The sequence below is a fragment of the Vipera berus genome (assembly GCF_964194415.1).
Source record: "Vipera berus genome assembly, chromosome: 7".
In the NCBI taxonomy this organism is placed as follows: domain Eukaryota; kingdom Metazoa; phylum Chordata; class Lepidosauria; order Squamata; family Viperidae; genus Vipera; species Vipera berus.
In genome coordinates, this window is record NC_138209.1 from 24,289,728 (window position 1) to 24,361,816 (window position 72,089).

At 38.8% G+C, this 72,089-nt stretch overlaps 1 protein-coding gene across 1 annotated transcript; it reads left to right on the plus strand.

The window, feature by feature from the left end:
* Positions 1-10,710: 10,710 nt before the first annotated feature.
* ENPEP (glutamyl aminopeptidase) lies at positions 10,711-57,552 on the plus strand. The gene is made up of 20 exons (XM_081332880.1): positions 10,711-11,615; positions 16,855-16,996; positions 19,927-20,058; positions 27,319-27,439; positions 31,038-31,192; positions 32,387-32,500; positions 36,527-36,661; positions 38,538-38,603; positions 43,227-43,292; positions 43,871-44,022; positions 45,012-45,091; positions 48,258-48,397; positions 48,506-48,561; positions 49,234-49,384; positions 51,051-51,124; positions 52,414-52,515; positions 52,618-52,788; positions 53,509-53,649; positions 54,602-54,683; positions 56,982-57,552. The coding sequence occupies exons 1-20, from the start codon at positions 10,978-10,980 to the stop codon at positions 57,138-57,140; spliced, it is 2,877 nt and encodes a 958-aa protein (XP_081189006.1). The 5' UTR covers positions 10,711-10,977; the 3' UTR covers positions 57,141-57,552.
* The last annotated feature ends 14,537 nt before the right edge of the window (positions 57,553-72,089 follow it).

Below are 72,089 nucleotides of genomic sequence, written 5' to 3' on the forward strand. Positions count from 1 at the left end.
AGCAACCCACGTGGTATTACTAATAAGGCCAGTACATAACACCCCTCTCCTCTTAGAACAGACAATATTAACACAAGTTAGTCTCAATGCAATTATCAAGACTCATTATCAAAACACACTAAAATAAAAGTAATAGAAAAAACCCATATAGGTTACAACGTTATTAAACAATGTCTGAATGAATAGGCTTCATGGATAGCACACTTAGACCATTACAACATAGCACTAGTTTCTGTAGTATAGTGGCAACAGCAATTCAACAATATTATAGCTCTTTATTTTACAACGTAATCAGCAAGATATGAAGGAGGCTTGTGTGCCCTACTGGAACGTCTTGTGGCCTACCAGCTTACCCAGTGGCCTGGGTAGACTTGTGTCCCTTTGTGCTCCTGAGTCAAGGGGATTAGACGCTCTCTGGCTGGCCTCTCCAGGTTGGCCCACCCAAGAGTCAGACTGATCAGCAGAGTAGGCGCAGCAGTTGCTGAAGTTCGGATGGCTTGCTCCTTCAGGGGATCCATGCTGCATTCCAGGACTCCCCACTTCTCCCTCTGGTTCTACCTCAGTTATGAAGGAAAAGTCCTGAGAGTCCATGTGAGGACTGGCTTGGCCGCAAGTTTGAGGACCTTAGAAGGGACTTTTGATGCAGTCCTCACTTAGTGGCCATTCTGGAAACCGTTTCCTGAGCTGATCAATGTGTCGTCTGACAACTCGCCCTCCCTCCAACCCCACTTCATAAGATGGGGTCCAGATGCTTTGGTAATTTGACCAGGAACCCACAGATTCTCATGACCATAGTTCCTGGCCCAAACCCAATTGCCCATGTACAGCCCCTGTGGGGGTTTTGGTCGAGAGGCTTCTGCTGCCACTCTATCTGGATGCAACCTGTCCAGTTTATTGATCAATCGCCTCCCCCAATGTAGTTCTGCAGGACTTTTGCCTGTAGCAGTGCAGGGCTTAGAATGCTGGCAGAGTAGAAAATCTGCCAATCTGTGATGCCAGTCACCTGTTACAATGCGCTTGAGCAATTCCTTCATAGTCCTCACCATGCATTCAGCTTGACCATTAGAAGATGGATGAAAAGGTGCAGACATTGCATGTCTGATGAGATTACCTCTAAGGAAGGCCTGAAATTCAGCAGCAGTGAATTGGGCCCCGTTGTCTGAAACTAAGACATCTGGCAACCCATGTGTGGCAAAGAGTTTTCTCAGCATCTGGATGGTCCTAGAAGTAGTCATGTTAGGAACTGGAATTGGACTGGCTATCCACTACTATAAGGAAGAGCTGTCCCTGAAAGGGCCCAGCATAGTCTATGTGAATCCTAGACCAGGGAGTGTGCATTTCCTCCCACCTGTGAACTGGAGCCTGTGGCATTTCAGGCCTAGATTGCTGGCATGTATAACAACCATGTACTTGTGTCTCAATGTCCTTATCAAGGCCAGGCCACCAAAGGTAGCTTATAGCTAAAGCTTTCATTCTGACAATCCCTGGATGGCCATCATGTAATGAGTGTAAAACCCTGTCTCTTAGGGAAGTAGGAATTATAACTCTGTTTCCCCATAAAATGCACCCCTTGTGGCAGATAACTCATGCCTTCTGATAAAATAGTTCTGAAATTCAGAACCTGGGCTTTTATCTAACCACCCTGTGTATACCCATGACAACACTCTACTAAGTGTTTTATCTGTGGCAGTTTCAGCAGCAATGTCCCCCACATGGAGGGAAATTCAGGTATGTCCTGTATGGACAGTATTCTAGCAGCCAGATCCAGATCTGGTTCCATTAGAGGGAGTGGTAGTCTGCTGAGGCCATCAACATGGCCCATTTCTTTGCCCGGTTTGCGAATCAATTTAAAAGTGTATGCAGATAAAAAAATAGACCATCTCAGCATTCTTGGAGAAAGTATGTGGGGGGTTTGTTTGTCTGTTGTGAAAAGTCCCAACAGAGGTTTGTGGTCTGTATAGACCGTGAAGTCCCTGCCATATAAATAGTCATGGAATTTTTTTATTCCAGCAACGATGGCTAGGGCCTCTTTGTCAATCTGAGCATAGTTGCACTCAGCAGAGGACAATGTCCTTGAGTAATATTTTATAGGAACCTGTGTTCCATTTTTTTCTACGTGACTTAAAACTGCCCCCACCCCATAGGGAGATGCATCACATGCAAGACATACTGATTTAGACTCTTTGTAGTGAGTTACAGTGGACTTTTCTGACAATAGTGCTTTTAAGTCCTGGAAACTTTTTTCATGTAAGTTAGTCCATTTCAATGGAGCTTTCTTATCTAGAAGCCTGTGGAGGGGCTCTGCTAGTGCGGCCTTATGAGATAGAAATGTGTGATAAAAATTTAGAAGGAGTTTATCTATATGAGTTAAAGTGCGATAGTTTAAATAGTTTAGGATTGTTTGCATAAGTTAGATTATGATTGTTTGTATTTTTATACCCTGTACTCAGCTCTGGGAAGTCAGGGGGGGGGAGGGGAAAGGGAGGGAGGGGTTGGGGAGGGTTGGGGAGGGGGAAGAGGGTGGGAGGGGAGGGGGTTGGGAGCGTGTTTTTTTTTTGCTAAAGATAAAATGTATTGTAAAACTTTTCAATAAAAAAAATTTAGAAGGCCCAAGAATGCTTGTAGCTCTCCTTTTGATTTGGGCCTAGGAGCCATTTTAATGGCCTTCACTTTAGAATCAGCAAGGTGAATGCCGTTAGCATCAATTCGGAAACCCAGGAATTCTGTTGAAGGAACACCAATACTACACTTGCTCTTTTTTAATTTGAGGCCTGCTTCACAAAGTCTCTGCAAAACAGCCCTGAGCCTACTGGCTAACAGTTCTGGGAATTCCCCTGCAATAAGAACATCATCAAAATAAGGACAGATGCCCTGAATACCCTTAAGTGTACGCTCCATGATTCCCTGGAAAATGCTCGGTGCAACACTGACTCCAAACTGTAAGTTTTTAACTTTGAAAGCCCCCCCCCATGAGTCACAATCGTCTGAGCTGCAGCTGTGGCCTCATCAACTGGCAATTGCTGATAGGCCTGTGCTAAATCAAGTTTAGCAAAAATAGTACCCCCTTGCAAGGAGGTTAAAATGTGGTTGAGCACTGGGACCAGGTAAGCGTGTTGCTTGAGGGCTTTATTTAGAGTGCGTTTATAGTCAGCGCAAATGCGATTTTCCCCGTTGGCTTTAAGTGGAGTGACTATAGGAGTTTCCCACTCCCCACCATCAACAGGCTGTAACACGCCCTGTTCTACAAGTTTATCGATTTCTGAATCAATTTTATGTTTTAAGACAAAGGGGACCCTGCGAGGCTTAACCCTGATTGGAACTACATTGGGATTTATCTTAAATGAGATAGGCAGGCCTGTGTATGTTCCTAGGGCTGAATCAAAAACATCTGCATAGTCCTCACATACTGATGCGAGGTTTGCAGTTTGTGTCTGGTTTATACCAGTAATCTGAATACCTAAGGCATCAAACCAATCAAGTCCAATGAGACTCGTTCTTTGGCCCCCTACTACAATGACATCCAGGTGCCCAAAAAACCCCTTAAATTTTATTGTCCAAGTGGCTTCTCCCTTAACTTTAACTTGAGCATTTTGAAAGTCAGTTAGGATTATATCTGAGGGCCTTAGTTTGGCCCAATTGTTACTGCGCCTACACACGAAGTTAAAAGTGTCTTGAGAAATAATTGAGACTGCAGAGCCAGAGTCTAATTCCATCTTACATGTAACTCCTTGTAGCTCTACCAAGAGCCTGAGTTTAGGTTTGAGGGGGTGTCTAGCCCCAGTGCGGCACACATTTCTACGGCTTCTGAAAAACTCCACACTAACTGGACCCTGGGCCCCAGTACCTCTCCTAGTCGGTTCTTCCGACTGGTGTTTTTTTGGCTGGTCTCTCTGGCGGGCTCTGCAAAGCACTGCAATGTGGCCTGTCCTTCCGCAAGCTCTGCACGTGGCTGAACGGAATCTGCAATCGGCGCAAAAATGGTTGCCACCGCACACCTTACATCTTGGTAAGAGATTCTCTCTCTGCTGGCTGTTTCGGTGTCACACGTTGGGTTGCTTTTGGAGTCTGTTGATTTTGGGCTCTTCTTCCTTGGAAGATTCATCGGTGCATTTGGCGTGGACCGTTTCTTCAAACTTTGTCATTTTGGCAGGCTGTACTGTTTGAACTGCACCCCCGGTGGCTTTGGCGGCCATCACTTCATCCTGTGCTTCTGAAAACGTTAAGTTTGGTCTGGCAAAGAGTCTCTGCTGAAGCATTCTGTCCCGTAGGCTGCAGACGAGCTGGTCTCGTAATCGTTCTTCTAAATTTGAAAATTTGCAAAGACGTGCGGCTTGCCTCAGGCTCGCTATGAATTTGGAAGCTAATTTGCCGGGTTGCTGCACTCTCTGGTTGAACTTGAACCACCAAGCCATTTCAGGCATCTTGGGCTGGAAATGTCCGGTTAGCTTCTTTTTGAAGTCTGCGTAGGAGACCGCTTCAATCGGTGTTGGCGCAAAAAGGTTCTGGGCCAAATCAAAGGTTGCTGGGCTGCACACGCAGAGTAGAGTTGTGGCCTTCAGCCCTTCTTCCACAATCTGATTTGCCCTGAGTTAGTTCCCTACCTGGGACAAATAGGATGTCCATTCTTCCGGGTGCTTCACGTTGAATTCTTGAAGTCTCCCGACCTTCAGCATTCTGTCTTTGCTGGTTCCTGCGTTTCCTTCTGAATCCTGCTTCCCAGGCTCAGGGAATGAGTCCACTGAGCACAAGGTCGCTAGCGTAGCTTGCTAGCCGACCTTGAGAGGGGGGAGAAATGCCTTTTCCCTCTGGCATGCGCTGCCTGCCCCTTGTAGACTTCAGCTCTTTTTCAGTGAAGCAGGATCCCACCTTTGTCGCCAGTGTTAAGTAGTGGGTTATTTGGCGCAGGAATGAAGACAAGGTAACTGAGTACAGGGAAACTCATAGTTTATTTTGTGCAGAAACTGTACTGAGCAAATGGCTGCAACTAACCACAATATATAGTCTAGCCCCTAGGCGGCAGCCAATAGGTTTGAAGCAACCATTGCCACCTAGGGATAGCCAATTGTAGCACTAGAGACTTGTAGCGGTATTACTAATGAGCCCAGTACATAACATTACCTATGCCTGATGACTCCCATTACAACAGATGGTTCACATCTTCTTGCTCAATAGCAATTTTAGCATCTGTCAAAACTACAGAAACTCTCTGGGAGGATTGGGGGAGAGGTCTTGAGGCTTTTAGTATGAGGCCCTGTAGTTGTCAAGTCTGAGAGTGCATAAAGCATCCAAAATACTTTGTATGGGTAAATATCTCTCTGTAAATATCTCTCTGTATCATAGGAAATGAGAAGTCCAGCAGCAAAATTAGGTGGTAAAATAATAAATTCAAGATTTTCCTTGACAGATTAAAAAATTAATCTTATCTAACTAATGCTAGTATAGATATATTACTTCTCTAATATAAAATTTATTTTTGAGTTCAGTTTCTGTTTCTTTTCCTCCCTCTACCCAAAGCTTCAGGAACAAAATTGGGATGATTTGGACAATTCCAAACTTTTCTGGTCTAGTAGTTTTTCATAATAAAATGTTTCAGAACAATTGTTATTGTTTGGTCATTTACCTTGAATAAATTGGCTCAGTACATATTTCAAATTATGGAAGTTATTCTGTTTTTTTCTGCACATATGAGGATACAGCATGCATTCTTAATCTGTTTGTATATTTGTTGCTTGTAATTGGTGTTCTTTTTTATTGCTCAGGTTCACAGGCAAACATGGCATTTTGAAATGGACACACTTATAAATTATTTTAATAATTTACTATAGAGAAATACAAATAACCTTTTTTCGGGGAAAAAATATCAGATTGATAGTGATCAGTGATGGGTGTAAATTCTTTCCAGAAAAGATACAGTCTATTCAATGCTTTAAAATACTGAATTTGATCACAAGAGAACCAGGGATGGGAAAGCCAGATAAATATTAAGAGAACTTTCTTAAATATGTTTTCTCTTTGTACAACATTGGAGTACAAAGAACAGAACGATTTCTCATGGAGCAATTGTAACATTTACAAAGATTTTTCTGATTGCAAATATAACCAACAAAGTGCTGAACATTTTATCTATCAATGTAAATAGCTTTCTTGTCATTAATACATGTGTGTATTTTATATGTGCTATTTTTCACCTTCTTCCTTCCCCTAGTTAATACCCACGTTGAGCTGAGAATCCTTGAGAGGAAAAAGTGTGATGAAAAGTAATAGTTTGCACAGTACTTGTGTTGAGTCAACAGGCATGTGATGCTCAGCCTCTAAGATTCTCCATCATTAGATTAAGTTATCACAACTACTAAGATGATTGAGTGGATTTTGGCATCATAAGTGGTTTTAAGGACTTACATAATTCTGTATGCTTGCATAATAGAAGTTTGTTTTGTTTTGCTTTTCTTTATTCTTCTTACTCCTTTTTCTATGCTTAGAAAATATGAGAAAAGGGAAACAAAATTCTTAGCTGTCACTGAAGAGCTTACCAAGGGCAAACTAACACTGCTAAAGACAATTGAATGACTTATCTGTACTAGTCAGGTCCCCATTGTTTGTTGTAGGGACTCTGCGCTCTGGTTCACCATCAGTTCCATTTGAACTTTTGCTTCCAAAATATTAAATCCAAAGTGAAAAGGATTCAATCATTTCTTCTCTTGGTACAATAAAGCTACCTTCTCCAGCTTGGGGTTCTCCAGAGCTCTTGAGGTTAAATTGCCTAGGATTCCAAGGAAGTGTGATCTAGTATATTTAGAGGTCAGATTAAAGAAGTCAGTACACCCTTTTCCATGGATGTTAATGTGATTCTTGTAATTGTGTTTTTTTAAATCTATATTTTCTCTCTAGATTATTGTTAAATATTACCATGAAAGCCATAAAATGAAAACAAAAACACATTAAACATTATACGCACAAACTATTTATATCCTGGTTTGCAAAGTTCACTGATTTCTTTATTACTTCATATTTATTGAACCAAGGATTAAAAGAAAGTCAAGGAAAAAGTGATAAAATATATAAGAAGGTCCTTAATTCTTTGCACCATGCATTTAAATAAGTTTACATAAGATGAGAATTTTCCAGTTTAGCAAATGAATATCAGATGTGACCAAGGCATTAGCTGTTTACATTAAACTTGGCCAATAATAACAAGTGTAATCCTTTAAAAAAAATACCATTCTTCTTTGGACTGGCACCAAGATAAGACTCCTCTTTTATATGCAGTGCAAAATTTTCCTATATGTTTATGCTTGGACAAGATAAAACTGCTTGCAGTTTTCCAAAATTTACAGCTGTTTCTGCACTGCTATGAATATATAGCAATTCATGTGATGTCTCTTCCATATTAGAAATGGAATTAATGAGAAAGTGCTGTGGGCATGTGGTTCATATCAGCTTGGGAGCACCACCAAGTTCAATGGATTGCTGTCAGAATAGCTTAGTGAAGCCAGCCTCTGTCTGTTTCTGCTGCCTGTTACTCAATCTTTATAAAACTATAATGTTATTATAATAGAATATAGTGTGGTTGCATCAGCATAACTTTTAGCAGTCAAAGGTGAGGGGAAAGGGAAAGGGAGGACATCAGTCTCAAGTTCAGCTTTCAACATTTACTACTTTTTGAAATTAAATATATTCTCCATAATTTTGCTTTAATTCTTGCTTTTTAGTGCAATAGAGCTATTTTTTCTCAATTTGAAGAATCATTCTGGGGCATTCTATAACTAGAGAATCCAAACATTACCCATATTTTGATAGTTTATCGCGAGGACTGTTGAGATACTTATTTTGTTCAGGTTTTGTTTTGTACTATATAGTAGAATGGATTTTTTTTCCAAATGCATATTAATAAGCTGTAACCTCATCCTTGCTTACCTGACTTTAAGTTGATTTTCAGGGCAATATTATACAGCGAAGTTCATACATATTTAGATATACTTACCATGCTATTCTTTTCAGAGTAAGCATTGTTTTGAGGAGTGCAGAAAAAGAAAAATAAGGCAAAGAAATTAAATGTGTGATATAACAAAATGAAAAGGAAGCAGAACTGAAACTGCTTCATACCAATATGATTAACTGTATTTCTTAAACAGTCCTTGAACATTATCCCTTCTTTCTACCATGTCTACACAGCTTTACTAAGTGCCTTTTATTCTCCATTCTGGTTTTTCAGGATCCAATCTTCCTCATACATCCACAACTTTCTCAAACACCTTGCTGTCAATCAAAACTCCAGAAGACAGGCTTAAGATACAGAAGGATCTGGACAGACTCGAACACTGGGCACTATCTAACAAAATGAAATTCAATGGTGAAAAAAGTAAGGTTCTACATTTAGGCAGGAAAAATCAAATGCATAGGTATAGTATAGGTGGTACCTTGCTCAATAGTAGTAACTGTGAGAGGGATCTCGGAGTCTTAGTAGACAATCACTTCAATATGAGCCAGCAGTGTGCTGCAGCTGCCAAAAAAGCCAACACAGTGCTAGGCTGCATTAACAGAGGGATAGAATCAAGATCAAGTGAAGTACTAATACCACTTTACAATGCTTTGGTAAGGCCACACCTGGAATACTGCATCCAGTTTTGGTCACCACGATGTAAAAAAGATGTCGAGACTCTAGAAAGGGTACAGAGAAGAGCAACCAAGATGATTAGGGGGCTGGAAGCTAAAACATATAGGGAACGGTTGCTGGAATTGGGTATGTGTAGTTTAATGAAGAGAAGGGTGAGGGGTGACATGATAGCAGTGTTCCAATATCTCAGGGGCTGCCACAAAGAAGAGGGAGTCAAGCTATTCTCCAAAGCACCTGAAAGCAGGACAAGAAGCAACGGATGGAAACTAGTCAAGGAGAGAAGCAACCTAGAACTAAGGAGAAACTTCCTGACAGTTAGAACAATTAACCAGTGGAACAACCTGCCTCCAGAGGTGGTGAATGCTCCAACACTGGAGGTTTTTAAGAAGAGACTGGACAGCCATTTGCCTGAAATGGTATAGGGTTTCCTGCCTGAGCAGGGGGTTGGACTAGATGACCTCCAAGGTCCCTTCCAACTTTATATTATTATTATTATTATTATTATTATTATTATTATTATTATTATTATTATTATTATTATTATTATTATTATTATTATTATTATTTCCTTCATACACTGTTGTGTGTAAAGGTTTATGCACCATTTGTCAAGCTGTACCTTTCAATGAACCCATAAAAGAACAATAGCTGACCTCTACATAGTACAGGTAGTCCTCGACTTACAACAGTTCATTTAGTTGCCAAAGTTACAACGACATTGAAAACAGTGACTTATGACCATTTTTCACACCTACAACCATTACAGCATCCCCATAGTGATGTGATTTATATGCAGATGCTTGATAACTGACTCTTTACGATGGTTGCTGTGTCCCAGGGTCATGTGATCACCTTTTGCAACCTTCTGACAAACAAAGTCAATGCGGGAACCTGATTCACTTAGCAATCGTGTTACTAATTTAACAACTGCAGTGATTCAGTTAACAAATGTGGCAAGAAAAGTCCTAAAACGGGGCAAAACTCACTTAACAAATTTCTCACTTAGCAACATAAATTTTGGGCTCCATTTTTGTTGTAAGTAGAGGGCTACCTGTACTATTACATGTGACATCTTTCAGCAAAATTACTATTTATGAGAAGTGGTATACAGTTTTGAAGTGATTTCATTTAGCAACAAATCTCCAGATCCATTTTCCTGCAAAGCTTTCTGGTTCAGAAACTGCTTCTCAACACGAGAAGGATGAACCTAAATGTGCAACCCAGCTGCCCCAGCCCTCCAATCCTGAGGTTATTCTTGGCACATTTGTTGGAATGAAAGAATAGGTTCTTGGAGATGCATAGTTTTCAAAGATTGCAAAAAAAACTATTCATACACAGGATAAGAACCATTTGAATGTCAAATTTATTTTTCATGCATTTGGTCTGATATTTGTAACGTGCAGACTAGCCGGCAGAAATCATCTTTGCTCCAAGTATCCCAATTATCTCTCTGAACAAACACAGTGAACCAGAAATAGCTAAATCAGATGTGTATGTCCACTGCCGCCTGTTTGCTCGATATGCAAATTGGAGTGGATTCTTGGGGATTACATTTGGCTTTCTGTGTGTAGGGGGGAAAAAAACAAAAGACCGACATTTACTGTCTGAAACAGACAGAGAAAGAAGAAGAAAAGAAAAAAAGCTGTATTTGCAGCTTAATTTTTTCTCTCTAACCACTTGGAATGACAGAGTGTAGAAAAACTGAAAGTAAAGCTCATCAACTTGGAAAACCCAAATAGAAAGATTTAAGAAGGACTTTTCCCCCCCAAAAATCAAGAATGTGCACTCCCCCACCCCACCCCGCACAAATACATGAAGTGGAAGTCCGAGGAGACTCCTGCTCATAAAAGAAACTAGATGAGAAAGGTAAAGGTAGTGACGAAGCTTCGGAGTTTTGATCAGCTACACCTCTCTAGCAGTGAGCTGTCTTTTAGAAAGCTGCTGACGGAGCTTTGGCACTTGATCATCTCCAACTGCTGATTAACACAGCACTGTTTTATATTTAACTCTGACCAGAGCGGGAGGAGTTGGGGGTGGGGTTGTGCTGCTTATAAGGCAAATAGAAGCAGCTACAAAGTTCTTCTACATGCCGTTTCCTCTTTCTTGTCTCCTGAACCGATTCCTGCTTTACCAATCATTTTCCTTTGGAAAAAATCAAACTTCTTTTTTTGTCAACTGTCTGACAGAGAACTGAGGGGAGGGAGAGAGGAGAGAGGCAAGCAGAAGCAGATGAGAAGGAAAGAGGAAGAGACAACTTATTAAATACATTGGAGTCCGTTCAGCCAAAGAGAGAGAAGAGAGCAAGCAAGCAACCGCACTATTGCTTAATGTGTCTGTTTTAAGTTTGGTAAGCATAGTGGGAGATGCAAGGAATGGGCATTGAAGATAAGTCATCCAAAATGCATTGCATGAAAGGCAAGCACGTGGCCATCATTTGTGGAGTGGTAATTGTGGTGGGCTTAATTTTGGGACTCGGATTAGGTTTAGGATTAGATACTGAGGCCTGCAATCCTCCAGAAGTCAATGGGGAAGTGTCAACAAAATCACCCATATCCAATACTCCAGATGTCACAAATCCTTCAGGGAGCAGTGTTTTTTGCAGTGCCAAAAATGATGAAAATGGACCCTGGACAGATTTCAGGCTGCCCAACTATGTTCACCCAGTTCATTACGACTTACACTTGACTCCTGAGATGGAAGCCGAGGTGTACACCGGAATGGTAAATATCTCCATCAGGTTGGAAGAACAGACAACCAAGCATTTGTGGCTTCACCTGAGAGAAACAAAGATCACGGAAATGCCTCAGCTCAGGACATCCTCTGGCCAGATCATTGAGATAAAGCGTTGCTTTGGATATGAGCCACAAGAATATGTGGTGATAGAGGCAGAAGAAGACTTACGTCCTAGCAACTATTTCCTGAGTATGAAGTTCAAAGGCTATTTGAATGGTTCCCTGGTTGGATTTTATAGTACAACCTATGGAGAGAATGGAAAGATCAAGTAAATCTCTTTTAACATTTTTTGCACTGTTATTTTTTCACAAGGCTATTCTCTCTTTCTCTCTCCATCTTACACCTTTTTTTCCTCACCACAGAACTGTGGTCTTTCATATACTGTGTGTGTGTGTGTGTGTGTGTGTGTGTGTGTGTGTGTATATATATATATATATATATATATATATATATATATATATATATATATATATATATATATGTATGTATGTATGTATGTATGTATGTATGTATGTATGTAGGTAGGTAGGTAGGTAGGTAGGTAGGTCTTGGTGTATTCGGGTCTTTTCCCGTGTAAGATTGAGAGTGTCTTGGCGACATTTCGACGAGGTCCCACTCGTCATCTTCAGGCTGGTGTCTACAGCTTTGTGCTTGTGCGAGCAAAGCACACACAATCTTACACGGGAAAAGACCCGAATACACGCCAAGACCTACATACCTATACCCGTGAAAATCTACGAAAACTATATATATATATATAAAATATTAAGGAACGCGACAACGGGATAATGATAGCTACAACACGGAGATGGTCTGGGAATATGGTTTATTTTTGCTTATGAATTTACCACATATTTACAAAGGCAAGAAAATAAACACATATCTCTTGTGCTTTTGTTCTATAAAGTTCTTTATCTTATTCTTAATTTTACTTTTATATTGTTAGGCAGAATGTTCCAGGACAGGAAACATATGTCTGGTAGTTTAATTTAAATTACTATGATATTAGAAGTGAAATTCATTATTTATACAATGATGGCCTTATTTTTGTAGAAAATACATCCAGGAAGCCTTGCGTTGTTGTTGTTTTTTTCTTTTAATGCACAATTTCTTCCCTTTGTTGCCTATAAAGTATCTTGATGCATAATGGTTTGGTAATAACATGGCAGCATCCAGATTAAGAGTTGACTACTGTTAGACATGTAGAAATGTTATCAGTGGAATGTTATCTAGTGGAAGGCTAGATAGGAATCTGGTTGTTGCTTCTCATCCTCCTAATCACAACTTCAAAGGGCAGCTGTTTTTGAAACAGGACTTTGGGAGTAGGGGTGTCCATTGGTTGTGACACATGATCTCAGACTGAGAAATCTCAGCATCTCAGTCCATATACGGAAATCCTTTTTGTTATTGGTTTTAAAATAATAACAGAAAGAAAAAGAAAAGGAACAACATAAAAAACATTTATGATAGAAATATATATATATTGTGACAGAGAAAAAATACATAAAAGTGCTTTCTAAAAAAAGTAAACAATGCCACAAGAAAAAGGAAAAAAACATAATATGATATATCATAACAGCAAACAGTTATGATTCTATAAAGATAGTCTTCAAGTTACAACAATTGAGTCCAAAATTTATGTTGCTAAATGAAATATTTGTTAAGTATGTTTTGCCCCATTTTACACAGTTGTTAAGTCAATCACTGCAGTTAGTAATGCAGTTGTTAAGTGAATCTGGCTACCCCATTGACTTTGCTTATCTGAAGGTAATAAGAGGTAATCACATGACCCTGGGACACTGCAACTGTCATAAATATGAGTCGGCTGATAGGCATCTGAATTTTGATCATGTGACTATAGAGATGATGCAATGGTTGTCAGCCTGAAAAATGGTCATAAGTCACTTTTTTCAGTACTGTTGTAACTTTGAATGGTCACTAAATGAACTGTTGTAAGTTGAGGACTACATGTCCTTATCTAGTACAAATATCACTCAAGTATACACATATTTCTAATACATTTATATAACTATCATGTTTTAACCTATTATATTTTGTAAAAATGAGTCCCATGTTTTATTATATTTGTCTAGGCAAGTCTTATAGGTACTCCATTCATAGGTGTCAAAAGCAATCAGGTCTTCAGTCCATTGGGCGTATGGGGCCATATGTTTATCTTTCCAATGCTGCAGCAGCAGTCTTTTGGGCACAATAAGGCTACAGGAAATCCATTTAAAATCCATTTTCAACCCAGCTATTGCCTGGTTGGCAAATTCCTGTTCTAGGTATGTAGTTTAAGAGAATATTATTCTCTGAATTTTTTAGCTTTTGTCTCTGTGCTCAAGTCATTAAGGCTTTGAGAAATACTCAGGTTTTGAAAGAGACTGCTCCAGAGAGCTGAACTAGAATTAATGAGTGGAAATTGCAACATTAGGGAAACTTCAAGCAAGAGGTGTTAGATTATGGAACAGAGCACTCCAGGGACGACTTGTTTAAGCAAAAACTGGACAGCCATATGTTAAGGAAGCTGTGGTTGCAAGTTCCCTGCTGCAGGGAACATAATTCTATCTTGCAGGTTTTCATAACATGCTACATTGTCTGTAGAAATTAACAGCATAGAGAACATTGTTTCCAAAAGTCTTATAAGCTATTGTTTAATTGGAAATTCATTTCATCACAGTGAATGTTACTTATTTTCAGGGAAAGTACAATATATATTAAGTTTTGGAATTTTTCCATTTTTCCAGTTCTTTCCCAATCTCATAGTCTCCAGGTGTATGACTACAACTCGCATCATCCAGTGCTATTTGCCTGGAAGAGTGACAGTTGTAGTCTGAGTGAGTTTCAGTCATTCCCATATTTAGTCAGAATTGTAAGTAGGGAAACAGTGTGGACTGATGAAGCAATGTTGGTACTGACATAGTCATTCTTTGTATCTAAAGCCTAGAGCAATCTGAAACAAATATTTTTGCAAGGACTGATTGAGATATACACAATATGTATTGTCTTCTTTGACCATATTTGTATTGAGATGATAATAGAGGCTTTGAAATTAGATTTTTTTTTTCTTAATAAAATGAACTTTAATGAAGTATTCAGAAGAATAGGTCAGGCTGAAAATTGTATAGGTCGCATGGTGCCACAAGCTCTACAAAGATCCTATTGTGGATTATCATCTCTCTTCCGAAATGCTGTAGAAATGCCTTAAATTGTACTCTTAATATTCCTATAAATTTGTAAGGCAGTTAGTTAGCATTATCTGGTTCCATCCATGTACTCTTTCAACTTTCATTACAAGTCATAAACTAGTCTATATTTTGTGCAATGGTCAGAGATTTGGAAATCAAAAGAAACTCTGAATTCTATGACTGCAAGAAGAACTTTAGAATAAAAGATGTGAGTCAGGATTGTGGGCACAGAATCGTTAATGCAGAATGTTAACTAAAAATAATAAAAAGTCAGGATTGCTCCCATTGTACACACTCAGTGTATGTGTGGCCAAGTCTCTCCTGCACGTGATAATTAATGGATTATATTAAGAGACAGTAGAAGAGGGAACATCTGTTTTATGATAATCTGCTAAATAGATGAAAAGGGGTTGATAGGCAAGTTATCCATTTGTTGATCTTAGTCTTCCTTTCAAAACCATTAAGGGATATGTACTTAGTAACAACACCAGTAAAGAATCCTTTTACCCTAACAAAGCTGTCATATATTTGAAAGTTAAATAATGTAAAAACGTGCTTTCACCACATTTTGGTATGTACTAATGGATACTTTGGAACATAATTCTAGTTTTGTCTACATCAGCCTTCTCTAGCTTAGCACCCATCAAATGTATTGAGGCTGCAGCTCTCATTATCTGCTTGCTGGGAATTCTAGGAGTTGTAGCGTAGGGAAAGTCTGGACAATATTATTTGAGAGATGGTTTAGAACTTCAGGTGTTTCCCCAAACCAACTAAGAGATACTGCTTAGCCAGTCAAATGTAGCTACTTGGGAGTTGAAAGAAATGTACAGCCACATATATTTCTTCTCTATTTAAAATATCTATTTGATATTTTATCTATATGATTTAAGCATACATCTATTTATATGTACACATGGTAAGAAATAAATTGAAAAGTATGATTAATGTGATGGTTTGTGCTAAAAGACATCAGTAACAAGGACATGGAAGTTATCTGAAGCAGAATGAAAATAATGATATCACAGAGTGCCCCCAAAGTATGTGGGATTATGCTAATAGGAAGCATGAAAAAGAATGCTTTTTGGAATGATGAAGTAAAAGAGGCTGTGGATGATGAAAAATTTCATATAAGAGAACAACTGCTGAATAAAAAATAAGAATGAGAAAAAGATAGGTTTGAACACAATCAGCATTTTTTAAAGTAAATTGTATTTTAGTTAAGACCTTTCCAATGTCTACAGCATTACTTCGACCTTGGAAATGGCACAGCATTTTTATGATCTATCTGTACTATTGTTATCTACTCCAAATGTAATTTCTAATTCACTTTCTAACAGGTCATTGTTGGGATTATAGCTATATAGCTATAGTTCGTGTTGGTGCCTGAATTTCCAAATACATTATTGTATTTTATCAGGAAATGATGAAAATCCTAGCTACATGTTCTAATCAAAGTTTTAAGTCCAGGTTTAAATTGATAAGAATTTAAAGAACTCAAGCCAAGGATCCTGACAAATTGATTCTTAATGAAAACTTATAAAGCTTCAGAGAAATTATAGTCTATGATTTTTTCTTCTTTATTATTTTTTCTACATTTGTTTGAACCTCTCTTACTTTTGTACAGTTGACAGTATTTGCAAATATGTGGTTTAAAAATTACCAACACTTGGAATTAATTAATTTAAAAGACACACATGGCTGTATGTTCTCATCAATCAGTTGCTACAATTGGCATTCTGTACAAAATGCTGTTAAGAAAGCATAATTCAACTTTACATGAAAATGTTTAATATTAATTTTGGAAACAGTTTTAGTAACAGTTTACCTTGGTCACTTAAATTCTCTACATATAAATTAATATAAGAAACATCATCATACCAACTTGTTTCAATAGGTTTCTGGATGAACTTCTGCAGCTCAATATTCCAGTTTAGTCACAAATGCTGTTAAATTGTATTTCTTGAGCAATGGACAAAGATAGACAAGGGTACTCAGAGTGTATATACTTAAAGCACTTGAAAGACCTTAGCACCTGGTTTTTTTACTGCAATCTTATTTCTTATATGTGTTGATCAATCTGTCTCTCCATCCAGCCATTCATTCTCCATCTATTGTGATCAATGTGTATTGTAAATTAGTAATATTACTTTTATAGAATTAACTCTTTGTCTAATTTGGACCTGTGACATAAGCATCTGATATCCTTTTTTATTCAAATTAAATAATTAAGTAATGAAATAAGTCCTTATTCTTCTAAGAAATTATTCCAAATATCCCTGAGTAATGTTTTAATGCAATAATTTTCATTCTTTTCCAAAGATACATAGCAGCAACTGATCACGAGCCAACTGATGCACGAAAATCATTTCCTTGCTTTGATGAGCCTAACAAAAAAGCAACATATACGATATCTATTACTCATGAACATGACTATGAAGCCATATCAAACATGCCAGTGGAGGTATATATTCAGACTGTTTCTTGTTTTTTAAAATATCTGTCTGACTATCTGTTTGTCTATCTAACTATTAATATATCCTGCAACATGGATCAATATGTTAGTATATTCTTTCACAATCTGATTCATTTATGTGTATGTAAAACACTTTTCCCAGGGAACTAGTCAGACTACAGTTTGTGCATACATGCTGTCTCTCTGTGTGTGTGAGTGTGTGTGTACATGTGGGGCTCTAATCATAAGTGTTGTGTCTCTGTGGGTGCATTTATGCTTTCCTTCTGTTGCATTTCTGTGCTTATGTATATAAATATACAATAAGAGGTAGAGGGCGGGTTACACATTTTTACTTTGCTTCATGAGACTAGAGTGGAAGAGATTGGCAGCATTCCCAATTGCCTTTCCCAAAGGCATTTTGGAGGAAATTTTTCCAAAACATTTTTTCCCTTCGGATTCCCTAACCCAATGTTTCTTAAGCTGGCCACCTTTAAGATCTATGGAATTCAACTCCCAGAATTCCCCAACCAGCTTTGGCTGGCTGGGAAATTCTAGGAGTTGAAGTCCATACATCTTAAAGGTGTTCATGCTAAGAAATGCTGCTCTAGGCATTTTGGATCCAGTGGCTACTTTCCAATTTGATATTTCTTTTCTTGGCTTTTCCCACAGCCAATTTCAACCTCTCTGTGTACAGTTTTCAAAGAATTGTCACACTATGTGTTGTTTCCTTCCAACATTCCAATGTGTTGGAAATAATAGAATAAGAATGACACAATATCTTTTTCATATTAGTACTAAGGCACAATTTCCTCTGAATAATGCAATCTCTGGAAATGCCACAATGTAAAAAGGTAGGATCCAAGGCATAACTGTGTGTGACTATATGTAGTTTATTTATTTCAGTTGTATTATTTCAGTTATATATTTATGCATACAGATTGTGTGTTGCATTGTGGCCAATTCACTCTTGCTTTATAGCTTTCAGATTTCCTCTTCTCAATAAGTATCAATGGGTATTTCTGGTATAATTTTCTATAAATAGGGAGGAATATTTCTTCCTCTTTCTTGCACACAAAAACACCTATTCAATATCATCAAAAGAGGTGCTTACTTTAATGCCTTGAGTGACTATTTACCTGGAAATAAGGTCATTTGAGCTTAGTGGAATTTGTTTATCAGCAGGCATGTTTAGGTAATTGTGGTTGCGCTCCATAACCTATTTCTAGAAACAAAAAACTTATGGTTTGCGTATAGAACTTTTATTTTTAAAATAATGAAATGAAGTTACTTGGAAGACTTGATTCAATTTCTGGAAGCTGGACACTTCCTAATCACTTTTGGAAATTGCCTATTAACCATCTTCAGACTATTTAAGATCTTTGAAATGACAAATTTGAAAAGTCTTCATTTGGGTGAGTTTATCTGCAATTCTAAGAAGAAAGATAAGATATAAAGCTTATAAAGATTTAAGCTTAAATTAAAATTTTGAAATAAACAGCAAAAAGCTAAGTAAGGTTTTAATCTAAGAAAAGTTATAAAAGGATTAAGAGTCTGGATAATTTGGAATATCCATTTTTAATATAAGATTTTAGAATTAACTTTAAAAAATAAACAACCTTCTGTGGGAAACACATTTGTTTTGGCTACCCTGGATGTTGCAAGTCATAACAAAAGATAAGCGATGACTTTAGAAACTAGAGATTAGAGGGGACTAAAGATTTAAGCAGGATTTAAAAAAGGACAAGTCTGTTCTTGATATTAATTAATGGTGGATCTTATAATATGACACAAAATGTTATAACTGAGAAATATTTACTGAGGTCTTTGAAGAATGAAAACAGAAATTAGTAATTACAATATCAACACTGTTAGTCTACTTTTGTGGATAGACTATGCCTAAAAGATGTAATGAAGAATTGAGAGAAGTGGAACACATTTTATCTGACAAGACAGAGAAAGCATAGAATATTGAAATATAAAAGATAGGCCAAGAGAATCCTTTGAAAAGGGTACTTTATTGGATGTACAACAGAAACCGGCTGAAGTTTCTACTGGATCTACAAAAGAGGCTTGTTAAAGCTTTGATGAAGTCCATGTGACAGAATAAAGACAAGTAAAATTCTACAACAATATTTGATTGAATTAAAGTTTCAATCTGTTGAAATAAATTACTGGTTAGTAGTAAAGGAAGGAATATGCAATTGGTTTATTGATCAAGGTTAAAATAAGACTTTCTTTCTTTCTTTCTTTCTTTCTTTCTTTCTTTCTTTCTTCCTTCCTTCCTTCCTTCCTTCCTTCCTTCCTTCCTTCCTTCCTTCCTTCCTTCCTTCCTCATGGTCCTGGGAATCATTTATGGCCTTTTTACTGACTATGATTGAAAACTTTATGTTTTATGGATTGCTTATAGATAAGGAATGAGATATGTGATGAAGATATATCTGTTTAAAAGAGTTATTAATTTGTTTATACTTGTGATGAAGGTTGCAAGTCATTTCTTTATATTTTTCTTTCTTTTTTGCTCACTTTTTATTCTTGCTTTCCATTCTCCTTCTTTTTCTCTAAGTTTAGTTTGCATTAGTTTTAACTATGGCAATTAAATTTCTTAATAAAAATTATATTCAGAAGAAAAAAAAAATCTTGCAAGATAGTAAGAGCAATCATGTAGGAAAATTCTGCTCAGCAATATTCTAACAACAAAAAAGATAATTTGGGTAAGGCTCACCATAAATGGGATGCAGAAATCTAGAGGACAACAAGATGACAACAAAAAGATACAGAAAACTGGATTAGATGTAGTTCTATAGTACAAGAACATTAACAATGAAAAATATTGAGTTTCTTGACTTCATTCTATAAATAAATGAATCCTAACAGACAAGTATTTACTTTACAGAAATGCTTCATTTGTAATTTATTTTTTTCACTCTTTTATTCTCCAGAAAACAATTTCAATAGATAACAAATGGACAAAGACAATATTCAAGAAATCTGTCCCAATGAGTACTTACTTGGTGGCCTGGGCTGTGCACCAGTTTAAATATGAAGAAAGAATTTCATCTCGTGGAATTCCAGTAAGTTCTTTCTCAAGGACATTTTGCTTTGCAAAATGAAAAGCAAACAATAGTTTTACCAAAAGTCATATCCTAAGTAATTTTCCCATGCCTGGTTTTCTCTGTCTACAAAAAGAGATCATATCATTTTCTGCCAAATTCTCCCATTTCACAAAGTTCTCTTACATCATGTTTTAAAGCTTTAGTAAGGACTTTGTAGTTTTGAAGCTTACCTTTCTTCTAATTATGTAATTATGCTATATTTTGAGAAGATACTTGAAGCTATTTTTTTAATGTAAGGCTCTGAATGAAATAATGTATTGTTACATTATTTCGCAATAATGTCAAATAAAACTTTAACTAAATATAACACCCCTTCATGGATTACTGCCTTGTCGTGGCGAAGGGGCTTGCGTAATTCAATGAAGCTATGAGCTATGCCGTCCAGGGCCACCCAAGACGGACAGGTCATAGCAGAGAGTTCTGACAAAACGTGATCCACTGGAGAAGGAAATGGCAACCCACTCCAGTATCTTTGCCATGAAAACCCTATGGACAGTACCAAAAGGCAAAACGATATGACGCTGGAAGATGAGCCCCTCAGGTCGGAAGGCGTCCAATATGCTACTGGGGAAGAGCAGAGGGCTAGTACTAGTAGCGCCAGAAAGAATGAAGCGACTGGGCCAAAGCCGAAAGGACGCTCAGCTGTGGATATGTCTGGTGGTGAAAGGAAAGTCCGATGCTGTAAAGATTTTTTCTCCATAGGAACCTGGAATGTAAGATCCATGAATCAAGGAAAGCTGGACGTGGTCAAACAAGAGATGACAAGACTAAACATTGACATCTTAGGTATCAGCGAACTAAAATGGACAGGAATGGGTGAATTTAATTCAGATGACCATCAGGTATACTACTGCGGGCAAGAATCCCTCAGAAGAAATGGAGTAGCCTTCATAGTCAATAAAAAAATAGGAAAAGCAATACTGGGATACAATCCTCAAAATGACAGAATGATCTCAGTTCGAATCCAAGGCAAACCATTCAATATCACAGTAGTCCAAGTCTATGCCCCAACCACCGGTGCTGAAGAGGATGAAATTGACCGGTTGTATGAAGCCCTACAGCACCTTATAGAACTAACACCCAGAAATGATGTCCTTATCATCATGGGGGATTGGAATGCTAAAGTAGGAAGCCAAAAGATAACTGGAATAACAGGCAAGTTTGGCCTTGGAGTACAAAATGAAGCAGGGCACAGGCTGATAGAATTTTGTCAAGAGAATACGATGGTCATAGCAAACACTCTTTTCCAACAACCCAAGAGACGGCTTTACACATGGACATCACCAGACGGTCAACACAGAAATCAGATTGACTATATGCTCTGCAGCCAAAGATGGAGAAGCTCTATACAGTCAGTAAAAACAAGACCAGGAGCTGACTGTAGCTCAGACCATGAGCTTCTTGTTGCAAAGTTTAGGCTTAAATTAAAGCAAGTAGGGAAAAGCGCAAGGCCAGTCAGGTATGAATTAAATCATATCCCTGTTGAATATACAGTAGAGGTGACAAATAGATTTAAGGAATTAGATCTGATAGACAGAGTGCCTGAAGAACTATGGACAGAGGTTCGCAACATTGTACAACAGGTAGCAACCAAAACCATCCCAAAGAAAAAGAAATGCAAGAAAGCAAAATGGCTGTCTGAGGAAGCTTTGCAAATAGCTGAGGAAAGGAGGGAAGCGAAAGGCAAGGGAGAAAAAGAAAGATATGCCCAATTAAATGCAGAATTCCAAAGAATAGCTAGAAGAGATAAGAATGCCTTCTTAAATGAACAATGCAAAGAAATAGAAGAAAACAATAGAATAGGGAGGACCAGAGATCTTTTCAAGAAAATTGGACAGATGAAAGGAACGTTTCATGCAAAAATGGGCATGATAAAGGACCAAAATGGCAGGGACCTAACAGAGGCAGAAGAGATTAAGAAGAGGTGGCAAAATTACATAGAAGAACTATACAAGAATGAGCTTAACGTCCCTGATAATCACAATGAGGTGGTCACGGACCTCGAGCCAGACATCCTAGAATGTGAAGTGAAGTGGGCCTTAGAAAAGCTGAGCAACAACAAAGCTAGTGGAGGTGACAGTATTCCAGTTGAGCTATTCAAAATCTTAAAAGACGATGCAGTAAAAGTGCTACACTCAATTTGCCAGCAAATTTGGAAAACTCAACAGTGGCCACAGGATTGGAAAAGATCAGTTTACATTCCAATTCCAAAGAAAGGCAGTGCCAAAGAATGTTCAAACTATCGCACCATTGCACTCATTTCTCATGCTAGTAAAGTCATGCTTAAAATCCTACAAGCTAGACTCCAGCAGTATGTGGATCGAGAACTACCAGAAGTACAGGCAGGATTTTGAAGAGGCAGAGGAACTAGAGATCAAATTGCTAAGATACGCTGGATCATGGAGAAAGCTAGAGAGTTCCAGAAAAACATCTACTTCTGCTTCATTGACTATGCTAAAGCCTTTGATTGTGTGGATCATAACAAACTCTGGCAAGTCCTTAAAGAGATGGGCATACCAGACCATCTTATTTGTCTCTTGAGAAATCTATATGCGTGCCAAGAAGCAACAGTGAGAACTGGACACGGAACCACTGATTGGTTCAAAATTGGGAAAGGAGTCCGGCAAGGCTGTATACTGTCGCCTTGCCTATTTAACTTATATGCAGAGCACATCATGAGAAAAGCAGGGCTAGATGAATCAAAAGTTGGAATTAAGATTGCCGGAAGAAACATCAACAACCTAAGATATGCAGATGATACCACTCTAATGGCAGAAAGTGAAGAAGAACTAAAGAGCCTCTTGTTGCGGGTGAAGAAGGAGAGTGCAAAACTTGGGTTGAAACTAAACATTAAGAAAACCAAGATCATGGCATCCGGCCCTCTCAATTCCTGGCAAATAGATGGGGAAGAAATGGAGGTAGTGACAGATTTTATTTTCCTGGGCTCCAAGATCACTGCAGATGGGGACTGTAGCCAAGAAATTAAAAGACGCTTGCTCCTTGGGAGGAAAGCCATGGCAAATCTAGACAGCACACTAAAAAGCAGAGACATCACCCTGTCAACAAAAGTGCGTATAGTCAAGGCTATGGTCTTCCCAGTTGCAATGTATGGCAGTGAAAGCTGGACCATAAGAAAGGCTGAGCGCCAAAGAATTGAAGCCTTTGAACTATGGTGCTGGAGAAGACTCCTGCGAGTTCCTTGGACTGCAAGGCGATCAAACCGGTCAGTCCTAGAGGAGATCAACCCTGACTGCTCTTTAGAAGGCCAGATCCTGAAGCTAAAACTCAAATACTTTGGCCACCTAATGAGAAGGAAGGACTCACTGGAGAAGAGCCTAATGCTGGGAAAGATTGAGGGCAATAGAAGAAGGGGATGACAGAGAATGAGGTGGCTGGATGGAGTCATTGAAGCAGTAGGCGTGAGCTTAGATGGACTCCAGAAGATGGTAGAGGACAGGAAGGCCTGGAGGAACAGTGTCCATAGGGTCGCGATGGGTCGGACACGACTTCGCAACTAACAACAACAACAACAAAATATAACACATTGTGGAGAATGTCCTAATATTCATCTAGCAGCCTTGAAAAGAAGCCACTCCCTTCTGGGAACCAACAAGCACACTACAGCCTACTAGATAAGTGTGGTGATCTGACACAGCAGATGGCAACATTTAATCACATTTGACTAATCATCACCCCCTACTCACCCCCATCCCCCACTTCCACTAAGCAGACTCTGCCCTGCTTATTATTTGGAGGGAGAAAGCAATAAGAAAGTCTAGGCGAGGTTGAAAAATTGAGAAATATCTTAGAAGAAGACAAAAACTATACAGGGATGTGCTCTTGTGAGCTCTACTCAAAGGAATATTTATTTTAAATGCTTTGCATCTTTTCCAAAGGAGAACCAAGTCCTAATTTTAGCCTAAACAATTCTGTATGACTGAGGTCCAGATATTTTCATGATGCCCCCCTACTTGAGAAACAAAGCTTCTCCCTGATGACACCTACTCCTGCAGCCTTCCAGAAGGGAGCTACAATGGAATTCTTTGATGGGATCTTAAAGTTATTGTTTGCTTCCACATAGATTAAGTTTGGTTACAATAATAAGGTTATTGTTGCTAATATTTTATTATCCAACTAATACTGTTGCTTATTTTTTTAGAATAGGATATTTTATTTATTTATTTATTTATTTGGATTTATATACCGCCCCTCTTCGAAGGGACTTGGGGCGGTGTACAGGGCAATTAAAACACTATAAACAACACATAATGTATAAAAATTAAAATGAAATTAAATCAAATAGCCCTAAACAATAAACACATTCTAAAATATATATTTTTTAAAAAAATTAAGATCTAAAATCCCAGTCCCTCAGTCCAGGCTGGCAAGTTCAAATAGCCAAGTCTTCAGGTAACGGCGAAATGAGCAAAGGTCGGGAGCCATCCGGAGCTCAACCGGAAGCTGATTCCAGAGGCCAGGCGCGCCCACAGAGAATGCTCTCCCCCTGGGGGCCACCAGTCAACCTTCCCTGACCGATGGCACCCTGAGGAGGCCCTCTCTGTGGGAGTGCACAGGGCGATGGGAAGTTAACACCAGCAAAAGGTACTCCCGTAAATAACTCGGACCCATGCCATTTAGGGCTTTATAGGTCATCACCAGCACCTTGAATCTCACCCGGAAGACAACTGGAAGCCAATGCAGCTCGCGGAGCAGAGGTGTTACATGGGAGTATCGGGAGACCCCCATCACAACTCGCACGGCCGCATTCTGCACCAGCTGAAGCCTCCGAGTGGTATTCAAGGGCAGCCCCATGTAGAGAGCGTTGCAGTAGTCTATCCGAGAGGTCATGAGCGCATGAGTGACTGTGCGTAGGGCATCTCGGTCCAAATAGGGCTGCAACTGGCGCACCAGGTGAACCTGGGCAAAAGCCCCCCTGGTCACAGCTCCTATATGATCTTCAAAATTGAGCTGTGAATCAAGGAGGACACCCAAGTTGCGAGCCCTATCTACAGGGGGTAACACCTCACCCCCTATAGATAAAGATGGAATAGAATGGACAACCCGAGATGCCGGTATGCACAGCCACTCGGTCTTGTCAGGATTTAGACAAAGCCTGTTCCTCCCCATCCAGACCCTCACCGCCTCCAGGCAACGGGACATCACGGAATATAGCATTGATGGTGAACCTTTTAGAGACTGAGTGCCCAAACAGCAAGCCAAAACCCACTTATTTATCACAAAGAGCCAGGGCTGCATCAGCATTGTGGTGCCCTCGGGGGTGGGGGGGGCGTAGCCTACTGGGTGGGTGTGGCTGCTGTGGTCACGGCAGACTGGGTGAGCATGGCCAGGGCCAGTCCCTCGCCATCTCCGGGGCATCCCTGGGTGGGGGGAGGAACACTGCTTGCTTGCTTACTTCCTGCCCTGTTGCTTCCAAACGCCATGTGCTCACTACTCTGGCGAACTCTGCTGGGGCAACGGCATGCATGCCCACAGAGAGGGCTCTGAATGCCACCTCTGGCACGCGTGCCATAGGTTCGCTACCACTGGAATATAGAATATTCTTTATTGGCCAAGTGTGATTGGACACACAAGGAATTTGTCTTGAGTGCATAAGCTCTCAGTGTACATATAAACAACAAAGTGATAATCATAAATCATAAGATACAATCATAAATCATAAGATACAAACAACAAAGTGATAAATCATAAGATACCAATAGGAAAAAGTAATAGGAAAGATGATAATAAGATAGATAATAGACTTAATAGGACAATATTAATATTAATACAGGCATAATAGGATACTTTTCAATTGGATTTTATTTACTTTTAGTTTTATTTACTATATATTACAAGCCACCACAAATTAGTATGAATTCGTAGCATAACTTTTGCTATTCCCAGTAGATGGCAATTGCAACTTATTTATCAAGGCGGTGATGGCTGCCATTTGGATGAAATGGTAAATAGTAACTTCCCCTTCAAATCAAATTTGATTCCATGTGATTTCAGGCTATTGCTTAAAAGTTTGGGATCTCCTAATAGATGTGTGTACAAGTGATGCATGCTGGTCTTAGAAATGATAGAATAAGAGAGTTGGAAGAGACCTTGGAGGTCTTTTAGTCCGTTCCCTGCTTGAGCAGAAAACCCTATGCCATTCCAGACAAATGGCTGTCCTATCTCTTCTTAAAAAGAAGCACCCACAACGTCTGGAGGCAAACTGTCCCACTGATTAATTGTTCTCACTATTTGGAAATTTCTCCTTTAATAATCTCTGGATTTCTCTTTAATAATCTTCCATCTGTTATTTCTTGTCCTGCCTCTAGGTCAGGGGTAGGCAACCTTGGCTCTTTTATGACTCATGGACTTCAACTCCCAGAATTCCTGAGCCAGCATAGCTATGCTGGCTCAGGAATTCTGGGAGTTGAAGTCCATGAGTCATAAAAGAGCCAAGGTTGCCTACCCCTGACCTAGGTGGTATGGAGAATAGGTCGACCCTCTCTTCTCTGTGACAGCTGCTCAGGTATCATGTCATCCCTAGTCTTTCTCTTCACTAGATTAGATATACCTAGTTCTTCCATACTCTTTTTGCTTTTCATGTAGGAGATGAAAAATTGGTTAGAAATGAATCAGATTTCAGTGAAATAATAGGATAAACTTCCTAATATGTGACCTTACTTTGGAAGCTCTTTCAATATTAAAATAAAGACTTACATATAGAATGAAGCAGTTAAGATGATCCCCACAATCCTTTTCATTTCCTTGATTCTTTACTCAAGACTATAATGAGCAAACATTTGCTATGTTTTCAGTTCAGTTCAGATCCACAATTTCTGAATCCAAATAAGGCCCCAAGTTGTATTTTAAAGGATCCTGTTCTAGTAAATTACTTTAATGCTTTGATATTGTATCTTACCAAATGTTGGCTTTTTTTTCTTTAATGAAAGTTATATTAACAACAAAAAAATATGTTGTATCTGAAGGCATGAAAAGAACTCTCATAGAATCCAAAACATTTTGAACTTTGCATAGAACTTTATATTACCTATGGATATCTTGATATATTTTATGTTTGTACTAAATGCAAAATGTTGAGAACATACGTTAATAAATAATCCACAAAGATATTTTTTATGGAAGTCCAAATTAGAAGTAACCTGAACAAATGTGATATCAAGCTGGAATCTTTCTGATAATATTTTCTATGCTGTTTTACAGCTCCGGATTTATGCCCAACCACAGCAGATAAATACAGCCATCTATGCAGCAAATGTAACCAAGGTTGTATTTGATTACTTTGAAAACTATTTCAACATGAACTATTCTCTTCCAAAACTGGGTAATTTTCTATTCTTCCTTTTTAATGAATGTTACAGTAAATGTTTGTTTTCAGTTTATGTGTTATCTGAAAATTATATGCGAGATTAAAGCTATAAGTAATTGGCTTTTGGTTGCTCACAGTCATGTTTTATAGCAGGGCTTTTCAACCAGTGATACGGGTACTACCTGTGGTACATTGGCACCTGGCAGGTGGTATGCAATCATCCTAGAAAAGTGGTAGTGGGGGAGGGGAATGAGTTGAACCAGTGGCAGCACCACACAAGTCTGAGCGAGAGATGGCTGTAGCTGCAGGGCTGTCAGGGCTCAGTGGAAGCGCCAAGATCAACGCTTCTTCGGGGCTGTCAGGGCTTAGCGGAAGCGCCAGGATCAGCACCAGGCTCCAGCTGGAGCTTGGCACTGATTCTGGTGCTTCTGAGCCCAGAAGAAGCACCGATCAGCTGGAATATTGCAGCATCTTCAGGATCTTGTGATTTACATTCAGATGCTTGGCAACTGATTCATATTTATGACAGTCACAGTGTCCCAGGGTCATGTGAAGTGACCAAAACCTGCTGCAACCACCCAGCAGACAGGGGGAATAAAAACCAAACACACCCCCACCCCACCCCCTCTGCCTATCCTCAACAGAAATGCTCACAACAATGAAAACCTCAGACAGGAGGAAGAGCGCTGCCGAGGACTACCTGTACTTCATCACTTTTTTCCTTTTTTGGGGGGGTCATCAAGTTTTTGACACCTTGCTAGGCGACTGGTGGTACTCGGATGTTGCCCGATCCTAAAAGTGGTACAATGGGTGAAAAGGTTGAAAAGCCCTGTTTTATAGCATCCAATTTTTGGTCCACAGCAACAAGTATAATCTCCTCAGATTGGCAACAGATTTGTCACTTTCCAAACAGTTTTAATCTGCATTTCTTCACTTGGGAAAAAGTGCATTGAGCTGAATAAAATGCAAACAAAAATAATTTTAAAACAGAATCTTTATATCAGAGTAGGCTTAAAGCATCACAGAACATATACACAAACCATATACATTACATTTCACTACACATCTGGCTTCCAAGCAATGTGAAGGAAGGTATTCAGTCACAGTTGACTGTTATGTCTTAACTCTGGATATTTTCTGGATGCGGTTCACACTTATTGTATGACATTGCCATGCTTTGGAAAATAATTTAAAATTGCAGTGCCAACAAGTAATTGAGAAAGCTTATCATATCTCAATCGAACTGGATAGAATCTTCTTCAAGCAAGAATTTATAAGGTTTTTAATACATGTTACGCATTTATGTAGATATTTTTATTTATAATTTTGCGACCATTCAATAAAGCACACTTTAGAAATACTTTCAATAAATAAAAAGGCTATTGTGAGAATGAAATAAGTGTTATCAAGTGCTGAATTAATTGTGATAGATATAAATATAATGGAACTAGACATTTATATCAGCTACCTGTTGAGAAACCCATGCTGAATAATAATAAAGAAGAAATGGGGGTTTCAAGCTTTTTGGATCCAAAGTTCTTGCTTTAAGCTTGTCCATCTGAGAAGGAGATTGACTTCTAAGCAGGAGCAGGTGGCAATATTGTACGTCCTACAAAGATTGTAGAGGTCCATCTCTTTCATTTGAACTAATACAGGTTGTCTGCTATAAAGACATGCTCTTACATGTCATGGTGAATAGAATCAGATATGATTCATTATCTGTGGATTTAGTTCATTAATTTATCAATAAATATTTCTGAGCCCCATTATCAAATCACTTTTCAACCTAATCATGGGAAGAATCTATAGAAATTAGTCTGGCTGAAGCAATGAAAATTATTACTGTGTGTGGTGAAAGAAGGACAGATTGCCTGCGTACCACATATAGTACTCCCAAATGAAGGCAAAATGTACATCCCAAGAAATTTTGCAGAATCCAGTCTAAATTGGTCATGGGACCAGAGGTTTAGTCTATAACAGAAGAGGGAAGTTCCCTGCGGATGAGATTCAGCATGAGTCCAAAGGTTCAGAAAACTAAACCTTTCTGGTCCCAGTGACCAACCCAAACTGGATCCTGCAACATATAATACTACATTCAAAGCTATGAACTTGATTGCAAAACACTGTTTCTCTGTAGATAATGTACATTTTGCATCTTCCTTTTGTATAATTAACTAATAGGATTAAACAATTTACTAACAGTGGTTTTCATCCCTTTTAATATGAAATTTACAATAATACCATGGAATGATTTAGTTTCATTAAAGATGTAAGTGGTCCCATTACTTCTTCTATGTAATATTTGCTCATGTGACATGTAAGCTTCAGTTTAGGGTGAGGTTACTCAGCTTAGGTACAATGCTATACTCATATTGCCTGAATGAATTAATAACGTTAGGGGTTAAATTCATCATCAGCCTTGTCCTTTCATATGTATTTCTGGATTTCTGTGAAAGCAGATTTCTGAGATTTTGGCATGGATAGCTATAACAAACAGCCCTGCTATTTCTCACTTTGCTTGGTTAAAAAAAATCCATGCAGACAAATCTCTCTTTTTTGAGATTCACATCTGAAAAAGAATATATGTTTCTAAAACTTGTGTCTAAAAAGCAATAGCTTAGCTTTAAATAGCTTGAACAAGCTATATAAATGATCATTTACATTTTAAAATGACATCATTTAAATATTTTTTGAAGTTTTGAAGATTTAGAGAAAATTATACATAAAAGTTGTTGTATATTAGGGAAAGCTATGAATGAAGATTTGTAATGGTAACTGGGAAATTACCCTAATGGTTCAGACAGCAAAATGGATTAATTTTATACTGATCCTTATCATTGTCCTTAAGGTAAAGGTAAAGGTTCCCCCGCACATGCATGCTAGTCGTTTCTGACTCTAGGGGCCGGTGCTCATCTCCATTTCAAAGCCAAAGAGCCAGCGCTTGTCCAAGGAGGTCTCCGCCAAAGGCACACGGAACGCTGTTACCTTCCCACCGTAGTGGTCCCTATTTTTCTACTTGCATTTTTACGTGCTTTCGAACTGCTAGGTTGGCAGAAGCTGGAACGAGTAACAGGCGCTCACTCTGCTACGCGGCACTCGGGATTCGACCCGCCAAACTGCCGATCTTCTGATCGACAAGCTCAGTGTCCTAACCCACTGAGTCACTGTGTCCCCCATATCATTGTCCTTATCTTCATTATAATATATAAATTCTTATAATTATATCATTATCTTCTTTTATTGCCTGTTATGATAGTTTCTCATGCTCTCTATTCTTGTTGAACACATTCTAGTTAAATCTCATTCAGTGGTTGAGAAGATGAACAGATTGATGGACACATTAGTGGAGGAGCAGTTGCAAGCTTTCAGTTATATTCTCACCCTTAAATCTGTAGGCTTTCTTGAATGTTATGGAGGGTGGTGTCTAAGTTGCCTTGGTGGAAAGGTAAACTGGAAGAGAATAGAATTGATTCATACGTAAATATTATCCTATCATACCTGGCATTGAGTTTTTGTGTTGGAAGCACACAAGCAGGCATTATCAGATTGTATGGTGACTGGAGGGAAATGAGAATTTGAACACCTATGTAAACATCTCTCTTGTTTCATTTAGACAAAATAGCAATTCCAGATTTTGGCACTGGGGCCATGGAGAATTGGGGACTGATCACTTATAGAGAAACTAATCTCCTTTATGATTCACAAGAATCTGCTGCTTCAAACAAACAAAGAGTGGCAACTGTGATTGCCCATGAACTTGTTCATCAGGTATAGTTTGTTTGTTTGTTTATTAATTAAATTTCTATGCCACCCATCTCATTATGCAAAGTGCATACGGAGAGTTACTGAATATTCTTGTCAACAAGAAACTAAAGTACATTATTATATTCAAGGAAATTATAATGTGCTTTTCCTATAAATAATTTTTGACAAGATTTTATCTGTTTCCTTCTGAATGATAAAATAATTAGGTTAATTTGATGTTTTATATATATTTCATAAACAAAACAAGCACTCATTAAAATTGCATCAAAATTAAAGTGAAATCTCTTGTTTAACATGTATCATTTTCAGACAAATATGTGTGCACAGAGAGACCTCATCAGACTTTTAAAGGATAACATTTATGATCCAGTAACAAACATTGTGTTTTCAAAATAACAGTCTCTTTTGATATATTTTTATCCACCTTTTGACAAAAAGCTTTCAAAGCAGGATATTTCAGCTAGAGGTTTATTATCATTTTTAAATGAAAATGCATTTTAAAAAGGCTGAACTGAGATGTCAATAAATGACTGAAAAGGCGTAGTTGTTTCCCAAACTGTTCTGACGATATCTTGAGTAGTTCAGTTGCTTTGAGTTCTGATTGTGTTTTTTTTTAGACAAATCATTATTATAACTAGAGCTGCCAAGTTTCCCTTGGTAATATATACCTTCAATATATACTTATATAATATATATACTTCAAAAATATTGAAAATGGAAATGAAAAACACCTAGGGCTCCTTATAGTTATACTTCAGTTAAAACAAGATGTTCATGAACATGGAAGGAGGTTATGCTGATTCCCAATATGATAAAAATTTATGCAAATGCAGTCAACATTTAACAAAACTAGTCGGAATCAGGCAAACATAAAACTTTAATAATAATTATAGCTGCTCAACATATGGGCAAGTTAGAATGGTTTAGGCTGGTATTTAAGAAGAGAAGGCAGGAAATTTTCATTTCAAATGATAAAATTTTGCCACCAAGAATGTCCAGTTCTCAGTTATTACCCATCTAAATGCAAAACTGAAGTCGGGAAAAACTGGATTTTTGAGCTGCGGTTTGTTTTGCCTTTCTGTTATTTTCCAGCAAACAGAGAAAATCTCTTGCATAATATCTAAACAGCTCTGCTATGGATGATACATTTCTCTTCCTATTCATCTTTCTCAATGCTCTTTTTTTTACTTATTATAGTGGTTTGGAAATATTGTCACCATGGATTGGTGGGATGACTTATGGCTAAATGAAGGATTTGCCAGTTACTTTGAGTATATGGGTGTAAATGCTACAGAAGAAAAATGGCAAATGGTAAGAATTCTTATCTTTGTATAATTATAGAATATGAACAAAGGAAGTATTACTCGTGTTTATGGACATTTTTAGCCCAAGAATTTTGTTAGAATAGAACAGAATAACAGAGTTGGAAGGGACCTTGGAGGTCTTCTAGTCCAACCCCCGGCTTAGGCAGGAAACCCTATAGCATTTCAGAGAAATGGTTGTCCAATCTCTTCTTTAAAACTTCCAGTGTTGGAGCATTCACAACCTCTGGAGGCAAGTTGTTCCACTTTGTTTGATTTCCCCCCCGAAAAATACAAGATGGGTTGCCTGAAATCAATTTTGAAGCCCAATGTTCTGCTCCCCAACCACTGACTTCTAGTCTTTTTTAAATGGTCTACAAGAACCCTCGGAAATGAAAATAGCTCAGGTTTACCAGAACTGGGTCACTAATACAGGAAAATTAAGTCCTGAGTATTAATTGGCTCCAGTTTCCAAGACATGGCTTCAGGTCAAAATTGCATCGAAATAATTCAAAATTATGAGGGAATGTGAGATTATGCTCCATACTTTTTCTGCAAAATGTGATACCTGCTACCAGCATCAGTCTCCCATCGTCCTGTGCACGCCCACAGGGAGGGCCTCCTTAGGGTTCCGCCGGTTAGAGATTGCCGGCGGTTGATTCCCAGGGGGAGGGCGTTCTCTGTGAGTGCGCCCGCCCTTTGGAACGAACTGCTGATGGAGCTTTGGACTGCCCCCGACCTTCGCTCTTTTCGCCAGGACTTAAAAACCTGTTTGTTCGAATTGTCTGGCCTGGACTGAGGGATTTTAAATTTTAAAGTATTTAATTAAATTATATTTAATTAATTTTAAAATTTTAATTTTATTGTTATTAGGAAATGTGGGCCTGTACTAATTTAATTCCATTTTATTCTTTTTCGTACTGTTTTAATTGCCCTGTGAACCGCCCTGAGTCCTTTGGGAATAGGGCGGTATATAAATTCAACTAATAAATAAATAAATAAATAAATAAATAAATAAATAAATAAATAAATAAATAAATAAATAAATAAATATAAGAATGAGAATGGTACCTCACCAATCATTATAAATTTATCTCTTTATTGATGCCAATAACTAACTTTCCATTCATATATTGGTTTTTCATGTAACATTTTCATGCTTTTTGCATGAAAAACTGATAAGCTGTAACATCAGATTAAACAACAAGGTTCCATCTTTATTTGGTATCTAAACTGTGGCTTTTGGCTTTTCTCTTGTGAACTGCAGTAGGATCATCCCTGGGCAGATTCTAGCAGTAATTGGCAAGCATGGAAGGACTCCATTTCCCCTGGTATCTTTTCTCCATGTGTGCAATATCCTGGTGGAATCTCTCCCCATCACTCTGCAAGAGGTTCTACTGTTTTAATCTGGAACCCAGTAACTTTTAGGCAATTCCAAATCCCTGAGCAGGTCATTTAGTTCACTCTGTGAAATTAGATGTGGTTCAGGAGGAGCGTGTGGTGGGCTAAAGTTTTGATGGCCTTGGGTCAGCTGCATCCTACTCATCATCTTTATCATCATCTGAGTCTAGAGAGTAGGATTCTAGTGGATCTGGAATTGGCAAGTCCCCACCATGGGGTACAGGACACAGTGTGGATGGAATGTTTGGATATTCCACGGTCCACTTCTTCTTTCTTGAGATTCCTTTGGCAATTGGGGGAACCATGAAAATAGGAGTCGCTACTATGATTGGTGGGTTCCCTCAACCCCATTGGGACTGCGAAGGCATGGACTTTTTCTTCTTGTTTAGCCAATAATGCAGATAAGTTGCACGTGTAATGCAACAATAATGAGGGGCCCAACTCTTATCCTGATCTCCTAGTTTGCATCCAAAATATAGGTGGTATGCCTTTTTTTTTACCACTGCCGTCATACTGCACTTTTGAGATGCAAATGGAACCACGCCACATGTGTAGCAGAAGTTATCTGTATTGTTTACACAGTTTTGAGGCATCTTGGCCTCTGAGGGAAAATATCACACAAATATTCTTTGGAAATGTTAGACAATGACACTTTCACAAGCCACCAGATGTAACTGTATGGTGCGTAGATCTGACCAACACAAATGTACCTTGCAATAAATTACAGTTAGATAATAATCTTTACTCTCAAAGTGAAGATAAATTTCTACACTTCCATGTGGTACCATTTTCATTGTTCTACCATACTTTATCAAGAAGTTACACGGCAACCAATGATCATTAAACGCTTCCCTCCCTTGTAGGGAAATATACTCGCCTGTGTATAAATCTTTATTGTGAAATATCTTGAAAACTTTAGCCAACCAGCACCTTTATCACCCATTTTCTAATTAATCTAATTAAAATATGTAATTGTAACACATTTAATCTTAGCGGTTGATAACTTCCCAAAATTTGTAGACCAGTAGTATAATGTTGATCTTGGAATACTGATCATTGTTGAAAATCAGCCTATATTAGAGAATACTTAGTAGGATTATGCTTCTCAGTAGTCTATCCAGGATTAAAGAAACAGACATTTTCACTGACCTGTTGAATCTCCAGCATGGACTTGGATGTTTGTTGTTTTATAGAATAATGTAGGAGAAGGGATAATAGAATCTGATTGGAGAGTGAAAAGGGGGAACAGCCTAGAATTCCTACATAACCACAAGAGAACTAAATCCATCCCCCACCCTTAAGTGCTGTTTATTCTTATCTAACTCTAAGCAGGTTGCCAACAGTTAGTTGAGAAGATTCCTGTGGATAGGATTTTAGCTATAAATCAGTTTAATTGGACCTCCTGCCCAATAGCTATAATAGACTTCCCCAGTAGAAGCACCCTCCAACTACATGGACTTCAGAATTCTCATAAGTGGTCATACTTACTAAGGAATTTTGAGAATTAAAAGTATCAAGGCTGCTCTAAAATATTGATAGAAACATTCCTTTCTAATAATTTAAATAACTTGCTAAATATTCAGCATTGCTGCTCAAAAGGAGATAGCTGTTAGCTGACCTTATTTGAGTTCAAAGGCAAGGCAACATAAGGTTTGATTAATACTTAATTGAGAAGATACTCAGTTCTCAGGGCTGTAGGCTAAATGAAACATCCTGGGGAAAAACAGTGGCAAACTACTTTTGAATTGCTGCCAAATAAACTGAATGGTTTTTTCTTTTTTAATAGGAGTTCAGCCTCTGAAGTATTTTTGTTTTTAGCGGGATAGGTTTCATCAAGTTATTTAGCTCTGAAATTTGTAACTGGGATGTCCAACCTTGGCAATGTTAAAGTTTGTGGACTTCAACTTCCAGAATTCCCCAGCCAGCCCTTCTGGCTGGTGAATTCTGGGAGTTGAAGTCCACAAGGCCTAGTTGCTAAGGTTGAATGCCCCTGATTTAGAAGCTTCCTTGAGTTATCAAACTTGATGGTAGAAAAACAGCTTGTTTTTCTATTAGTTGTTTTATAATATGTATATATGATATTGTGTGTGTGTGTGTATATATATGTTTTCTGAGGTTTTCGCGGGTGTTCGTATGTGGATCTTTGGTTATTCGGGTTTTTCCCCGCGTAGAACTAAAAGTGTAGGAGCGACGTTTTGACGGAATCCCATCCGTCATCATCAGGCTGGTGGCTTCTGCTTCCAGAAGAAGGAAGCAGAAGCCACCAGCCTGATGATGACGGATGGGATTCCGTCGAAACGTCGCTCCTACACTTTTAGTTCTACGCGGGGGAAAACCCGAATAACCAAAGATCCATATATATATATATATATATATGATAGATATATTTATTTAAAAAGTAAGTAAAATTCTAGAGAATCAAGAAAGTCAGCTGCAATAACTATTTCTTTGCTCTCTGTCCTGTTAATTAGCTATCAATCCAAAACTCCTTTTATCCTATGATGGGTGAGAGTGACATTTGGCATGATTTTATTTATGCTAATCAGTTTTCATGCATTAGCTTGCTTTTAGCTAATTAAGTAAATCATTTGGGGTAATAATAACTTTTTTCCACCCAACTCTTTCTTCTCCACAGCTGGATCAAATTTTAATTTCTGACGTACTGCCAGTGCTGAAAGATGATTCTTTGGTTTCATCTCACCCTATTACAGTGAATGTGTCTTCTCCTGATGAAATAACATCTGTATTTGATGGCATATCCTACAGCAAAGTAAGAGCTTAAGTTTCCCCATATAATTGGGAGAAAAGAAGTTAAACATCTTTAGCGTTTGAACTGTTTTTTTCATCTTGGGGGGAAACACCAGGAGATGAATCTTGTGGGATTACATTTACATTATATGTGTATATCTGCACTATGTGGTGTTACAGCTCAGAGGCAGGAGAGATGGAGAACTTGCTTTCCTTGAATAGTAGAGGAACACAATACAAGTAGTCTTTCAACTTGTAACCACAATTGAGACCAGAATTTCTGGCTGCCAAGCCCCAAATTTTGATCACATGACCATGTGGATGCTGTGATAGTTGTAAATGCAAGTACTGATTGTAACTTGCTTTTTTCAGTTATTATACTGAAACTGTATATAAAGTATTTGGGGTGATAATTACATAATATCCTGCACTGTAATTTTCATCACTTAGTGGTTTGCAAGAGCACAGCCAATATATATTATATATTATATGAAGTGGCACACCGGAAATGGTTAAGATTAGATAAATTAATCATTATCTTTGTACTGGTGTACAAAGACTTGTGTATATTGTTCCTACCTGTTGATATTTTTATAGGGTACTCTGGGTTTCTCTACAGTGTATCGAAAATGAATGATACTAAGATGAAAGTGGCCTTGTCTCTTTGCAATAGCCATGCGTTCATATCACTATTGCCTTATATGATTCAGGGAAAGTGGCTATTTAAATGGAATTTCACTTTTATAGTTAGCCTCTTGAATATGTATTTGGGACTTTCATAGTCAAACTCAAGAGATGAAAAAAAGGAAATGGTCTGAAATTTACAACTGATAATGGGATTACCAGTTATGAAATTTATGTGTTGCAACCTTCACCTTTGCTTGCACAATGGTATTGTTCTGGTCCAAATCATACAAGCTTTACTCATGACCAGGCACGAATCACCAGTCATGTTAGCTGGATCATCCACATATATTTTTAAAGGCTGAAGTCACACATCTGGATTGAATTGTGGCAAACAAAGTTGTCTGCAATCTATTTGTAAATTAGGAAGTTGTCTTGTATCAAATCAGAGTGTTACTCTGCTTCTGTCAATGTGGTCTAGTTTGATTATTAGCAGATCTCCAGAATCTCTAACTTGGCAGTGCCAGTGATTGAACTTGGGACCATCAGTGTGCAAAACATGTTATTTGCTACTGAACTCTTGACACTTTTCTCACTGGATTGCTTCAAGTTGGAATGGGAATGGGGAAACAAAGCCACTGACCATAATAAATGTGTAAGTTGGCACAAATGACATGAATCAGCATGCCAAATGGAGCTGGCTCATGTTTATCAGAAAATATCTTCACTTTGCGCCAATAAATCCTCACTTTTCCAGATGTTTTCTTCCCATTTCTGATTTTCTGTCCCTCTTTCTTAGGCTGTGTTTTAGTTACTTTTTTGTGGTGCTTGTACTTACTGAATGGTTATAAGGTATCAAGAAAGGTAGTTCTGTTATTTTCTGTTCCGTGTCTTTCTGTGATCCTGAAGTTTCCTTGGCTGTCCCCCCCTTTCCAATCTTCTAAAGCTCCACAGAAGTGTGCTCCTCATGATACCCTCATCTGAGGTTTAATTGAAATGTGGGAAGTCAAGGGACTTGTAGACGACTGGGAAGATCATTGTACCAGTGAAAGACAAGACATTAATCTGTACACAGACATATGCTCACTTGTTTAGAATAATTCTGTCCATCAGTGAGAATTGTATTAAAATGTTCTCCTTAGAACTGAAGTCAAAGTTGAAGCAATCTTCATCACAGTATTAATTCACAAGTAACTGTTAAAATAATTCTGAACAAAGCTATGTGCGTGTATATGGAGTACTATTTATCAATATTATCAATTCTCTGTGTCTAGGGAGCATCAATTCTCAGAATGCTTGAAGACTGGATCTCACCAGACCACTTCAGAGCTGGATGTCAGGTATACGTTCTGTTGAAATTAAACCCCAAATTATTAATAATTTGAGCTGTATATATTTTCCTGGGAGTAATTATAGGACTAGATATTTCTCTGGGAGAAATTATTGGATTTTAGTTGTGAATTAACAGATTTTGAGGATTGTGTTTGAATTAGGGGTTGGGACAATCTTCCCTAACTTAGTGCCTTTCATTTAATTTTGGATTAAAGGACCCAGAATGTTTTTAAACAATAATTTTATTAAAAATTATAATTACAATGCAACTAATACAACAAAGAAATAAGAAGAAATAGAAGTTGCAGAAAAGAAAAATGAATAAAGAAATGAGTTTCCTTGTAATCCCAAATATAAACAATTTTAGTAATTTATCACTCTTAAAATACAACTAATGATCTATTCTTCCCTATCCCATCTCTTATTGATAATCAAATAAAGCCTCATAATTTAAATCCAAATGTGAACAAAAGTTTATCAAGGGATACCAGAATTGACAACAAATTTATTTTAACTTGATCAAATAAACCAACTTTGTATTCTTTCCTTTTTATTTGTAAGAATCTTGACCTTTAGTCTTTTCAAATAATGTTCTAGAATGTGATTTCATTCTCCCTTTGTCCCTTCAAATTTTTAACAAAACTTTTTTGTAAATTCAATATAGAAAAATTATCCTACTTAATTTTTGTCTACTTGCCAGTTCTTCATTTCACCATGGTCAGGGACTTGTCTTCATTCCATGATTTCTTAGCTGGCTGGCTGTTCATCCTTATCTCTTTTTAAAATAATTCATATTGAAAATTTTTAATTAAGTAGAAAAAAATGAGAAATATATAAAAGTAAAGGTAAACATTCCCCCGCACATGCATGCTAGTCGTTTCCAACTCTAGGGGCCAGTGCTCATCTCCATTTCAAAGCTGAAGAGCCAGCGCTTGTCCAAGGACATCTCCGTGGTCATGTGGCCGGCATGACTAGACGCCAAAGGCGCACGGAACGCTGTTACCTTCCCACCGTAGTGGTCCCTATTTTTCTACTTGCATTTTTTACGTGCTTTTGAACAGCTAGATTGGCAGAAGCTGGGACGAGTAACAGGCACTCACTCTGTTACGCGGCACTCGGGATTCGACCCGCCAAACTGCCAACCTTCTGATCGACAAGTTCAATGTCCTAACCCACTGAGCCACTGCATCCCCCACAGTTAAAAGAAAACAAAGAAAAAAGATAATTAAAGAAGTGACTTCTGGCCTTCATTACATCAGTTATTACTCTTCTCCCTTTCCAACATAACTATAAACCCCTCATCCTCATGAAAAACTTTTTCTCTGCATTATCCCCACTATTCATTGATATATGTTAGTCTGCCATGTTTCCACCCTGAATATATATAGTTGAATAAAAATTGTTTAAAAGAAAGAACACACATCAGGCTACCACATGCTGCCTACCTTATAGAAGAGCATCTATTAGGTAGAGCTGGAATTGAGATCAAAGTAGTTAAGGTTTCAGAGCCCATAATAATATTGTCATAATTGTTAGTTGAGGAATAATGATTGTGCAAGCAGTTCTCTACCTTCTACACTTGATCAAGTTGCAGTTGGTTGCATATTTGATCTGTACTTTTGATTCAAGCTAGGAATAATCATGCAAACTGACTTCATGAAAGCATCAAAGTGTGAGTGAGACAAACAGTGCCATCTATTGTTCTAATGCAGCACATTCAAATGTGTAGGAAGCGCCAAGAAAAACAGGATTTATCAAGCCATACTTCTGAAGTATCAGACCAAGAGATAATTTCTGGAATATATCAACTATGTCTAAAATGAAAAGAACTTGAGAGACTACACAGAGCTGTGCATGTTTTTTCCTGCACAGCCTCTATTTTGCTGCTGGCATGCAAATCAGGTCAAGTGTGTGTGTGTGTGTGTGTGTGTGTGTGTGTGTGTGTGTGTGTGTGTGAAATTTGGATTGCCAACAAAGAGTTAAAGGGAGACTGGTATAGCTATTTTGAGCTATTTAGCTCTCATCAACCAGTCATACACTTCTGAGATTCGAACCTGGGCTGCTTGCACGTTAGGCAGCTATATTGTATTGTATTCCTTCCCATATTTGGGCAGACCGGGTGCTTCAGAAAAACACTTAATACATACTTACATGCATACATGTATGTATATGTATATGTGTGTATATCTCTCTGTGTGTGTGTGTACATACACAAACCTAGGTGAAGGGACTTTTTGAAACTGTATATGTACATAGAAACAAAAATTGTTTTGTTTTGTTCACTTCAACTTCCATGTTGCTGCTATGAACGCATTTCTAGAAACTATGCCCATGGTAGATTTCCATGGGAAGCAATCCAACTGCTCCAGTTTTTCCCACAACATCCTCCACACTTTTCGAGATAGGCTAGGCTGAGGAACGGTGACTAACACAAAAATTTTAATTAGCTTCTAGGGCTGAGAGGGACTTGAATTTTGCTATTTCTTCTTTAGTTTATCATCTTATCCACTACACCATATGAGCTCTGACAAAGAGAAATATATCCTTTTGAATTATAACTATCAGTCTCAGCGTGACTATTCACAGCCCAGCCATTATAACTTTCAGTGACAGCATGACCAAGATAGTGTCTTTCTTATCAAGTCTAGCGTACAATGTCCTCCATGTCTCTATGGGATGTATTGGAGGAGCCATGTCCTCCATCCACCCCACAAAGTGAAGAGAACCTTGTCCCAAAGGTTCATTTTTTTCAAAAGGCCACTGGACTTTTATTGGTTTAGAACTGAACCTACAAGAACTGAATAAGCATCTTGGATGAGAAGCAAAATGTTTTCAAAGGAAAAAAAACCCAAGAAAGGCCAGTTGCCTTTTGAAAAAAAGCACCTTTGGGACAACCTGGATGATTGAGAATCTCTATAGACAAAAGAAGAGGAAGGTTTTAGTGACTTTCTTGAACTCAGTTATTAATCTGAAGCAGAAATACAGGTCATCCTCAATTTACGACCACAACTGACTCCAAAACTTCAGTTGCTAAATGAGACATTTGTTAAGTGAGTTTTGCCCCATTTTATGACCTTTCTGGCCACGGTTGTTAAGTGAATCACTGTAGTTGTTAGGTTAGTAACACAGTCGCTAAATGAATCTGGCTTCCCCATTGACTTTGCTTGTCAGAAGGTCACAAAAGGGGATCACATGATGCCGGGACAATGTGACTGTCATAAACACGAACCAGTTGCCAAGCATCTCAGTTTTGATCATGTGACTACAGAGATGCTGCAGCAGTTGTAACTGCAAAAAATAATCATAAGTCACTTTTTTCAGTGGTGTTATAACTTTGAACAGTCACTAAACAAGCTATTGTAAGTCTAGGATTATCTATAGTGATAGAATCTTCTTTGCCACCCAGCAGAGTCTTATGACCTGTGGCCCTGGGAATAAAATCTGCCACATGATAAATATATGTACCTTTAATTAACCTCTATATTTTTAGTAGGCATAGTACAGCCATAAAGAGCATCCCATTCAGCAGAAGTTATTTTCATGCACAATTCTTGTCAAGCTCACCTCTTTTGTTTAAAAGCTGACCTCAGGTAGAAATTCAACAAGAAGGGGAAAAAATAAGTTAGAAACAAAAGTGCTGGGTAGGGAGGTGTTGTATGTAGAGAGGAGGCAGAGAACACTTAAAAGACAATTCAGCAAAAACACAGCTGTTCTCTGACAATAAAATCCACACTCCGAATCTTGCATGTCTGCAGGATCTGCTCATTGGTCCCTGAAAGCAAGTTTCAATGCTTTTGAAAGGACAAATCTATTCTTTATCCAGCAGTGACATTGAGAGTCAGCAGTTTTTAGCCTGACAAGCGTATTGGTCTGTTCATTAGGGCAAAGAGATGAGAAAGAACAAGAGAAAATTCTAGTTGTGTTCTTTTTTTTCCTTTTTGGTTGTTTGTTTACTGAAACCTACGTAGTGTGCTTAGATTATAAATTCCTGTCTTATTTAATGGATGAGGGACTTATTTTAAGATCTGTGTTCTTGAATAATTGAAATAGAAGGTGAAGCAGAGTATTAGGAGAGCAATCCACTTTACCTAAATAGCTTTCACTTGGAGAAATAATTAAGGTCAATGAAAGTTGCATTTCTAACTATGTTGAATCAAGGACATTTTTTTTAAATTCAGGGCTTTTTTCATCTTGAGAACTTTTATGAAAAAAAATATAATTGTAAATTATTTATTTTGCATCCTGTAAACTGGATGCTTAACAACATTGTACACCCATATCAACATTGTACACCCATATCCTATATATCAGAGTGGAAACTTACAGCCCTCTCAATCTTCTTTGATGTTTTAGATATGATTAATTGCCCTGAAGCTTTAAAGTCACAACTGGAATTGTTTAGAAAACAATTGAACACTAGCCACTTATTTGGCTGCCTCTGAGATCTGCTTTATCTGGGTACTTGTATAGAGTTTGTACCCTGCACCAAGCTATGCACCATGATCAAAGAGTGATCTGTAGGATGACAAGTTAAAGAAAGATGTTCTGATAGCCATCAGTATAACTTGTTACGGGAAATGCTAATGTTCAGGATTTACAACCCTATGTAATAACTTTCTCTTCTCCCACAGAAATACCTAAAAGACCATTATTTTAAAAATGCAAAAACAGATGATTTCTGGAAAGCAATGGAAGAGGTATGTTTGCTTTATCTCCAGTAAGTTCATACTTTTCACCAATAGCATCTGAGCTTGCATCAGAGAAGAAATAATAATTTAGCATTAATCATGCTTTTCATGTTGTTGTGGTGGCACAATTAGGAAAAGACAAGAAGAGCACCAACGAATTAAAGAACTATGAATTAATGAGTCTAATAGCAATTTGCAGCTTTTTTTGTGTGTGCACTTATCTTCCAACTGCCAAAATTCTCTGGGTAGATCTGTAAAGTAAACAAACTGAAATAGCAAAGCAAGATTCAAAGAAAAAGTACCAAAGATTGCGCCTCAATTATGTTATAACCATTATACTGGGGTACTAACCAAATACAAGGTTTGATTGGAGGACCAAATGATTATCTTAAAAATGCTCTGAGAAGCCAATCAAAAGAAAGAAAAATGTGCATTAGCACAAGATGTTCCACCAAAACTCCAGCTACAATTTAATATCAGTCTATCGCAAATAAATGAATTGCTCAAAAACCTCCAGGAAAATTGATATAATCTCTACTTTTGATGTGGAAGACTCTCCTAACATGACCATCTATTGTTGTTTTTAGGTAAGTGGGAAGCCTGTCAGAGACGTGATGGACACATGGACCAGGCAGATGGGTTATCCTGTGCTGAAAGTTGATTTAACCTCAACAGTCACACAGCAACGTTTTCTATTGGATCCCAAAGCAGATCCCTCCAAGCCATCTTCTGAATTTAGGTATCTTCTGCCTAACAGTTTGATATGATATTGCTAGACTGGGGAAATTTGTTTTCTCCATGATCTTCACCAAGTTCTTTTCACATAGATAACTGATACAATAAAATCGTTTAGTTGATTATTATATTAGGATTGGAGAACCTATGAAGCCTCTGATGTAGCTGTGGTGTAGCTTCTATTTTTATACTAATGAATAACTGGAATTAATGGAATTTGGAGCCCAACATCTTCAGAACATATTGCCAATCTTTCCCTTAGTTAATTGCAGCAAAACTATTTATCTCCCAAATCAACCATGATTTGGTTCACAATCAGTGAAATTGATCAATGCGCTCATTAAGTTCGGTAACGTGATTAGTCATTGCTTTGCTGGGGATTTATTCATTCCTCACCCACGGAGTATATGTTTGCTTTCTGAAGGTCCCTAAAGGAAAGCAGCTGCCAAGTCAGTTTAAATAAAACTGAATTTGATGGGCAGACAGGTTAGCACAATAAAGGCAGCCTCCTACATTGCTGGAACTGTTGCCAATTTCTATAGCTGAACCTGAATATCCAGGTAGTCCTCAACTTACAACCACAATTGAGCCCAAAATTTCTGTTGCTAAGCAATACAGTTGTTAAGTGACTTTTGCCCCATTTACGACTTTTCTGGCCGCAGTTGTTAAGTGAATCACTACAGTTGTTAAGTTAGTAACACAATTGGAAAGTCAGCTTGGCTTCCTCAATGACTTTGGTTGACAGAAGGTTACAAAAGGTGATCACGTGACCCCAGGACCCTGCAACTGTCATAAATATGAGTCAGTTGCCAAGTGTCCAAATTTTGATCACGTGACCATGGGAATGCAGCAATGGTCCTAAGTGTGAAAAATGGTTATATTGAAGTAACTATTCTAACCAGCAAGACCACAGATGTTTTTATAGTACATTTCAAAAATGGTGGCATGATTCATTATAAAAATTCTTAAAAATACGTCTTTCTGAATTTTCAGTTACAAGTGGAATATTCCAGTGAAATGGAAAGAGGGGAATACATCAAATATAATATTCTACAATAAATCAGAATTAGCAGGTAATCGGAGCTAATGGATAGTAACTATCCACAAAGTAAATATTTCTTTGAATCACATACCAAAGTGGTTTGTCATTGCTTTCCTTTGAACTGTTTTCTCAAGTTCCAGTCTCTCCTATAGGGTGGAATTCCTTGGTGATGTCCCATTTAGGTATAACCAGGCCAAATCCAGCTTAGTTTCCAAGCATATAGAAATCAGAGTAAATGGCATTGACTTAATAGGAGTTTCTTTTGAAAAAGCAAGGTGGCCCAAGAGAATTCACCATCTGAATTATGAAGAGGAATGATTGTTCTTTTCACACCTCCTTCTCAGGTGATAGCAATGTCCCAACTCTAAAGCCTTTAAAATCTTTGATAGGAAATTTTTGAGATATTATTGATAGCTGTCTGTGCAGGCAAATACCTTATTCATCTCTCAATGAATTGCTTTGAGGACCCCATCAGAGCAACATACAGGATAACCAGTTTAGGTGGCAAGTCCCTCCAAAAAGCAAAGGAGCAAGGCCTCATCTTACGCATAATGAAGGACTATAGAAGCTAGTCACCATAATCATCGCCTATGGCTTCAGTTGGCTGCTTCATTATTCTTGGTAGACTTGACCATTTCTTACATTTCTTAATAATGTAACATGCCTTATATAGGACTTACTATGTGTCTAGTTTGAAATTTTAAGTGAATACAGAACAGCACAATTGTCCTGAATATGGAATACAAAACTTAGCAGGCATGCTAGTCTCCATATAGTGCAAGAAATACTACACAATTTGTCATTGATTTATGGAAGGATTACAAAGCTCTGCTTAAAGGTAAAGGTTCCCCCACACATGCGTGCTAGTCGTTTCCAACTCTAGGGGCCGGTGCTCATCACAGTTTCAAAGCTGAAGAGCCGGTGCTTGTCCAAGGACGTCTCCGTGGTCATGTGGCCGGCATGACTAGACGCCAAAGGCGCATGGAACGCTGTTACCTTCCCACTGTAGTGGTCCCTATTTTTCTACTTGCATTTTTACGTGCTTTCGAACTGCTAGGTTGGCAGAAGTTGGGACGAGTAACAGGCGCTCACTCTGTTACGCAGCAGTCGGGATTCGACCCGCCAAACTGCCGACCTTCTGATCGACAAGCTCAGCGTCCTAACCCACTGAGCCACTGTGTCCCTAAGCTCTGCTTATAACCCTTAATATCCTGTATGGCTTGGATCTAGGCTACTTGGTTGCTTGTTAAATTATTATTCTTTATGCAACAAGGTTATATAAGAAAAGTCACATTATAATGGTGTCTAGCCCCAAAAGGTAAAGGACTACAGTCCTCTGGGACTACACAACCAACTTTTTGCTTTGTGGAGTTGCTGCTGTGACTATTGATTTTTCATGAAGCACCAGGCTTGGTGTTTTTCCCTAATTATGGTCTTTGATTCAGATAGGGTCTACATTGCCTGTTCTTACAAAAGTAAACAAAATTAGTTTTTATTAAAAAGTAAAATGATCGAATACAAAACCTATTTATACTTCAAATATTAACACTATTGTCTCTTTAAAAAAGGAAAGGGAGAAACAGCTTGATAAAACAGATACTTCCAAAATGCTTAAATGCGGGGGAGGGGGGGAAGGAGGAGACGTTACAAAACAAGATGCATGTTCCAGTAACACCACAAGATGGCGCTGATCTGTTACAAAATGCTAGTTTAACACTCAGATCAATCTTGCACTGTTCTAAATTTAATATGGAAAATAAAATCATTTTCATCAACTTGTATAGCTGGGAAACGTATATCCTAATCCACATTTGGACTGAGCCCAAAACAGAAAAGATGAAAAATTAATCTAATATACACAATAAAATAAAATTGTTTAATGCAGATTTTCTAGGTAAAATTTTTACCTATTTTGGCAGAAACAAACTGAATTTTGATGCAAAGTCCTCTGCTTTTCCCTGGATCACCCTTGGTATTTTGGGGAATAATTCCAGCCATTTATTAGAGCTATGGGAAGCTTTCTTTCTTTCTTTCTTTCTTTCTTTCTTTCTTTCTTTCTTTCTTTCTTTCTTTCTTTCTTTCTTTCTTTCTTTCTTTCTTTTTTTCTTGTTCGGTAGTTCTGAGGAAACTCCCATAAGTCTCCACTATTGAGTTGATCAGCTGCCCACATCCAGAGACTCAAAATAGATGAGATATGAAATGAACCATGCAGAAGCTGAATTTATTTATTTATTTATAATTGAATTTCTATACCGCCCTTCTCCCGAAGGACTCAGGGTGGTGTACAGGGCAGTAAAAGCTTTACATACAAAAGTTAAAATGAAATTAAATTAATTAAGCCCTAACAATAAATAATTAAAAATACCCCAAACCCTTAAACCAGGCCGGCCTGTTCAAATAAATAGGTTTTCAGATCCCGGCGGAAAGAGCGAAGGTGGGGAGCCATCCGGAGGTCAACCAGTAATTGATTCCAAAGGGCTGGTGCACCCACAGAGAATGCTCTCCCCCTGGAGGCTGCAAGCCGACACTCTCTGGCCGACGGCACCCTGAGGAGGCCCTCTCTGTGGGAGCGCATAGGATGAAGGGAAGATGATGCCGGCAGCAGGTGATCCCGTAAGTAGTCCGGACCCATGCCATTTAGGGCTTTATAGGTAATCACTAGCACCTTGAATCTCACCCGGAGGGCAACTGGAAGCCAATGCAGCTCGCGGAGAAGAGGTGTTACATGGGAGTACCGGGAGACCCCCATCACAACTCGCGCGGCCGCATTCTGCACCAGCTGAAGCCTCCGAGTGGTCCTCAAGGGCAGCCCCATGTACAGAGCATTGCAGTAGTCTATACGAGAGGTCACGAGTGCATGAGTGACTGTACGCAAGGCATCCTGGTCCAGATAGGGTCGCAACTGGCGCACCAGGCGAACCTGGGCAAAAGCAGAGGCTTGTAATTATGAGACATATTGCAAGGGGATCTTAGTTTTTCCACTTTTGCTGAGATCCTGGTGAGAATTGTCAACTCCTCCCTGTAATAATTCTCTCTGGGTATCTCTATCTGCATTTTAAAAAATAGTCTTGTTAAATCAAGTCAGTGTTCTATCAGTTTTGACTTTTCCTAAGGTTTGTCTTTTGGAAAGACATTTCACAGCCCTGTAATAAATTTATAACTTATTCCCTACTTTTTTGTTGTTGATACCACCACAGGAATTACTATTACGCGACCCAGTGATCTTCCTCCCAATTCTTTCTTGAAAGTAAACAAAGATCATGTTGGTTTTTATCGTGTAAATTATGAACCCCAGGTCTGGCGTGCTTTAACTGATATTATGATGGAAGACCATCAGGTCAGTCTGCTGAAATTAATCGTTGGTTCAGTTTTAGAGATGATTATTCACTGTATTTTTAATTTTACCCTTCTGATGTCAACTGCTTCTTTTTTCTCCTCCTTTTAGAATTTTAATCTAGCTGATCGTGCTGGTTTTATAGATGATGCTTTTGCATTGGCCAGGTAGGTGTTATAATTAAATTAGTAAATACACAGTTTATTTGATGCTATATTACAAGTTAGCTATTTAACATAATATTACCCTAAGAAACATATGTGAACTGACACCTGCAAATATATTATAATTCATTTTTTGTTGCTAAGGTTGCAATCCTATGCACATTTACTTTGCGGTAATATCCAATGAACACAGAGGAACTTACTGCAGAGTAAGTTGTCCTAGTTAGCCCTTTCATTCCTTGAGGTTTATTCTCTCACTGTCATCCCAAGAAGCTTTGGGGTTTTTTTGAGAAAACAGATGCCATCATTCATCATTGGATTCTGCAGTATAGATACTCCATGAATTGTAGAAATAGTGAATCTGTAAAGTATGTACTTACTGAATTTGCAATTTGGAATGCCAATAATAGTCAGATCTTTAAAATTTTGTGATGCTGCTCCCCATACAAGCATACCAAAATGTATAGTAAATATTATAAGTTACATGTGATTTTATTGTTATTGCAGTGCTCTTAATCTATTTTATTTTAACTGATTGGATCATCAAACTCTATGTGCTGGCTTATGGGTAGAATAACAAATAACTAAATAATTAATTAATGAACAAGCGATAGTCCATCGGATTTAATTCCTAAGAAGTTTCTTCATTTTCCTTGTTCTTCATTTCCCCCTTAGAGCTGGACTTCTGAAGTATGCTGATGCATTAAACCTTACAAGGTATCTGCAAAATGAGACAGAATATATTCCGTGGCAAAGAGCTGTAGTAGCTGTATCCTATATTAGAAACATGCTTGAAGATGATAAGGCACTCTATCCCAAATTTCAGGTAAAGTTCCCTATGAAACTGCATATACTGTACCAGGAAAACAACAATAAAATCTTTAGTCCTCACATTCATTTGCCTTCTGCAGAAACTCTGAAGAACTGACTTTATCAATCTGGAGTCATTTTTTTCAAAAATGAGTACTACTGCATTTCTGAAATGTATATTACAAGTTAAGTAAAGTGTCACTCTGTGGAAGGTTCCTGCTCAGAAGGTCTACCTGACCCAAATTTATCAAATTTTAGAAGTGTTTGTAGTACTTATACCAATCTAGACATCCCTTCTAAGCCCACCAGTTTTTCTCTCTTATGAATGGATAGTGTAATTGTGGAATGTGGATACTTGTAATGTGAAAGGTAGGGGAGCAAGATTAGCTTTATGTTGCCTGGGTGTTAGTCTCACTCCCCACCACTATCATTTCCCCTTCATATCCATAAGCCCCATGATAAAAAGACTTGTATCACACCACATCAAAGTCACAAAACAGCATGTAAGCTTTTGAGTTCTGAAGAGTTTTGGACAGCTCTTCATCAGCAGAAAAAAGGAGGAAGAGAAATTGCTTGCTTTTTGAATTATGTGCCTGTATGTAGATACAATCTGGGGCAGAGCAGGAACAGGTGGCCGATGTATAAATTGGTTTGTATCAAGGAATTTCAAATTTGCATTAATATTTCTATAAAAGTTCTCAGAAATGGAGAAAGAAGATGGTAGGATCTCCCTTTTTTAAAAAAAATAAAAATAAATCAATGGTCTTGGTATTTGAAAGCATAATTAGAAAGAAGTTACTCAACTGGATTAGGAATAATTTTACATGAGGGAGGGAGGGAGGGAGGGAGGGAGGGAGGGAGGGAGGAAGGAAGGAAGGAAGGAAGGAAGGAAGGAAGGAAGGAAGGAAGGAAGAATATTTTCTTGGAAAAAAACCTAAGCTATTTTGTGGAGAATATAAAAATTTATATGCTATTCTGTAATTTTAGACTTACGAATGAGTTAATAACCTGTACCCTAAGTTTTGGGAATTCTAGAACTTCGCATTTTCTGCGATACGAGGGTCATTCACACATATAAATAACCTGTTGTTAGAGAGATTTAATATCAGCTCCTCACAAGGAAACAGCAATCTTGTATTATTTCATTGGAACAATGTTGTTTACCCAACAGAATGCAGACATTTGTGACAATAGTGCAGTTGAAACGTATACAGTGGGAAGGCTATCTGGCTAGACACAATGACAGCAGGATAGAGAATGACTTGCTTTGTTTCCTGACTCCTGACCTCTTCTAGTGACTTTCCAGTCCCTATCAAAGGTCCACTTAATGCAAAGTCTCTGGTTTTATGGCCTCAGATTATCCTATAAAAAGAACATATTTTAACCATACTCTTTCTCATATATTCAAAAAAATGCTTATTTTTTATGAACTACCATAGTAATAACAGAAACTCTTCCATTTCAGTTAGAAACAAATTCCTAATATCTAATATACTGTAGAGAATACAAATGTTGATGGCTGGTATAGAAGTGACAATCAACTGTTTATTGCTGATGTTCTGTTTAACGCTGACAACTCCCCCCCCCCGGCCGCCCCGAGTTTTCCTGAATGTAATTAGACTATTTAAATCTGATTGCTATGTAGATATTCCAACACGAACCACTATTGCTTCTGTTCTCAGAGATATTTTGGTAGCCTGGTCAAGCCCATTGCAAGTGAACTGAAATGGGAGAATGATGAGGACCATATCAAAAGGTGAAGCATTTGTTTCAACTACCTTATATACAAATTTGCTTTTGGCATTGTGTTTTGAATATTATCTTTCCAATGACCCTTAGATGTCCCACTCCAGTGATGTTTATCAGCCCTTCCTTTATTTGTAGGATCAAAGTTAAAGACAAATGAAATCTTGTGCATAATGAGATTTAATCAACCTATTTATGTTAGAGGAAGACAACTACCCTTGTTGGTTGTTAAACAGGAAAAAAAACCTAAACAGCTGTACTAATCAGCTTTTTAATCTGTGTAGCATGAGACAGAGAGAAGGAATGTGGGGGGGGGGCGGTTTAAAGATAGTCTTAAAGCTTACTGCTCCCAGATAAACAGCACTATTTTTTTTTAAAAAATGTGAAATTACCCTGTGCTGTTTGGATATTGTTTCTTTCATTCTTGTGTTTTTTAGTATTGCTTCCATATCTTTTCACTGTAAAAAGAGTGTAGCATAATTGGTGTAATCTTTGATGATATTTTTTTATCAAACTTCCCTCTAGAATCACTCTTAATTTCATCATCAACATTGACCCAAACCTGCCTCCCATAGTGTTTGATCCACCCTGGGACAATATGATAGGGCATGCAGTAATCTAGCATTTCTCTAGAAGGAATATGATGTGATAATCAAATCAATATCCTCCGGTGTCAAAAGTTCCTTTATATGATAAATGTTTTGTTCATTTTCTAAAGCTTCTGCATGATCAGATGAATCATATAGCAAATATTAGATTTTTGAAGCTTTCCACTGAAAGCATGGAGTACTTCTATGGGCTTCTACTTCTGTTTCTTTCTTGTCTTGACCTTCAGATGACCAGATCTGTAAATGGTAACTTACTTTTTGTTTACTTGAATAGGACTACGTCCCTCAATATAAGCTTGGACCTTGCTTTATTCTGGCCCTGGACTGCATAAGATGGTCTATTTATATTCAATCTGAAGTGAATATACCTTCCCTTTAGAACTCCTGTAGAAGAAATAATTAGTTTGAATCCCTGAGGAAAGCTTCTATAAGTATCATTTAAAATATCTAGTGGAACAAAAACCAGGTGGTTTTTTTCCCTCCCTCCTACAACAATTCCCATCTTATATTCCACCCCTGCTTTTCAGACCCCCCTCATTTTCAGATATGGATTGCCCTGTGTCCCATAGCATGGCTGCTTGAGGCTTGAATGTGTGTAGGTTTAATATGTATACGTATGTATAGTTTAATATGTAAACGACAGCATTTTCCAAACAAATAAAATGTAGTTTTCCTTTGTCCTTTTCTCCAGTCTCCTTCGTACAACTGTTTTGGAATTTGCATGCAACATGGACGACCCAGAAGCTTTGGGGAATGCCTCTTTGTTGTTTAAGAATTGGACGAGTGGTATAAGGTGACTATACATATTTAGGTGCAGATCCAGGAGGTGACCATAGGCAAAGTGAGATGGAAGATAGGCCTCTTTCGCTAATAATATCATCCTCTTCCATGTTAGTCTAGATGTAAATCTCCGTCTCCTGGTGTACCGTTTTGGGATGCAGAACTCAGGTGATGAGCAAGCCTGGAATTATATGTTTCAGAAATACAGAATTGCAACCTTAGCTCAAGAAAAGGAGAAGCTTCTCTACGGCCTGGCATCAGTGAAAAACATAACTCTGCTGAACAGGTTGCTTGAAATTATCTTTAACTTTCTATATTAGAAGTATTCATTTGCTGTTCTTAAATCCTGGTTCTCAAAACAACAAAAAAGACCTGGTGGAGGAACATGAAGCAGAGGTTCTGAGCATTCTTAGTGGGCATTAAAGCAGGAAGCAAGTGGTTCTTAAAAGAATCAGTGATTAATTTCCCTATAGATATAATGCTATATTTCTAACATCCTTTCACTAAAGTTTACACTGGGGCCATGGGTTATGGTTTCATATACACAGGGTTGCCTAAAGCAGTAGTTTTCAACGACTGTGTTTTGTTGCCCATGAACTGCAAAGTTCCTTTAAATTGATCAGGGATTTCTTTAATTGACAAGTAAAATAATGGACAACTTCCCCAAAGCACCATAAGCTCATCTGATCTACCAATCTTGCAAACTGGAACTGAAAGGGAATGCTAGATGAGTTTTGTTCAAGCAACCAAGAGGCCCAAGTGACTTAGTGCCTGAATCACAGCCAATGCCATATTTAATTCAGAAATCTATCAGGAAGGTCTAGTCTAAAGCTTTGTACTCAACATGCTCCTTTTATCTTTCTTGACTGATGTCGGGAGAATTCCGAGGTTTTTTTAAGTTTCTTACTTTATGTAAATTAGGTTGAGAAAAGCAGTTTAAATCTCATTTTCTATGCAATCCTAAAAAGTGCTAATCATCAGATATAATTGGTTGTTTTGTTTCTAGATTCCTAAATTGCATCAAAAATACATCTCTCATAAGAAGTCAAGATGTGTTCACTGTCTTGAGATACATCTCCTTTAATAGCTATGGCAAAACAATGGCTTGGGACTGGGTACGCCTCAACTGGGAGTATTTGGTCAAACGGTAAGTGCTGGATCCCTAGACAGATCACTCTCTTTATGAGGCCACCTTGATTTTTGTTGGGGGAAAAACCCCCCTAAATATAAGAATATTGAATTTTAACATCTCCAAGTGCCATCAAAGCTGGAAGATAAGTTTCCTTCTTGTTGTTGTTTTCTGTTTTATGAAAACAGCACACCTTTAGTTTGTTATTTGCATAATAAATTTAGAAATAATATTTATGCAAAACTTTCTCAAGACATTTGGTGCCCCTTCTCATATCACATGAGCAAGAACCAAATGCATGCCTGCAGATGAAGCTGAAAGAGTCTCAAATCTCCAGGGCCTGATATTGCTGGTGAGCCAAGCTGGAAAAGGGAATAGAACAAGTCCATAGGTCCCCTATACAGATTCTGGGTTAAAAAAAACAGAATATGCTTATTTTTATGATTGGAATAGCCTCTGGACTCTCCTGCTTTGATAGTCTATAGAAATGTAAAAGGTGAATTGAAAGAAAGGACAGAAAAGTTCAATCAAAGCAGGATCAAGCCAGAGCTAGTGCTGTATCTCGACTGTGCTGATAGTTTTACTAAGATTTACTTCGTGGCATTTAAAGTCTGCCTGAAACAAGTACCAGGGTTGCCTTCAAATTCTGAGGCTTGACAAAATGTCTTCTGGAATGTTTATGGTTATGGAACTCCAGGGAGGCTTGTTTAATAGCAGGTTCTCTCCAATCAACACAAAGAGTAAGTGTCACATTGTTTTGCTGACAGATTACTCTGAGGAAGGAATCAATTTCAATTTCCTACATAGTCAGGAACATAGGGGTGGGAAATTAATGTGTCTTCTTTCTTGATTGTATAGAGATGATGATGATGATGATTCTATTTCCACTATTTTATCTTGAAAACCAATATGTAGTAGCCACCATGTTTAGCATACTGTACATAAATATGAATGTGTTCTTTTTTCATAGATACACTCTTAACGATAGAAACCTTGGACGCCTAATATCAAGAATATCAGAAACATTTAACACAGAGCTCCAGCTTTGGCAGGTAAGGACACAACCAGCTGTCCAATTTTCTTGATATGAAAAATGCCAAGATACTCTTCCCCATACCTCTTCTAGGTGCACCTATTTAACGAGATGGATGTTGATAGAGGGGAGAGATTTCTTGATTGTGGCACTAGGCAACCAATACAAATTTGCCTAGTTTTGATGTTATAGTCTTTGGGGGCCCTGTATATTCTCCTGACACTTCAAAAGCAGTTTTAATGGGCATGTATGTAAGCATTAACTAAAATGATAAAACCAAAACATGAACTTGGGAATGGAAATCTAACAGGAGTATTGCTCCCATCACTTTTTGATGGCAAACTAGATACTACAATACATACAGTAGTACATTTCAGTTCAAAGCTAGCACAGAAGGCCACAGTTCCCCAAAGGACTGCCTGTACAATATAAGTCAATTAACTATAACACCCTCCCTCCACAAAACAAAACAAAGTAAACGAAAACAATAACAAATCAAGGGAAAAATTCATATCCAGCCCCAAGCCCCAAGTTTGTTGCAGCCCTCAAAAGTTAATAAAAGAGAAATAAGAAATTGCAGTCTTTGCTGGCAATAAAGTTTCATAATCCATCCTAAATGTATTTGTTTGCAGGACTTATATGGCCACCTAGCCCATGTATAACTTCTGTTTGTTTTCCCCAATTGTCAAAAGGTCTTGTTCTTTTCCACTCTTTCTAGTTCTCCTGTAAATAGTCTCCTAAAAGTTTTTTTTTTAAAATCCCATTTATATCCCGCCCTTCTCCGAAGACTCAGGGCGGCTTACAATCTAAGCACAAATCAATGTGCTTAGCAATAGCCTTCATTCTATGTATATGCCTGCTTATTGGGGCTTTCGGGGGCCCCCAAGCGGCATTATTACAAAGTCAGCTTAATTGCCCCCAACAATCTGGGTCCTCATTTTACCTACCTCGGAAGGATGGAAGGCTGAGTCGACCTTGAGCCTGGTGGGATGCGAACCTGCACTAATTGCAGGCAGCTGGTGTTACTTAAGGAGGCATTAGCCCACTGCTCTACCAAGGCTCTAGTTGTATGACTCAGTTTAAGTTAGGAGTTATTTAGATTGAAGCTGTATATGGAAACAAAGAGTTGGACCTATACATACCCCAATACTATCACAATCCAAACCAAGCAACTCACTAATTGTTCTTAAGGATGAAAAGAAATATGGGAAGTTATAACCCAGAATGCTTACAGAATGCATAGTTAGCCCTTCCCTAATAATGTAACATGAAATGTGTCGCCATTGATGTAAATTTGAATAGTCTGTGAATGGTCTATCTGCTCTGGGACATTTTCTGGTTCAAACACATTATCCTAAAAAAAAAAGAAGAAGAATCATAACAAAATATAAATTATAGAAAAGCTAGACCACTACAAGGAGATGAGTCATGCCAAATTTAGAAATCAATTAAAGGACTTTCAAGTTTGCTACTTAAAAAAAAATTTAAAGCTCTATAAGGTCCTTGCTTTGGGGGCAAATGAATTTGCAGAAAAAACCGGCACTTTCGTGAAGAACATCTTTGAAAAAATTAAAACAGCTAGATGGCAGACTGTAAAAAGAGGAGTTAAGGACGGTAACATTTGATAATGCACACCTTTTGCATCAAAATCATCAGAAATCTAAAAAAATGGCTTATTGGTCTTTTCCTATCAGCTAGTTAAGACAACAGATCAAACACTGCCAAACAATGTTTAAGGGTGAAAGTCTAGTAAAAATCAGATGGTGAGGATAGTAAAACAGAAGCTGTCTTTGGCTTCAGGAATTCTCCAAATTTCTGCTGATAGATTGACATGAGTCACTTAAACCAGAGTGACTGGAAGGGTTACTATGAGTTGAGGCTAAACTTGTTGGTCACTAAATGCAGTCTCCTCCTTCTCTCCATCATGGTATTTCTTTCGATCAGTACATTTTAACATGACGACCATGAGATCAAAATTCCAGTACAACAAATCAGGAGTGAAGTTTAAAATCAAAAAGAGGCGTGATAAAATTGTTCACTCTATATATCATGTAAATTCTAACCTGTTTTGAATTACTCTGATCTTCAGAATTCTGGCTTCATTCCAAATCCAATGTATGGTATTAGACTAGATATCATAACAACCCAGCCAGGTATATCAGAGCTCAAATCCTGTTTACAAAATATATCTGATAATTAAGTATTGACTTGTAGATATATGAAACATTCTGCAAACTGGAGATACACGAAACTGTTCTGGTCTTCTGAGAAACCAGTTCTATGTCATTAATATTTGCACTTGTTTTATCTTCTTAAGATGGAAAATTTCTTTGAGAGATATCCTGATGCTGGAGCAGGGGAAGCCTCAAGAAAGCAAGCTTTGGAAACTACAAAGAGCAACATTGAATGGCTAAAACAATACCGAGATGATGTAGCAACCTGGCTTGAAAATTCAGAGCACCCAAAATTTGCTTAATTGGTTCTCAGTCCTCATGAAAATTCTTAGGAAATTACAACATGGTAATTTGCAAAATACTACATTTAGATTTTGACAGATATGTAAACTTTGGAATACCTTAATTTATTGAAATATATATTGAAACTAGCCAGCCAGTCATGCTTAAACGTTCCTATAAAAGTTTCTAGTCTCTTAGAACATTTTTTCTCATTTTAATTGGACAAAATGTAAACTTATCATTTCAACAAACATAGGATCCCATTACCTTTATGAGTATTGCTGATGTTTGTACTTAACCACATATTCGCCAATCTGAAAATGAATCTTTTATACAAAAATATTTATTATTCCATGTGTTCAGGAGGCTCTTCCAAATAAAACTTCATAGAATCCATTCCAAAAGGACGGCTTTGCCTCTATTCAGAATATATATATACAGGTGAAACTTGAAAAATTAGAATATCGTGCAAAAGTTCATTTATTTCAGTAATGCAACTTAAAAGGGGAAACTAATATATGAGATAGACTCATTACATGCAAACCAAGATAGTTCAGGCCGTGATTTGTCATAATTGTGATGATTATGGCTTACAGCTCATGAAAACCCCAAATCCACAATCTCAGAAAATTAGAATATTGTGAAAAGGTGCAATATTCTAGGCTCAAAGTGTCCCACTCTAATCAGCTAATTAAGCCATAACACCTGCAAAGGGTTCCTGAGCCTTTAAATGGTCTCTCAGTCTGGTTCAGTAGGAATCACAATCATGGGGAAGACTGCTGACCTGACAGTTGTGCAGAAAACCATCATTGACACCCTCCATAAGGAGGGAAAGCCTCAAAAGGTAATTGCAAAAGAAGTTGGATGTTCCCAAAGTGCTGTATCAAAGCACATTAATAGAAAGTTATGTGGAAGGGAAAAGTATGGAAGAAAAAGGTGCACAAGCAGCAGGGATGACTGCAGCCTGGAGAGGATTGTCACGAAAAGGCCATTCAAAAGTGTTGGGGACTTTCACAAGGAGTGGACTGAGGCTGGAGTCAGTGCATCAAGAGCCACCACACACAGACAGATCCTGGACATGGGCTTCAAATGTCGTATTCCTCTTGTCAAGCCGCTCCTGAACAACAAACAACATCAGAAGCGTCTTACCTGGGCTAAAGAAAAACAGACCTGGTCTGTTGCTCAGTGGTCCAAAGTCCTCTTTTCTGATGAGAGCAACTTTTGCATCTCATTTGGAAACCAAGGACCCAGAGTCTGGAGGAAGAATGGAGAGGCGCACACTGCAAGGTGCTTGAAGTCCAGTGTGAAGTTTCCACAGTCTGTGTTGATTTGGGGAGCCATGTCATCTGCTGGTGTTGGTCCACTGTGCTTCATTAAGTCCAGGGTCAATGCAGCCGTCTACCAGGAGATTTTGGAGCACTTCATGCTTCCTTCTGCAGACGAGCTTTATGGGGATGCTGACTTCATTTTCCAGCAGGACTTGGCACCTGCCCACACTGTCAAAAGCACAAAAACTTGGTTCAATGACTGTGGGATTACTGTGCTTGATTGGCCAGCAAACTCGCCTGACCTGAACCCCATAGAGAATCTATGGGGCATTGCCAAGAGAAAGATGAGAGACATGAGACCGAACAATGCAGAAGAGCTGAAGGCCGCTATTGAAGCATCCTGGTCTTCCATAACACCTCAGCAGCGCCACAGGCTGATAGCTTCCATGCCACGCCGCATTGAGGCAGTAATTGCTACAAAAGGGGCCCAAACCAAGTACTGAGTACATATGCATGCTTATACTTTTCAGAGGTCCGATATTGTTCTATGTACACTCCTTGTTTTATTGATTTCATGTAATATTCTAATTTTCTGAGATTGTGGATTTGGGGTTTTCATGAGCTGTACGCCATAATCATCACAATTATGACAAATCCTGGCTTGAACTATCTTGCTTTGCATGTAATGAGTCTATCTCATATATTAGTTTCCCTTTTTAAGTTGCATTACTGAAATAAATGAACTTTTGCACGATATTCTAATTTTTCGAGTTTCACCTGTATATACTCTTAAGAAATAAAAGCACTAATCCAATTTTGGCGGGGGTGGGGGGTAATCACAAAATTTTGAGAGGGAGAGAGAGACAGACAGACAGACAGATTAAAGTTATTATTCTTAAAGTGACTTTGAGAAACCCATAGTTTTGATAAAGACTGCATCTATGGCAATTGATGGACATGCCGTCTGTCCTTATGTTATAGCATTGGCACCTTTTTTTTTTACTGTCCAGCTCTCACCTCCATGTATCATATAAACTTATATGCAAACACTAAGATCTCTCACACATTTAGGCAATCTTGAAAATTTTCAGCCATTTGAGATTGGATTTTAACAATGAAAAAGGCTACGATATCATTTTATAAACAAATAATTTAACCTTTCTGAAATGGTCACTTTATATAGTAGTTGAGCACTGCTGAGAAAAACATTAGAAATTAATTACTCCAAAACCAAGGCATATGTCTGACACCAAACAATCATTCAATAGAGCAAATTAAGACCTTGAAATATCTGGATATTGTTTTCCATGGGACAGGCAACCATAATTTAAATGCCAGCTTTAAGTCCCATTATGTCAGCTTAAATCCACAAAAAAAGCATCGACTTCTTAATCTTTCCATTTCTCCAAAGGAGCTCAAATATATCTGCAGCAACTAATGTTTTCTCAGCTAAGATCTGAGCTCAGCTCCTCTCTGGAGTTCGGTGGTGGCCCTACAGGTTATTTCTTTCTCTTGAAAGAGTTCAGTTCAAACTTCAGAGATCTATTTTTCAAGCACCTTGAATGGGGTATTTTGCCATGAAGCTGGCCAACTTAAAATAGAAAACTTTCATATCAAACTTACTTTTTTCCCCTGCTGACTTGGTACCTTTAAATTTCAGGGCTTTTTTTCTCATAGAACGCTCAGAACGGAGTTCCGGCACCTTTTTTGGATGGAACCTTGTAGGGTAGGCAAGGCGGGTTGTATGACATGTGTGAGTTCCGGCACCTTTTTCTTTTACAAAAAAAGCACTGCCTTTAATCATGACTTTCACTCTTCCTGGCAATACTTACTCAATTGCAATCTTATGGCGTTACATGGGCAGCTCTCACCCTAAAAGATGGTGCGTTAGCTGATCTTAATGGGCTATTAGAGCTGCAATCAGATTCATCAGTTCTACGCAGAAAAATCTTTTTGAGCTATTCTGTATATTTGTTCTGACCATCAAGACACCTAAGCTTCATAATGGTTCCAAAAATTAGGAAGGCTTATCCTTGACTAAATTTAATGCCATCCTCTAAGAGCTATTACTAAAGGAAGATTCAAGACATCCCTTTGTGTCCATGAGGTGGAGGAATAGTTGAGACAATGGAACATGTTATTTTATATTGTTCCCTCTACACAGGAATCATCTCCATTCTTCACTAAACAACCTGGTTGTTCTACCACTCTTAAGCTGTTACTATCTGATCAGTCTTATTTTACTTCACAGACCACAGCCAAGAATTGATCTGTAGTTTGTACAGGGCCCTGGAGTATCTCCTCCAAATTTTTTAAAAATATTTTAGAATGTTACATCTTCCTCTTTTCCTTTAATTAATTGTGATTTTTGTTTTGTTTTATTTCTTGGTCTATGACTGAATAAATATTAATTGATAATAAACATTGATTGATAATTTAATCTGTAGTTTGTATGCTTTTATATAAAGACGATGCAAATAAGATAGTACACCTGAGTGGTTGTATTTCCAGACCCTGGAGTAATCAGTAGTGTAGAAAAATTATCAGCCCCACAAGATAGATCAGACTGCCCAAGAAGACTAGAACTATACTTCACTGGGTTAGGTTAGCTTCACAGGATGATGTAAAAAAGGATGGGCTTATCTCCTGTGGTGGTTCATCTTTCATGGCTCCACATGCTCAGTGGTACCTAGAATCAATATGGGGAATAGGTAGGCATGAATACTTCTGGAAACTTGATCTCGCTCAGTTTATTAGTTACCCAGTTTTAAATTTATTTCATCCTATGTTTTCATTTCATTTGTACTTCTCAGTAAAAATCTGCCTCTAAATTTATGCATTCGGGGGCATTTTTTCTTCTAAGATACATAATTTTGTATGTATGTTTTGCAATATAGAGGTAAATACAACCTTCGCAGATGTAACAGCATGCACTTTTGTAATTTTAATAAGCATCCATCATATTACTGCATATATTTCTGCCCTACACTCATATTTTGTATAGATTGTTTTTGCTTTGGGAAATCACAATAAATGTCAAAAACCTGAGAATATCAAAAGATCATTGTGATTAGTTAAGGCTACATTTACATGTAGACATGATACAAAGAAAAATTGTATTTCTTACTACTTTTTATTCTAAACTTGCTGAAATAACAAACAGATTAAGTAATTTTAATATTACAAATCAAAATAGTCAATTATATTAATAAGGTTGCAAGCACGCAAACTTACATTTTATCATTATGTATTAACAGCAACCTCGTTTGGCAAAGAAGAGTCATTGCAAACAATTAACATTTTAAACTGCCTTATTGTTTAATGCATAGGAAAGCTTGGCACCTATTGGGGACATAGGATTCTTGAGAATGGGGACTACACTTAAAAATGAGCACAGTTCAGAAAAATAAAAAAATATTGATGACTTATATTGTGTACTTCATAATTTCAATTTAATTTTTAATGTTGGAAGTGACCCTGGGTGCTACATTCACCTGTGGAGATGGTTACCAGCATCAAATTCCTGGGCATTCAGTTAAAGAGTAGGCTGGCTTGGTCAGTCAACAATGAGACACTGGTGAAGTGGGCATAATAGCAGTGCCTGCATTTTCTGCATTGCATGAGAAAAACACATCTTCCTTCTCCTGTCCTGACCACTTTCTACAGGGGAACGATTGAGAGCATCCTGTCATACAGCATCACAGTTTGGAAGCATCACTGCTTCAGAAAGGAAGGCAGTACAGAGAGTGATGAGGATGGCTGAAAAGATTATTGACAGTTCCCTCCCTTCCATCCAGGCCATAGCATATAAGCGTTGCTTGAGCAGGATTTTCTGGGACACTACACATCCTCTTCATGACCTATTTTCCTTGTTACCTTCTGGGAGGAGGCTTCGAGGTATCGGAAGCACAACATCCAGATTCAGTCACAGTTTTGTTCCATACAGTATTAACCTTGTGAACTCTAAAGCTTCCTCCTTCCGTTATATATTAAACATGGACAGTGATTAATATTTATATGTTACTTATATGTAAGGCTGTAGGTCTATACATATGTTGTATAAAGTATGTTTAAATGTGTGTTAGGTATGTGTACACTTCGAGAGCAAACAACTAAATTTCATTTTTAATATGTGCCATTGTGCCCACAGTAAAAAAATGACAATAAAAATCTATCTATCTATCTATCTATCTATCTATCTATCTATCTATCTATCTATCTATCTATCTATCTATCTATCTATCTATTATCTATCTATCTATCTATCTATCTATCTATCTATCTATCCATCCATATCTATCTATCTGTCTGTCTGTCTGTCTCTCTGTGTCTGTCTGTCTGTCTGTCTATCTATCTATCTATCTATCTATCTATCTATCTATCTATCTATCTATCTATCATCTATCTATCTATCTATCTATCTATCTATCTATCTATCTATCTATCTATCTATCTATCTGTCTAAGGGATTTGGGGGGGGGCACAAACAGCCTTGAGGTTGTACGTTACAAAGCCTTGTTTTAAATAAACATTGCTGGACTATCTTGCATTCTTTGCAGTATTATGGTATTTACTATAATTTTATTTTAATGCCCTAATTTACATTTCAGAAGACCATTACCACAGGCTAATTTTATTCATTAGCATTTTCTCCATGAGTAATAAAAACTGAAGACAATATATAATCCAGTGGTTGCTAACTGTTTAGGGGATTCAGTCTTTTTTGTGATTGGTTTTAAATTTTCTATTATGGAAAATTATGGAAAATTTATCTTCTATCTTTGACAAGAGAGTCAAAAACTATACTGGGCTTTTTCAAGGTCCTGCAGAAATGTAATAGGTTCTATGAAAGACAAAGTGGGATCACTGAAATGTAGCAGTTTTCTGTCTTTACAACTTTATTTCTGGATCAGAGTTACCAGATATTTTTTAAAAGCTAACAGGTTCCAGAGCTTGAAAACATTTGAAAAGCCCTTGTCTGGATGTTGCAATGAAGCAGCTTTCTCAAAACATCTATAAACACTCACACATAGAAAGAGACAATTCGGGTCTCATTCAAGTCATGACACAAGGTCTAAAACTAAAAATAAGAGTGTCCTTACCCAATTTGGTGCCCATGAATTGTTGGCACTTGCACAGCAGAGGCAGGATTATAGCTCAACATATTTGAAGGACATCAAACTGAGGAAGGCAATTCAGATGACATTAGTCCTAGTGATAATGCCATCCAGCCATTGCTGTTCAATACACAATCCGAGTGCATTGATGTGGCTGGGTGATACTAGACAACAGTTGTATCAACAGCCTGTGATGCTATCTCTACTCCTGAAAAGAGATTGTCTTTTTGTTTTCATTTTCTACTTAGGATTCTCCCCCATAAGGTGACTACTTAGCATGTTGCTTAGATTAAGTTAATGGAGGACTGGTTGAGGCCGCCTTCTTCACATGACCATCTTCCTTCCATAAGCTCTTTAGATAAACTGTTCTAAGTGATCCCTGGGGACGCGGTGGCTCAGTGGGTTAGGACGCTGAGCTTGTCGATTGGAAGGTCGGCAGTTTGGCGGGTCGAATCCCGAGTGCCGCGTAGCAGAGTGAGCGCCTGTTACTCGTCCCAGCTTCTGCCAACCTAGCAGTTGGAAAGCATGTAAAAATGCAAGTAGAAAAATAGGGACCGCTCCAGTGGGAAGGTAACAGCGTTCCGTGCACCTTTGGCGTCTAGTCATGCTGGCCACATGACCACGGAGATGTCCTCGGACAAGCGCTGGCTCTTCGGCTTTGAAACGGAGATGAGCACCGGCCCCTAGAGTTGGAAACGACTAGCACGCATGTGCGGGGGGAACCTTTACCTTTACCTTTAAGTGATCCCTAATTTTGCTTCTCATCCAACAGCCATTCTGTCAAACCACTTCATACATAGAGAATGGCCAGGGCAAGGAGTAATGTAGGGAAGGGGGAGGAACCATGTTAAACCCTATTAATAACATTATTCCCCATGTGCTGTTTAATTACAAATTACCATTGAGTTGTAAGCCTGTAGGGCAGGGGCATCAAACTGCCGGCCTGCAGGCCAGACGCATCATCCAGAAGCCGTGCCCACCCCATTGCCGGCAATGGCAAAACCATCCCGATACATTGCACGACGTCACGTGACATCACGAGTTTGATATATCTGCTCTAGGAGTTGCTCCCAAAGCATGTGGGGCTTCTGTAGCCTTGAGACACGGACAGGCATTCTAGTGGGGGGGGGTCCCCAAGCTATAGCCAGAAAAGGCAAGATATCTCTGTCTGTGGTGGTATTATTCAAATCTCACCTTTTTATCATGTGTACCACATGAACAAAACAGGTGGATCTTGAACCACAACATCGTGGTAACCATCTTGGGTTTTTTAAAGCCTAATCTTTGACCATCCCTACACCCGTAGGATACCATTTTTGGGCTGCAAAGTTCCTGCCAATCAGCAAATATTTATTGTTTACTGTATCTGTTTGCTGCCACCTGGTGTCCACTTGAATATTTTATAACCTCAATATGGTACCAATATGCTTAATAGAAATAATGAATAATAATCCATCCCTAAGGACCGTAAAGTTGATATGCACTCTATGGGCTTTGAAAGAAATGATGAACTGAAGGGCTGCAAGTGTTAACTGCAATGGAACATGTTGAGTTTTCCACTAAATGATCTAGGATACAACACTGTTCATGCAGTTATCATACTTGATACAAGAAACAGGTAACAATGAAGAGGCAAAAATGGCCCTTTCTAGATATTAAAAGTAATACTTCCAACAAGTATAGCAGCAAGAAAGACAAATGCTTTACAAATATCATAATGCTGGATAATTGTGTAATTTGTCTGCAAAGATATCAAATGATTCTTACCAATCTTCAGATGTAGCTTCAAAAGAAAAAAATAAGGAAAAAAGCCTTAAGCAACAGAGCTAGGGTATCTCTTAATTAAAAAAGAAAAGAAAAAAACTGCAGCTGAACTTGTTTAATGAAAAATGCCCTAAAGATTCTCTGATTCCTGTAATGGTATTTTTACTTCAACCAACAGCCAATTAAACTGTTTTAATATAATTAAAGCCACCCATGAACGTTTTCTTGCAAAACAAAATCATACATACTGTAATGTATTGGGCTTGCTTGTTAACACCACGTGGTAATGGCTGGTAGGCTGCTAGAGCAGGGAGCTAGCTAACAGCTCCCAGCATCTCAGTCAACCCATCTCCAGCGCTGCCATTGGTTGCCCCTAGGTAGCAATAGGTTGCTTCTTCTGCAACATTAGCCAAGGGAGAAAGCAAACAGTCCATGCAAACACCATTGATTTCCTTCTTTGATAAGCATTGCAGACCAAGGCCTGCCCCAGACTTCTCTCCAACAGCTTCATGCCCTGAAGGACTTCAAGGTTGGGTGACTTCAGGGCATGTTGTGGGCCATCCCAAAGTTAGCAAACCTGAAAGTTCTTGAACCAGCACTGGAAGAAAAAGTTCAGACAAACTATCTCTTGTAGCATTGGCCGGAAAGGTGTTCAGGGCCATTGGAAATATTGAGTCAAATCAGGTTGGCCCTTACTCTAAACAATGCAAATGATGTCACTATACTTCATTCCATAGAATCCTTATGCTGAAGCATTTGCAAGTCACTTCACATAGACCTAACACCTCTAGTAGACAAACCACAGTATAATCTGTTATGTACTGGGCTCTTAAAGTATACCACATGGGTTGCTGGAGCAGCTAACGGCTCTCCAGCAACCCAGACTATAAGTCTCCTGTGCTGCAATTAGCTATGTCCAGGCAGCAATGGTTGATTCAAACCTATTGGCTGCCACCTAGGGGCTAGATATTGCAGCTAGTTGCAGCCTTTTCCCCAGTACAGTTTCTGCATGAAATAAACTATCAGTTACCTTGTACTCAGCTTCGCGTCTTCATTCCTGTGCCAAAGAACCCGCTATTTAACAGTGGCGATGAAGGTGGGATCCTGCTTCACTGATTAAGAGTTGAAGTCTACGAGGGAAAGGCAGCGCACGCCGGAGGGAAAAAGCATTTCCCCCCCCCTCTCAAGGTCGGCTAGCAAGCTACGCTAGTGACCTCGTGCTCGGTGGACTCATTCCCTGAGCCTGGAAGCAGGATCCAGAAGAATGCAGGAACCAGCAAAAGAATGCCGAAGGTCAGGAAACAGAGAATTCGACGTGAAACACCTGGAGGAATGGCCATCATATCTATCACAAGTAGAAAACTACCTCAGGGCCAATCAGATCGTGGAAGAAGGACTGAAGGCTGCAATGCTACTCTGCGTGTACGGCCCAGCAACCTTTGATTTGGCTGAGAACCTTTTCGTGCTGACACCGATTGAAGCAGTTTCCTACGCAGACCTAAAAAAGAAGCTAACCGGGCACTTTCAGCCCAAGATGTCTGAAATGGCTTGGCGGTTCAAGTTCGACCAAAGAGTGCAGCAACTGGGTGAATCAGCTTCTGAGTTCATAGCGGGCCTGAGGCAGGCCACATGCCTTTGCAAATTTTCAAATTTAGAAGAGCAACTACGAGACCGGTTCGTCTGCAGCCTATGGGACAGAACGCTTCAGCAGAGACTCTTTGCTAGGCCAAATTTTACGTTTTCTGAAGCACAAGATTAGGTGATGGCCGACGAAGCTGCCGGGGATGACGTTCAAACAGTGCAGCCCACCAAATCGACAAAGTTTGAAGAAATAGTCCACTGTGAGGATGCCAAATGCACCGAAGAATTCTCCAAGGAGAAAGAACCTGAAATCAACCAAAAGCATCCCAACACGCAACAGCAGTGAGAGGACAATTACAAGGCAGTTCTCTTACCGAGATGTAAGGGGTGCAGCAGCAACCATTTTCGCGCCAACTGCTGATTTTGATCAGCCATGTGCAGAGCTTGCAGAAGGACAGGCCATATCGCAGTGGTTTGCAAAGCCCGCCAGAGAGACCGGCCACCCAAACACCAGTCAGAAGAACCGACTAGGAGAGGTACTGGGGCCCAGGGTCCAGTTAGTATGGGTTTTTTCAGAAGCCGTAGAAGCATATGCTGTACCGGGGCTCGACGCCCCCTCAAACCCAAACTTAAGCTCATGACAGAGCTACAAGGAGTTCCATGTAAGATGAAATTGGACTCTGGCTCTGCAGTTTCAATTATTTCTCAAGACGCTTTTAACTTCGTGTGTAGGCGCAGTAACAGTTGGGCCAAACTAAGACCCTCAGATATAATCCTAATGGATTTTCAAAATGCTCACGTTAAAGTTATGGGAGAAGCCACTTTGTTGGTAAAGTTTAAAGGGTTTTTGGGTTACCTGGATGTAATAGTAGTAGGGGGTACTATTTTTGCTAAACTTGATTTAGCACAGGCCTATCAGCAATTGCCGGTTGATGAGGCCACAGCCGTGGCTCAAACGATCGTGACTCACAGGGGGGCTTTCAAAGTTAAACGCTTACACTTTGGAGTCAGTGTTGCACTGGGTATTTTTCAGGGAATCATGGAGCGTACACTCAAGGGTATTCAGGGCGTCTGCCCTTATTTTGATGATGTTCTTCTTTTTTTGCATTTTTTTGTTTATTTGTGTAACAAGCAAACATTAAGTCAACAGCGGTCTACATCACATTGCGAACAGGAGATAATTGTCCCATTACATGTAAGAAAATAGCCACAAACAAAGAAGAAATTCTTACATATAACAAGTAATAAAGTTCAATTAACAACTCTTTTTGACATCCAATTGTACCATTGACTCCAAGATAAATAATATTCTGTGTCCCCTCGTCCCCTTAACATCATAGTAAGCCAATCTGATTCCGCACAGTTCATTATTTTCTGAATTATTATTTGGTCAGGTGGGCTAACATCCCTCTTCCAATATTGGGCCCACACCAATCTTGCAGCAGTGGTTATATGTAACAGCAGGTACCATGCAGTTCTATTTATATTTTGTGGTCTTATCCCCAATAAAAATACCTCAGGACACAATTGTATATGGTATCCCAACATCTCAATTACCGTATTTTCTGGCGTATAAGACGACTTTTTAACCCATGAAAATCACCTCAAAAGTTGGGGGGTCGTCTTATACGCCGAGTCGTCTTATACGCCGGAAAAATACCTCTCGGATCTTTTCTCTTTTCTGCTGGGTGGTGGGATCGCTTGGTGAATGGAGGTAGGCATGGTGACCCGTGGTAAAGCGGCTGACGGCGAACGGCAAATGGGTGATGGAGGGCAAACTCTCGTTAGCTTCTGGGGCGGCTACTGCAGCTGCCGCCGTTGCTCTCTCTAGGACTGGCCATGCTAGCGCCTCCAATGCTGGCTGTCAGGTCCCCGATGAGAAGAGGGGCAGGCAGTCCCCAGAGGCGCCCCGCTCGACCATAGGAAGGGAGCACCTTTGCTCCCGCCGAGGCACTGCCTGACTCGCACCGACCAGAAGAATTGCTTGCCCGGTCACGGAGTGCGGAACTGAGAGCAGCAGCGCACCAGGCGAGAGAGCTCAGAGAAAAGAAGGCAAGGTGCCCATTTGGCGGGGAAGGAGCAAAGCTGGGCAAATCACAGAGCAGGCAGAGCAGAGAAACGTTACAGGGGAAAAGGGGGCGGGGTTTAAAAGGCAAGGTGGGCGGGACGTGGAGACGTTCTGCAGTTAGAAGTAACGAAGGAGCCTCCGGGCACTTTCTGGATCAGATTGTGCAAACTGAGCGTGCTGCTACAGTCCTTGTGTTTCCCAGGGTTGCCTGTCGTGCCAGAGGTATTCCCTGTAGCCCCAGATTCTTTAGCTCCCCACTTTCCTTAATTTGGGCGAATTTTGTGCTCCGTGGAGAAACATTAATATGCAAATGCCGTTTGTTTAACTGCGCAAAACTCGGGGGAAACCTTGGTATTTGGGAACAGAAAGGCTTAAGCCTTTTCATTTCTGTTTTATTCACGGGCTGGGAGGGTCACGAAGTTTACCTCTTTTATTTTAGCAACATCGTGGCACTTATAAAAAAAGGGTACTAACGCTAAACGAGTTGTTAATATGCAGATTGTGTGCCAGAAAGTGAAATATTGAGTTATTAGCCCAAACCCTATAATTTAACATGAAAAGTAGGGGGTTGTCTTATACGCCGGGTTGCCTTATACGCCGGAAAATACGGTAACCATTTCTGAATTTTCTTCCAGAATTTCATAGCCTCTCGACAGGTCCACCATTGGTGGAAATATGTGCCTTCTTTGACCCCACATTTCCAACAAGTTGGGGATGTTCCCGGAAACATTTTGGGAATGAATTTCAGAGCTATTTTGTCAGGAGGCATGAGTTATCTGCCCATAAAGGGTGCATTTTATGGGGAAACAGAGTCATAATTCCCACTTCCCTAAGAGACAGGGTTTTACAATCATTACATGAAGGCCATCCAGGCATTATCAGAATGAAAGGTTTAGCTAGAAGCTACCTCTGGTGGCCTGGCCTTGATAAGGCCATTGAGGCTCAAGTCCATGGTTGTTATACATGCCAGCAATCTAGGCCTGAAATGCCACAGGCTCCAGTTCACAGGTGGAAGGAAATGCACACTCCCTGGTCTAGGGTTCACATAGACTACGCTGGGCCCTTTCAGGGACAGCTCTTCTTTATAGTAGTGGATAGCCACTCAAAATGGCTGGAAGTAATTCCAGTTCCTAACATGACTACTGCTAGGACCATCCAGGTGCTGAGAAAACTCTTTGCCACACATAGGTTGCCAGATGTCTTAGTTTCAGACAATGGGGCCCAATTCACTGCTGCTGAATTTCAGGCCTTCCTTAGAGCTAATCTCATCATACATGCAATGTCTGCGCCTTTTCATTCATCTTCTAATGGTCAAGCTGAACGCATGGTGAGGACAACAAAGGAAGCACTCAAGCGCATTGTCACAGGTGACTGGCATCACAGATTGGCGGATTTTTTACTCTGCCAGCATTCTACACCCTGCACTACTATAGGCAAAAGTCCTGCAGAACTACATTGGGGGAGGCGTTTGATTACTAAACTGGACAGGTTGCATCCAGATAGAGTGGCAGCAGAAGCCTCTTGACCAAAACCCCCATGGGGGCTGCACATGAGCGATTGGGTTTGGGCCAGTAAGTATGGTCATGGGAATCTGTAGGTTCCTGGTCAAATTACCAAGGCATCCGGACCCCTATCTTATGAAGTGGGGTTGGAGGGAGGGCGAGTTGTCAGACAACACATTGATCAGCTCAGGAAACGGTTTCCAGAGCAGCCACTAAATGAGGACTGCATCATAAGTCCCTCCTAAGGTCCTCAAACTTGTGGCCAAGCCAGTCCTCACATGGACTATCAGGACTTTTCCTTCTTAACTGAGGCAGAACTGGAGGGAGAACTGGGGAGCCCTGGAGTGCAACATGGGTCCCCTGAAGGAGCAAGCCAACTGAACTTCAGCAACCGCTGTACCTACTCTGCCAAACAGTTTGACTCTGGGGTGGGCCAACCTGGAGAGGCCAGCCAGAGTGCATCGAATCCCCTTGACTCAGGAGCACAAAGGAACACAAGTCTACCCAGCCCACTGGGTAAGCTGGCACGACAAAGTGATGGAACTCCAAGACGTTCCTCTAGGGCACAAAAGCCTCCTTCATATCTTGCAGATTACGTTGTAAAATAAAGAGCTATATATTGTTGTAATTCCTGTTGCCACTACACTACAGAAACTAGTGCTATGATGTAACTGTCTAAAAGTGCCATTTTTGAAGCCTATTCATTGAGATGTTGTTTAATAACATTGTAACCTACATTGTGTTTTTTTTTACTTTTATTATTATTATCACTTTTATTTTAGTGTGTTTGGATAATGAGTCTTGACAATCGTTGAGACTAATTGGTGTTATTATGGTCTGGTCTAAGAGGGAAGGGGTGTTATATACTGGGCTCTTAAAGGATACCACGTGGGTTGCTGGAGCAGCTAACGGCTCTCCAGCAACCCAGACTACAAGTCTCCTGTGCTGCAATTGGCTATCTCCAGGCGGCAATGGTTGATTCAAACCTATTGGCTGCCACCTAGGGGCTATTGCAGCTAGTTGCAGCCTTTTCCCCAGTACAGTTTCTGCACGAAATAAACTATGAGTTACCTTGTACTCAGCTTTGCATCTTCATTCCTGCGCCAACAAACCCGCTATTTAACATAATATGTGTTTTCCTTACAAGACACAAACACTTGTTTTGAAAAATCCTCTCCATTTTAAAAATGTTTTGTGGGAGAAGACAATGCTATCTTCTTGAGTTCATCAGGCTCAGGGAGAGATAAGTTCTGCCTAAAGCAGGAAAATTTAAAGTGGGGTAGCTAAAGCTCTACTAATGCAAATGAAACCATTAGGCCACTGCAATAAAGTAAATATTGAAATACATGTAGACTTATAATTGGAATTAAACCCAGAATTATGGCTGTAAGTCAGGCCAGTCATTAAGTGGGTTGCCATATGATTGCACCTGATTTATTACTTTTTTGCAGCAATAATAAAGCCAAGTGAACACTGCAGTTGTTAAGTGAATCCATTGTCTGCAATAGACATTTCTGAAAGTAAATGTCAATTTCTGGGGGAGGGGTCATAAATTGTGGTCATGTGACCACAGGATACTGCAAACATTAATGCGGGCCAGTTGCTAACTGCCCAAATTGCTATCATGTGACCTCAGGGGGCAACTGTTGTAATTTCAAATCCAGGTCAT

What these genes read in the sequence shown, in the direction of transcription:
- ENPEP (XM_081332880.1), top strand. Translation starts at nt 10,978, where the DNA reads ATGCAAGGAATGGGCATTGAAGATAAGTCATCCAAAATGCATTGCATG. An exon ending in ATGGCATATCCTACAGCAAA is followed by an intron (nt 36,662 to 38,537) that starts GTAAGAGCTTAA and finishes CTCTGTGTCTAG; the next exon opens with GGAGCATCAATTCTCAGAAT. An exon ending in GATGAGGACCATATCAAAAG is followed by an intron (nt 51,125 to 52,413) that starts GTGAAGCATTTG and finishes CCTTTTCTCCAG; the next exon opens with TCTCCTTCGTACAACTGTTT.